Source organism: Rutidosis leptorrhynchoides, chromosome 2, assembly GCF_046630445.1.
Source record: "Rutidosis leptorrhynchoides isolate AG116_Rl617_1_P2 chromosome 2, CSIRO_AGI_Rlap_v1, whole genome shotgun sequence".
Taxonomy (NCBI): domain Eukaryota; kingdom Viridiplantae; phylum Streptophyta; class Magnoliopsida; order Asterales; family Asteraceae; genus Rutidosis; species Rutidosis leptorrhynchoides.
Window position 1 is genome coordinate 685,323,513 of NC_092334.1, and position 72,089 is coordinate 685,395,601.

The following is a 72,089-nucleotide window of genomic DNA, read 5'->3' on the forward strand; positions in this document are numbered from 1 at the left end:
ACGTACCTTATATAAGGATTCATTTACTCGGTTGGTAATATTCAAAAAATCCAATTTATCAATCTTACAAACAAGTTGTTTAAATATTAATTGCAGATTCAAAAGCAATTCCAATTAACGTCAATCATAATTCAGTTGACCATATCTTTTGATTCGTTCATCGAAATTACGCGATTTCTAAATGAAAAGTTATTGATTTTTCTCCAGCTTTCCAAAAACATGCATATCATATACCTTTTATCAGTAATATATGTATTTAATTCGTGATTCATCATAAACTGTTTAACGATGAAATTTAGCATACAAGCATGCATAAATATATATACTCGAGCACTAGACATGGATACACAAATAATATATAAAAGATAAGATATGAATGCTCACGTATCAATATTGTGATTCAATATTACAGGAAAGTACGTAGACGCAACAGAAATGATAAACACTAGGTTTGACTTGGGAACAGTACCCATGAATATTACTCATAACCTCCATAGCTATAACCCATAGTTTCCTTAGCTCTATCCCGCTTGAAAACTCATTTTGAAATCATTTGGACATCACTCCGTCGTAATATTTTATGTATATTATTATTTTTGTATCGTAAAAATAATAATACTAATACTATTAATAATAAGATTAATAATAATAATCTTAATAATAATAATAATAATAATAATAATAATAATAATAATAATAATAATAATAATAATAATAATTAATAATAATAATAATAATAATTAATAAAATAAATACGGAGTAAAATGAATTGAATCAGAAGTAGAAATGGTCGAGCTTTTATAGTGTTGGCCTGAAATTGCCTGCCAAGCGATCGCATGGTTTACTAGGCTTCTGGCCATGCGATCGCATGGCCACCTGTCTCCAGCTCACATCTTTTTGTTTCTTTGTTCGTCGACATAATTTTATAATATATTATATAAATAATTTAAATTAATTAATTATATAATATTATATTCTCGTGTATAGGTGACTTGTAATTTTTATTCTGATGTCTTGTACGTTTACGTTCGACTTATGTCCCGCTTCCGGTTTCTCGAACGCATTTTCGTACACTTAGAAAACTAGTACTTTTCGTTACACGACGTGTACCTTTATCAAAAATTAAACTTAATCATTGATAAACTACATCACTCGAAGTGTAGCTTTAATCAATTAAGTGTTTTGGTTATTTGCTTCTATAAATCATCGTCTCGTAGTATATACATATACATATATACATTTTCATTTTGAAATAGTATTTTACTGTAGCAAAGTTACAGCAGCAAAGTTTTTTTACTGTAGCAAATAGTGATTTTCGAAAACACTGTAGCTTTTCGGGTACTGTAGCAATTCGAAAATACTGTAGCAAATTAGTGTTTTACTGGTTCATCTTAAACGTTTTAGTTAACTTATCTAAATATGAAAGGACCCGTTCATATACATTATAAATGATTCACAATAGTTGATTACATCGCGAGGTATTTGACCTCTATATGATACATTTTACAAACATTGCATTCGTTTTTAAAAGACAAACTTTCTTTACAACAAAAGTTGACGGCATGCACACCATTTCATAATACATCCAACTATAATTGACATAATAATAATCTTGATGAACTCAATGACTCGAATGCAACGTCTTTCAAAATATGCCATGAATGACTTCAAGTAATATCCTTAAAATGAGCTAATGCACAGCGGAAGATTTCTTTAATACCTGAGAATAAACATGCTTTAAAGTGTCAACCAAAAGGTTGGTGAGTTCATAGGTTTATCATAACAATCATTTCAATATATTAATAGACCACAAGATTTTCGTTTATAAATATATGTACACTCGCAAGTGTATAAAAGTATTCTATAAGTTGTAGGCACCTGGTAACAAGCCTTAACGTTCATGTTTTATGAAAGGACCCGTTCATATACATTATAAACGATTCACAATAGTTGATTACATTGCGAGGTATTTGACCTCTATATGATACATTTTACAAACATTGCATTCGTTTTCAAAAGACAAACTTTCTTTACATCGAAAATTTACAGGCATGCATACCATTTCATAATATCTACTATCCAACTATAAATTGATTTAATAATAATCTTTGATGAACTCAATGACTCGAATGCAACGTTCTTCAAAATATGCTATGAAAGACTCCAAGTAATATCTTTAAAATGAGCAAATGCACAGCGGAAGATTTCTTTAACACCTGAGAATAAACATGCTTTAAAGTGTCAACCAAAAGGTTGGTGAGTTCATTGGTTTATCATAATCATTTATTTCCATCATTTTAATAGACCATAAGAATTTCATTTCCAGTTCTCATAAATATACGTCCCATGCATAGAGACAAAAATAATCATTCATATGGCGAACACCTGGTAACCGACATTAACTAGATACATATAAGAATATCCCCTATCATTCCGGGATCCTCCTTCGGACATGATATAAATTTCGAAGTACTAAAGCATCCGGTACTTTGGATGGAGTTTGTTAGGCCCAATAGATCTATCTTTAGGATTCGCGTCAATTAGGGTGTCTGTTCCCTAATTCTTAGATTACCAGACTTTAATAAAAAGGGGCATATTTGATTTCGATAATTCAACCATAGAATGTAGTTTCAATTACTTGTGTCTATTTCGTCAAACATTTATAAAAGTGCATGTATTCTCAGTCCCAAAAATATAAAGGGTAAAAAGGTAAATGAAACTCACCAGACTATATTTCGTAGTAAAACTACATATAACGTCATTGAACAAGTGCAAGGTTGGCCTCGGATTCACGAACCTAAATTAATTATATATATTTATGTGTTGGTCAATATTTGTCTAATAAATTAGGTCAAGTCATAGTGTACCACAATCCTAATGCTCGAGACTAATATGCAAAAGTCAACAAAAGTAAATTTGACTCAAAATAATTTCCAAAAATTTATACATGATTAATATATAGTTTAAATATCGTCGTTTTATATTTTTAAAAGATTTATTAGAGTAAATAATATAATTTATTTATTAATAAATAAAATTTTATATTAAATTTATATAATAAAATATACTTTTATATATATTAAGTAATAAAATTTATAGGGTTCATTTAATATCATAAAGATAATATGATAGGTATTATTAAAGTAAGTTATTACACGTAGTAAAATATGTTTGTATCACATATTTATTTGATAAAATAATATCAATAATGATAGTAAGTAAAAGTTGTATTATTTTGTAATAATAATTATTATTATAAAAATATCAATATTTATAATTACTAAGATGACATTATGATAAAACGATAATTCTAATTATGATAACTTTAATATTTACGATAATTTTTAATATTATCTTTAAAATAATAATTCTATTTAAAATAATAATAATAATAATAATAATGATATTTTATAGTAACAATGACATTTCTATTAAAATGATAATTTTTGTTAAAATGATAGTTTTAATACTAATGATACTTTTAATAATAATAGTAATGAAAAAAATAATAAGAACGATAATTTTATCTAAATCAATATCTTATAATATTTTAATTTCATCATGATACTCTTACTCATTATTTCCTAATCGTTTCGTTTAATAGCTTTTAATCGTCTTTTATATTGTGTTCATAATAATGATAATAATAGTAATCAAAATAATTAGGTGTTACAAATATTTGTTTTAATTACACTAATATTAATAATGATAGTTACTATAACATTATTAACAATAATACTAATAATTATCTTAATGATAATATAACAATAACAATAACCATTTTTAAATAATGATATATATATATATATATATATATATATATATATATATATATATATATATATATATATATATATATATATATATATATATTAATAATGATAATAATAATAATAATAATAATAATAATAATTGGATAATAATAATAATACTAATTATAACTTTAACGATAATAACGATAGCAATAATAAAAAAAAAATAACAATTTTTAATGATAAATCCCTTTTATTGATAAAGATAATAATAATGATAATAATAAGATAAAACTAGAACGACGATAAAAACTACGATAATAATTATCATTTTTAATAAAAATATCGAAAATTCAATTGATTATAACTTCTAATCCGTTCATCGAACCCATTCGATATCTAAAGGAAAAGTTCTTAATTTTTCGCTAGCTTTCCAAAGACATGCATATCTTATACCTTATCTCAACCGCAAGTGTAACTAATTCAAGATTCAACCTAACCTGTCTAAGGGCAATATCAAAAGTACAAGCATGCATAATCCTAAATACTCGAGCACTAGTCAGGGATACACTATTAGTATGTAAAAGTTAAATTATGAGTACTCACGTATCAATATTGAGATTCAATATTGCAGGAAAGATACGTAGACGCAACGGAAATGATAAACACTATATTGACCTCACGAGCATACCCATGAACCATACTCAATCACCTCCATAGCTATAACCCATAATTTCCTTAATCCTATCCTACTCGAAAAACAATTTCGAAATCACTCGGACAGCACTCCGTCGTAATATTTTATGTATACTAATAATATCTTGAAATAATACGGAGTAAATATATATATGTAAATCGATTGAGAGAGTTTAGAGAAAAATATTTTCAAGTTTCTATGAAATAATGAAACCTATTGAATTCTATTTAAAATAGATTTTTGAATTATTAAAGTGAATTATTAAAGTATGAATTATTAAAGTGAATTATTAAAGTATGAATTATTAAAGTGAATTATTAAAGTATGAATTATTAAAGTGAATTATTAAAGTATAAATTATTAAAGTGAATTATTAAAGTATGAATTATTAAAGTGAATTATTAAAGTATGAATTATTAAAGTGAATTATTAAAGTTAAAGTAAGTAAAAGTAAAGTAAAGGTAAAGTTAAAGTATAGTAAAAGTATAAAAACTATGTATGTATAATACGCGTATAAATATATATAATATTAATTTAAATCGTTATATATATTTAATGAAATAAAATATAAATATCGTTATATTTATTATACTGGTTAAGTAATGAGTTGTCAAAAGTGATTCTAGATATTTATAAAAGTTATATACGTTTTAATAATAAAGTTTTTTTAAACTGAAAACGTTTTTGTACGTTTGAAAATAGATTAATAGAATATTATAGAAACTAATTCTCCACTAGCTTTTGTCTAACTTTCGTAAATAACACTTTTTATTTTTATTTATAAATAGCTTTACAAATTATTCCGAATATCGTTAAGAGGAATAGATTTTCTCAAATTATAGTGGACCTCTCAACAGAGACTTGTAATCATAATTCAATGTTTCTGATAATTCAATCATTTAATATATTTTTTTTAATTTCGTCGATAATCATATTGAAACAAATACGTTCATATAAAGCATTATATGTTTAAATACTTTGTTGACATTTTCAATTTATAACATATACACATATACATACATATTCATATATGTTCATTTAATGGTTCGTGAATCATTGGAATTTGGTCGAGGTTTAAATGAATGTATAAACATAGTTTAAAATCCTTGAGATTTAACTTAACAAACATTGCTTATCGTGTCAGAATAATATAAAGATAAAGTTTAAATTTAGTCGGAAATTTCTGGGTCGTCACAAAATATCAATCGAATCAATAATCGAATGTTACTATCGTTTACTAAATAACTTGAAATCATATATATATATATATATATATATATATATATATATATATATATATATATATATATATATATATATATATATATATATATATATATATATATATATATGCACATTAAGTTATATATATATATTGTTCGTGAATCTTCGAGAACAGTTAAAGAATAATTGATTACATGAATATAGTTCCAAAACTTGAGACTCAACATTACAGACTTTGCTTATCGTGTCGAAAACATTAAATCATTTAAAGATAAAGTTTAAATTTGGTCAAAAATTTCTGGGTTGTCACATAATATAGATAATCAAATAGATTAATTAAAATTGGTTTTTTGTTTTTCTTTTTACTATTGTCATATCATGTACTAATTAATTGGTACATATCATTAGGGTAATATTTCATTTTAAATTTTGTGTAGAAACAGTATTTCTCGATCATTAATCATAAAAAGAAGCAGGGTCGAGACGGCCGACATCTTAAAATGTTGAGATAGAGTTGTGAAGGGGGTCGAGACGGATATTGACTTATATATATATATATATATATATATATATATATATATATATATATATATATATATATATATATATATATGTGTGTGTGTGTGTGTGTGTGTGTGTGTGTGTGTGTGTGTGTGTGTGTGTACACACACATATACCATTTATTAAAGCCAAAAAACATTCGTTAACCAGTTTGTACCTATAATCATTATTATCGTTAATGTAATACAAAAAAGTAAAACTAAACTACGTCAATTTTGATCGATTCGACCGATTTTAATTGAATTTTCTAATTTTGACCGATGTTGACCCGACCTTTCCTGCATTTGACCCGAATTTTGACCGTTGACCTACTTATTAGACGACTGGATGGGGTTGAGATGGGCTAGTCACCAAAATGTCTCAACGGGCGTCACAACAAACGCAACGGACATCGTTTACAACACTGACCATATCTGACTTTTTTGTAATAGTTTCATCTATTGTTTGAGGTGGTACGGGTTACCCCAATGAACTTTTATTAAAAAAAAATGAAGCATGGTTGCTTTAAGAGAGACTAAAAGCCAAGCAAACCGAGTCAAAAAAGTAGTCAAACACCACAACTAAAACTAAAACAACCAAGATCGTTGAAGATATAATTACCGTAATCTATTTAATTTTAAAAATCATTCGGGATTGGAGGATTGTTCGTTTGAATATGAGTTAGACATTTCTTGTAGATCGTTGAAGACTGTTGTGTTTAAAAAATGAATGTTGTTGCGTGTTTAGAATGAATCAACAACAATACCCGATCTCACACATGCGAGGTATGGGGGAGGTATGGGGAGGTGTTTAGAATGAATATATTGTGTATATATATAGGAGAAATAATAATAATTTTTGAATTAAAAAAAGGTTAACGGTCATGTTACCGATAAAATTCATCATCCAACCACAATGTTCCACGTGTATCTGATGCCAACCTTTTTCACCGTTACTCATCCGACTAACGCTGCATAGAGGTCACCGGTGACGCCGTGTTAGCAGCATCAGCCAGTGTCACTGGTGCCAAATCACCGTTAGAAGAGTCCAGAAACGCGGGGAAATTATGTGCTTTAGTGCTTTTTGATTTGAGAAGAGAAAGTAATATATTACGACAAATAAATTATTAAAAAGGTATAAAGTAACTACTAATGTTCATACTGTACGTAGAAGTAGGGGTGTTATTTCAGGCGATTTACGGTTTAGTTGGTGTAGTCGGTTTGGATTAATCGTTTTCAACTGAAATATCTTTGAGAACCGATAACTGAACCAAATTTGTTAAAACCAAACCAATCCAACCAGATATGAAACCGATTTATTTGGGTCGGTTCAACATTAATCCAAATCAAAAGCTCGATAACTAATAACTCAAAAACATTCTCTCTATATAAACCTTAAACACCCGGAGTTGTACGTTAGTAAAATAGAGGGCTCTCACGGGAGTGTAATCCACAACTTTAACCTTAAGCTTGGGCTGTAGTCTTGTAGTAGGTGAACCAAAGCGTTAAAAAACGCCGTTCAGTGGCGTGCAGTGGGTAGTCGTCTTGACTTCATAAGTTAACTTTACAGCATATCACACATATAATATAAGTTAATAAGTTAGTATTTTTTTTTACACACAAAACAGTAGACTGTATTTATACACAGTAAGGTTTACATAAATCAAATATTGCGAGCAACTTAAAACGTTAACAGTGTTAGTGTATTAGTAATCTTATTATTATTATTTTTAAACAACATCCTTATATGACATTGCATATAACAAACAAACAAACAGTTACTCATAAGAAATGTGTTCAATACTTTTTATAAACAAACAACATATTAAAATGAATTGCACATATGTAATTAACCAACTATATATACACATAGAAAACAATTATAGTATTGATTGGATATTTCGGTTTAAAACCATTTTTTTATTTTTAAACCCACTCTATAATTCAGGTGACACCAAAAAACCGAACCAAATCCACATTAGCCAAATCCATTACATCAAGTATCATTTGGATTGGTTGGTTTTTTGGGTTAAACAATGAACACCCTTACGTAGAAGCCTAAAATCTCGTTGCAATGAAGTTTTTTCAAAAAGGGTGGTTATGGTTAGAAGATAACATCATGGAGATGTTTTCTCAATTTCATGATAATCCTTCCTTCCCCGAGAGGATTCAATTCATCGTTTATTGCTTTAATTTCCAAATCAAACTAGGCTAAAAACATCGAACACTTGCATCCCATCAGTTTAATTAATGCGTCATACAAGATTTTATCAAAAACCTTAGCTAATCTGTTAAAGTTAGCGATCCCTTCCATCATTAGTAAAAGCCAAAACGAGCTCGTTCCTTCAAGGTTATTGATGGATAGTGTAATGGTCGTTAACAAGGTGGTTCATATAGCAAAGAAGAAGAAGAAGCCTATTCTTATCTTAAAAATCGACTTCTCTAATGCCTACGACAACGTGTCTCATGAATTCTTGATCCAGGTTCTTAATCGGATAGAATTTGGTCAGTAATTTATTTCGTGGATCAAAACATGTATTACCAATATTAAGTCTCTCTGTGTTACTGAACGGTTCCCCTTCATGAGAAAGCCTTATGTATCGCGGTTTGAGGCAAGGGGACCCGACATCTTCGTTTTTATTTATTATCGTGGCGGAGATTCTAAGTAAAATGCTTTCCAAAGATTTGACTAATGGATCATTGAAAGGGTATCAATTTGGTCATGAATTGCGTATTAATCATTCACAGTTTGCCGACGACACCATTATTTTCGCCATCCCTCCTCACGTGAATTGAATCGTATCAAGATTATTCCACAGTTATTTTTCCAAGAATCAGGCTTACAAATGAACTAAATCAAGACTACTCTTTACGGTATCCATGTTTCCATGGAGGATACGTTAACCTACTCTGCCATTTTTAATTGTAGAGTTGGGGTTTTTCCTTTTGAATACTTAGAAATTCCGATTGGTATTTCTAGAGAGCGTTCGAAAATGTGGGAGCCTATAGTCAAAAAGTTCAAAAGAAAACTCCCGGGTTGGAAAGGTCGTTTTCCTTCGGAGGTCGTTTAGTTATGGTGAAAGTGGCTATTTCAAACCTTCCAATTCAGTATGTGTCCATTTATAAAGCGCTAAATGCAATCATAAGTCAATTGGAAAGATATAGGAGAAATTTTCTGTGGGGAGGCGATTGTTTGAAAAAGAAAACTTGTCTCATTAAATGGGAATCGATTTGTGTTCCAAAAGAAATGGGAGTTCTCAGCATTACTCCTCTATGTATTAAAAATTTAGCTATGCTAGCTAAATGGTGGGCCAAAATGAACTCGAACAAGCAACAACTTTGGAAGTCAATTGTTGTTTCCTCTTTTGTAAGTGCATTATGTGGTAAACTCTTGAACAATGTTTCATCACTACGCTCCTCTCATATATCTCCGATATGAAAAGAGATCATTAGTTTACAAAATATTGACTCGATGGAAAGTATGATGGGGCGTGATGTATTGAAGTGAAAGCTTGGGAACGCGAAGCGAATTTCCTTCTGGCATGATGTTTGGCTTGACAATCGTATTTTAAAAGATGAGTTTCCTTCCCTCTATCTTATTCGTCTTGAGAAGTTTGGTTTTGTGCACCAATTTCGTTTTCATAGCTCTGCTGTTGCTGATCAAACAAGTTGGGATTTGCATTTAATCCAGCCTTTACCTTTGTATGATTGTTTAAAAGTTGCAATGTTGCAAGGCTGCCTCGCTGGTTTAAGGTTAAACGATCAGCAGGAAGACATAATTTTTTAGTCCTCTGTTCCAAATGGAATTTATATGGTGGCTGATGCCATTCACATTATGTTGTATTCAGGTAATCATACTATCCCAAATTGCCCAAAAGTAGCGCGTAAAACAACTAGTTAAGTGCTGTAAATGAAAGAATAGGAAAACAATAAGTAAGAACAATTGAAAAACTGAATGTGTTTGGATTAATTCAATTGGTTACAAACTTCAAGCTTAAATACAAGATGAAATCAAAAACATAATCATAACAAACAACAAGGCACACTTAAGCCATCTAATAAAGCATGATGACAACTAATAAAGCAAATCAAGTAACATGGAGACTAGTTGGCCACCAGATCAATAACACAACAAAATAAGCAAAAGAATTCGAATTAACTTTAACAGCCTGGACCTGATCAGTGAGTGATGCGCCGCATCACATAGAGATGCGCCGCATCTCTTTGTGGTGATGCGTCGTATCCCTTTGAAACGCCGCATTTAAAACCTTGGGACATTTTGGTGAAGAGATGCGCCGCATCAGTGAAGGGATGCGCCGCATTTGTGTGTTTCACGCATACCGAAATCTGCAAAATCCGTGCAACACTTTAACTCACTTTTAGTGGCGCTTTTATTTTCAAATTTTGTTTGCACCAATATTTTAACAGCGCGGAATAATAATGTTCCGTCCAAAATTGCGTTATTTCATTGGCTCGCCCAAAAAAAAGCATTCCCGTTAGAGATATTTTATCTCGAAGACATATTTTGCCGGCTAATCAATCAATTTTATGCGTATGGTGCTTACAAGAAGCTGAAACCATCGAGCATTTACTTATGCATTGTTCTTGGACGTTTAGAATTTGGACCGATTTGTTTCGATGGTAGAATGTTAGATGGGTCTTACCGGCTCCGATTGTTAATTTCTCGTTCGATTAGTATAATGGTATGGTTATCAAAGATAAGAAGTTTTGAAGGATGATCGGACCCACTACCATTTGGGCCATATGGATTGCTAGAAACGAGTACATATTCAATGAAAAGTACACTTGTCGTTCGGTGGTTGTGCGAACATCAAGTTTAAGATGTTCTTATGGGCGACGAATCTCAACTTGTGCCATGGTCTTTAAGCGTATGTTTGGAAAATCAATCAATTTTTATTGATACATTAGGATTACAATCTTACATGATATATTGTAACTATCTTTAGGCCTATTGCCTCTCTCATTGTAATCGTTAATGATACTCTTCATTGCTTTATTAATGAAGGTATCACTCTTAATATAAGCTCTTTTTTTCCGCTAAAAATAAAATAAAATCGTCGTTGCAAGTACTGTAATAAAGCGTCGATTTGAATTTCCCTTTTCGGCAGAACACAATACCTTTATTTCACCAACATAAAAACAAGAAATGCACACACTAATTGAGTCGCAAATTCCGGTTCTTATGTGGCCCCACTTTTCTAATTTTATTTATTATTTTTATTATATATATGGATATATGGATATGGACACCGTATTAAGTTTATACACTACTTTCACCTTAATGCTCTTTACACCCCCCCTAAAAACACACACGCAATTACAAGCTCACAGCTCAACTTACTTCATCTCAAACTCGACCCACATCTTCAAATTCCTTCAATTTCAATCTGTATAATTTAATTTGAATTCTGTTAAGAAATGGGCAATCGATTTAGTTCCAAAACGAAGGGTAATAATAATGGGTCAAAAAGTAGCAGGCGATTTGGGGGTGGAAACCGATCACAAAAGAAATTGCAAACAGATGAAGAATTATTGCATATGCAAGCTTTAACACTTGCAATTCAACATCACCAATCGTCTCAAAGATTTGAAGGTTCAATGTCTCGCCGAATTGGATCTACTAGTTCCCGGCGCCGGAATAACCCTGCTTCCGATCCAACGTTGACTAACCCTAAACAGCAAAAACAGGTGAGTCAGTAATTAAATTTGATTAAAGTTCGTTGCTTTTTGTTTTATTTTATCTGGGTTTGCTTAGATTAAGTTAAAGTTGTTTGCTTTTTGTTTTATCTTTGGTTATTTATAATTAGTTTGGTTATTTAATATGATTAGTTTGTTGAAAAAGGTGATATGGGAAAAGTGTACATGACACTTATGATTTTTTTGAGCTTTAAATGATGCAATTGCCTATAAAGTTTTTTCCTGGTTGATAATTATGTAGCTTTTTGAAGGGTTGACCATTTTTGGAAGACCTTTTTGATGTATTTTGATGGATTTTTTATTTGTTGCCATAGTTTTGCTTTTTAGAGAAAGATATAGGATTTGACATGTGGTTTCCCTTAAAGAAAAACTTTTGATTTATTTCAAGAGGATGGTTTTATTTTCAAGATGATGATGGATTGTGAAGTGGAGTGGATATAAATGATCATCAATGACTTGTTAAGATGTTATTATCCTGATTTCGTTGAATTTTCGATATTGTTTCTTGTTGATTAGATATGTTGGCCAGTATCTATGTTTGTGATATAGGGGACTTTAAAAGGTTTTGATTACAGTATAAAGTTGTAAAGTAGAAAATTTTCACTAAAAATGGAAGTTGTACTTATCTTGAAGTTTTTCTCTCAGAGCATAACCTATCTTTCGTCACCAGCTCCAGTTAACCCATGTTACCCTTTAACTAAGATAGGCACCAAATTGTTAAAAGCCATGATAGTAAGTCGTGCAACGATCACTCTCACGGAATTCATGGGACCCACTACTTTTTTATTTGCACCTTGTTTTTAATTGCTTCTACATTTTATATTTTATAGGTATATTTGTGGGATTATTTAGTGATAGATAGGGGGTGTTTAGTTAAAGAAATGTTAAATTTTTTTTTTTTTTTTGCTGATGTGGAGTAGAGAAATTCTGTTAAAATATTTAAAGATAGGGAATGCCTTATAGCCCTGAGTAATAACAGTCACCTTCAAGTGCCAATACGACATGAGCATCATCCTTGCATAATTTTCAATTTTGACATTACAGACCTATAAATGTTAAGGGGGTGTTTGTATTTTGATTATACTATTATTACGACTTGTAGCCGTATATAATCACTTAATCAGATTTTAATGTAAGGAATTCTTGTGGATAAGTTAAAATGATATTCAATTGAGTATGCAGATTTTACTTTTGATTGTTAGATTATATAATTTATATACTCCGTATTATATATAGGTATTAGGTAATCAGCTTTGGATTATAAGTTCTATGCTAGATTAGTATCTGCTCAAGTGCCCATTCGAATTTGAGTGACTTTTTTTACAACTTCAAACTACAGAATCACATTCAAACATTATCTTTTGCAACCCATTCTATTACAACTAATACATAACTCATATCGAAAGTCACATAATTTCTATCCAGAACACATTGAATTCTCCTCCCCCTAAATTTAATAATTTTACTATCAAGTGGTCAATAGGATAAGAGCGGTTAATATTAAAGGGTGTTAACTGTTTGTTTTTCTTCCACTCTGACATAATCCTAAATACGTTTATGTTCAGTCACCAGAGATATTGGAAAATCTTGAAACCAAGAAAATTGTGTTGATACACGGAGAAGGATTTGGAGCATGGTGTTGGTACAAAACTATTGCTCAGTTAGAGGAATCGGGAATGCTTCCGACAGCCATAGATCTAACTGGATCCGGTATAGATTTGAAAGACACAAATAATGTAACGACATTGGAGGAATATTCAAAACCACTAATTGATTATTTGGAAAACTTACCAGAAGATAATAAGGTATCAAACGTTTCTACCCTTACATTTACTATCGCCATAAGATTGATTTTGGTATATTTCAAAGACCAGCTACTAATTTAATATGGTGTGAGGATACTGTCATATGTTCAAAATGGTCAAAACGATTTATGCATGAAGCCTCGTGTAACCACTTTGTTATACAAATAGATTTTTACTAAAATATATTGTTAACTATATTGACAGGGTAAATGGCACGAAAGGTACACAACTTTACCAAGTTTCTCATTTGGGTACTCAACTTTCAGTTATCTAAGTTCTACATCAGAAAAAATTTCATTTTTATTAAATTTGAAATAAGGTCATTCAAGATTTTTTGCTTTCAATGTTTAAAATGGGATTTTTGGTTCTTGCCATTAAGCTTCAATACCATTTTTTCATGTCATGAAGCTTCGAAAAGTACTAAAAACTTCTTTTCGATGGTAAAAAATGAAAAATATGGGCTCCCAAGTCACAACTGTCCAGCAAGCATTTTTGTAGTGTCTTGTTGGCTTAAAAAGGTAAAATTTCCCTGGTAAAAAAAGTAGATTGATCAGAATGAATGTTTGTACCCTGACATTTACAATTATCATAAGATTGGTTTTGGTATAATTCAAAGACCAGTTGACATATTAATTGTTCTATTCTGGTTGCATATATTTATCAATAGATCAAAAGGGTAAAATCAATATAGCTTGAGGATATTGTCATATGTTCAAGGTACTAACAAACTTCGTCTTTGATGGTAAAAACATAAAAATGTGGGCTTTACTCTATTTGAGTACCTGTAATTGTAAAAGAGTTCGGTTCATTTATGTGTCATTTACTCTATTTGACACGTTGGTTATTCGTGAATGGATTTAGAACTTCTAAACGAACAGTGTATTTGGTTAAGGCAATCTGACTTGAACCCCCTTTGACCTGTTTCACAAACCCGCCTGACCTACAGTCCTCTACCTCAAATATATTTCATTTACCGGTGACTTTATGTAGGTAATTTTAGTAGGACATAGCATTGGAGGTGCTTGTGTTTCGTACGCGTTGGAGCATTTCCAACCGAAGATTTCTAAAGCAATCTTTTTATGTGGTACTATGGTAGCTGATGGTCAAAAGCCTTTTGACGTGTTTGCTGATCAGGTACGTGTTTTATGCACATATGACATATGACATATTAGTAGTTAAAGTTTTTGTTATTTATTTGTGGATGGCTCATTTTGAGCAGAAAAGAAATATGCTTTACAGGAAATTGGTCGACAGTTGCCCGACCTAACCACGTTTATTCAAAAGTTGCGTGACCTGTGTTGAACAGTCCCAAAATGGCCCGTTTTGACTTCAACTCATTTTGACTAGTTACCCAACCCGTCTGACCTTTTTTTTTTTTCGAACGGCAGAAATTTTATTAAAAGACCAGCAAAACGCTAGGAAAAGAAAATACAGAATTTCATCATTTTGAGCACATCCTTTTTATCCATTAGGATGTTGTCTATGAGTTTAACTAATGATCGTGAAAGTTGTGGTTAAAAAGTACTACAAATTTCATGTTGTTAACAAAAGTCACAAGTATACGCCTTTTTTGGATGAATCACTGTTGCAGAACTCGGAAAAATTCGCTGCGTACTCGGTTAAACGTTCCGGCCGAGTACTTGGGTTAGACTCCGTTAACCCTCAGTTATAAGCAATTACTCGGAAAATCGGTCAAAGTCAAACTTGATCAATATCCGGTAACTTCCCGAGTTGTCGATTTCTCCCTAAAAAGTCCTGAGCGAGCAGTGGCGAGTTTATGTTGTGTCCCGTGGGGTCACGGGACACCGCTAGTTTGAAAATTATCAGTAGAAAATACTCTGTAAATTCTATAGGACACCACTAAATTTAACTGGAGGACCCCATATCTTTTTCGAATTTATAAATTTTCCTTTAAAATGTATAGGACAACCACTATATGTAACTACTCGGACCCAATATATTTTTCGAATGTATAGTTTTTTGAAAGTAAACAACCACTAAAAATCTAAAATAACTGTTACAATACATAAGACATACGAATACACATTTAATGTTAGTAGGTAGTCGGTGCAATTAATGTAGTTAGTTGGGACGGTGCAATTAATGTAGTTAGTTGGGTTGCTGCATTTATTGGGCAGTAAGGTCTTGTATCTCGGGTCTATAAATATCCTCGTTGTATCTTGTAAATTTGTATCAATTAAGAGAGATGAAATTACAGAGAGTTTAGATGTTCGTAGATGTTAAATTTCATGGTATCAGAGCGTACCTATGAGTGTTTGAGTCTGGTCTGTAAGTCACCACCACCACCATAACCACCCACTGTCAATATCACTTCTGTCTCCAAAATTGAACCATTTCGAAGTCACTTTCAGATCTCACCACCCCCGCCAAACGTCCCAGAAGGTCCCGAATTGTATATCTGAAAAATACGAAAAACTTCCGGCCGCCGTAAGCCATCCCACGTGCCGCCTATCACCGCCAGTCGCCGCCCACTCGCCGGCGCGTGAGGGCGCGTGGATAACTCTCCACCGCCGGTTCTCTTTTCCGATCATCAGTCTCGTGATTCCGATCATCTGTCCGGAATATTTCTCCGATTGCTCGTGATTCTCTCTGTCGGTTTTTTTTTTTCTGTGTGGTTGGTTCTCTCTTTCTGTCTGGATTCTCTTGGGAGGGTTCTCTTTCTACCTCTTATTATATTCCACTCCTAATGTGTAAGGTTTATATCCACTAGTAAGTGGAAATAGATATTTATTTATTTACCAAAAAAAAAAAAAAAAAAATGAGCGATGAAAAGAAAATAGATGGTAATTTAAGCGAGACTATTCCTATTGCAGCCCGTTTGACCGACAATAAACTTAATGGGTCTAACTTCTTTGAATGGAGTAAGACAATCCGTGTATATCTTAGGAGCATGGGAAAAGCTTCTCATCTTACTTCCGAACCTCCTAAAGATGATACACGGGATCTGTGGCTACAAAATGACGCCAGACTCTTTCTTCAAATTATGAATTCCATTGAATCTTCGGTTACTTCGTTGGTAAATCATTGTGAGTATGTAAAAGAGCTTATGGAGTATCTCGATTTTCTTTATTCTGGAAAGAGCAATATCTCTAGAATATTTAATGTGTGCAAATCTTTTCATCGCGGTGAACAACACGATCGATCTTTAATGGCTTATGTTATGGAATTTAAGAAAACATATGAGGAGTTTAACTCTGTGATGCCTTTGAGTGCTGATATTAAGACTATGCAGACACAACGTGAGCAAGTAGCGGTCATGAGCTTTCTAACTGGTTTACGACCAGAACATGATGCTATTAAGTCCCAGTTTTTGAACGAGTCTACAATTCCCTCTCTTCAAGAAACATTTGCTCGTGTCCTCCGTCACGAGGATGTTAAAACACCTCAAGTTTCTGAGCACAACACTGCTCTTGTCAGTCGTGGAGGATTTAGAGGAGGAGGGAGGTCTCGTGGAGGCTATCGAGGAAGTTATCGAGGAAGTTATCGAGGAAGTTCAAGAGGAGGCCATACTGATAGAACAACGGAAGAACCCACTAATTCTGGTGTGGAGTGTTTTTATTGTCATGAACTTGGACATACTAAACGATTTTGCAAGAAATTGCAAACTCAAAATATGAGGAATAATCTTTCAGCACATGCTGCATCTTCAACTGTTGCAAATGGTGAATCTGTGAAACCTACTACTTCAACCGCTGCTTTTGCCGAAACAGGTAAGGACACGTGTCTCTTATCATCAGCCTCCAAATGGGTCATTGATTCTGGTGCCTCAGATCATATGACAGGTAATAACCATCTTTACTCTGACTTCAATACTCACTCATCGTATGTCACAATTGCAAATGGTACCACCTCCCCTGTTCTTGGTTCCGGCACTATCAACCTCACCCCATCTATATCTTTATCATCCGTTTTGTGTCTGCCTAATTTCTCATTTAACCTACTATCCGTCAGCAAACTTACTCGTGACTTAAATTGTGTAGCCTTACTGTTTCCTGACTCTTGTATCTTTCAAGATCTCTCGACGAAACAGATTATTGGTAAAGGACGGGTATCTGATGGACTTTACATACTTGAAACTACAACAAAAATTCCCCGATCATTAGTTTGCTCAAAGTCATCCTCTCCTCTTATGATGCATTGTCGGTTAGGTCATCCTTCTTTACAGAATCTGAAGAAACTATGTTCTAAGTTTTCCGGTTTATCCTCTTTATATTGTGAGTCTTGTCAGTTCGCTAAGCATCAACGAGTCCACTTAAGTCCTAGAGTCAATAAGCGGGCTGCGTCCCCATTTGAATTAGTACATTCTGATGTTTGGGGTCCGTGTTCTGTGACATCAAAATCTGGTTTTAAATATTTTGTTACTTTTATTGATGACTACTCTCGTGTTACATGGCTTTATTTAATGAAAAGTCGCTCGGAAGTGTTTAATCATTTTTGTTCCTTTGTTGCTGAAGTAAAAACACAATTTCATACTTCTGTTCTAACTCTGAGAAGTGATAACGCAAAAGAATTTCTCTCAGAGTCTTTTAAATCATATATGCTACAAGAAGGTATCCTGCATGAGTCATCATGTGTTGATACACCAGCACAAAATGGGGTTGCGGAACGGAAAAATAGACACCTTCTTGAGGTGGCCCGAGCACTATTATTTCAAATGAATGTTCCAAAACCTTTTTGGGCTGATGCCGTATCAACTGCGTGCTTTCTTATAAATCGCATGCCGTCTGAAGTTCTTAATGGTGATATTCCATATAGTATTTTATTTCCTACAAAATCCTTGTTTCCAATCGAGCCTAAGATATTTGGTAGCACTTGTTTTGTTCGAGACACCCAACCTCACCTAACCAAATTAGATCCTAAATCTATTAAGTGTGTCTTTCTAGGATACTCTCGTCTTCAGAAAGGGTATAGATGCTTTTCACCAACTCTCCAACGCTATGTTGTTTCCAGAGACGTCACATTTCAAGAAGAATTACCGTTCTTTCCTACAACCATTTCTAGCAATCATGAGGAGAGTGATGACTTATTGAGATATAGCATGGAAGTTCCCACACCAGATCCCACACCAGATCCCACACCAGATCCCACACCAGATCATACACCAGATCCCACACCAGAGCCCACACCATCAGAACAAACTGACCATTTTCAATATATATACAGTCGACGACCCCGTCCTACATCAGTGCCCGCTCCTGAGCCACAGTCATCGTCGGTAGATCCTCCCGGTGAGTCACCGAGTAATGTTTCTAGTGATATTCATGATACCCAATCTTCCGATTCTGATTCTGATATACCGATTGCTCTTCGAAAAGGTAAACGTAAGTGTACTTATCCTATTGCTTCCTTTGTCTCTTATGATAAATTGTCCGTCTCTTCTCGTGCTTTTGTTGCCACTTTAGACTCTGTCTCCATTCCGAAAACTGTTGGTGAAGCTTTGGCTCATTCTGGATGGCGTGCTGCTATGATTGAGGAAATGAATGCACTCGATCATAATGGCACCTGGGCATTAGTTAACTTACCTGTTTCTAAAAAGGCAATTGGTTGTAAGTGGGTCTTCACGGTAAAGGTTAATCCTGATGGTTCTTTGGCACGGTTGAAAGCTCGTTTAGTTGCTAAGGGATATGCTCAAACATATGGGGTGGATTATTCTGAGACCTTTTCTCCTGTTGCTAAACTCACATCTATCAGATTATTCGTTTCTTTAGCTGCTACATATCAATGGACACTTCACCAACTTGATGTGAAAAATGCTTTTTTACATGGAAATTTGCAAGAAGAAGTCTATATGGAGCAACCACCTGGGTTTGTTGCTCAGGGGGAGTCTGGTAAAGTATGCAAATTACGAAAAGCAATTTACGGTTTGAAGTAATCTCCTCGTGCCTGGTTCGGAAAATTCAATGCGGTAGTTAGAAACTTTGGCCTAAGAAGAAGTGCATATGATCACTCCGTATTCTTCGCTTCATCAAACTCTGGGTGCATCTTGCTTGTTGTTTATGTGGATGACATTGTAATTACTGGGAGTGATAAAGAAGGAATTCACAAGTTAAAAACATTCTTAAGTACTCAATTTCAAACGAAGGACCTTGGTCCTTTGAAATATTTTCTAGGTATTGAAGTCTCTCGAAATAAAAGAGGTATTTTCTTATCTCAGAGAAAGTATTGCCTTGATGTGCTCAGTGATTCTGGGATGATTAATGCAAAAACTTGTGAAACACCAATGATACCTAGTGTAAAATTAAAAACTGACGAAGGAGAACTTCTTATGAACCCAGAAAAATATAGAAGGATTGTTGGCAAGCTAAATTATCTTACACTCACCCGTCCTGATATTGCTTTCCCGGTGAGTGTTGTTAGTCAGTTCTTGTCATCTCCGAGAACCTCACATTGGGATGCTGTCACTCATATCTTAAAGTACTTAAAAGGTACACCTGGTCGTGGTCTTTTATACCAGAATCATGGTCATCACACTATTGAGGGATTTTCTGATGCTGATTATAATGGTGATCCTGCAATTAAACGCTCTACAACTGGTTATTGTGTCTTTGTTGGAGGAAATCTTGTATCTTGGAAAAGTAAGAAACAAAATGTGGTATCTCGTTCAAGTGCGGAATCTGAGTATCGAGCCATGGCCCAGACAACTTGTGAACTTATTTGGGTTCGTAACCTTCTTAGCGAGATCGGTTTTGCTCAGTCCGAACCAATGAATCTGTGGTGTGATAACAAAGCAGCTATTCATATTGCAAGCAACCCCGTTTTCCATGAAAGGACCAAACATATTGAAGTTGACTGTCATTTTACTCGAGAAAAGTTAGAAGAAGGAATTATTCAAACACCTCATATCAAAAGTAATGAACAGTTGGCTGACTTATTCACCAAAGCATTACCTAGAAATTGTATCCGTCAGTTTTGTGACAAGCTGGGCATGATCAATATCTATGCTCCAGCTTGAGGGGGAGTGTTACAATACATAAGACATACGAATACACATTTAATGTTAGTAGGTAGTCGGTGCAATTAATGTAGTTAGTTGGGACGGTGCAATTAATGTAGTTAGTTGGGTTGCTGCATTTATTGGGCAGTAAGGTCTTGTATCTCGGGTCTATAAATATCCTCGTTGTATCTTGTAAATTTGTATCAATTAAGAGAGATGAAATTACAGAGAGTTTAGATGTTCGTAGATGTTAAATTTCAATAACATTCAAATATAATTAGTACTGAAAAATAATTTTTCAGGACCCCATTGAGTTTGCATCCTGGAATCGCCACTGCGAGCGAGTACTCCAAATTAGCTATTTTTGCACCTTGGGATGAATTGTTATCATGTATGACTACTCTCATACATTTTTTTTTCTTTTACCAGCTGGGATCTTCAGAACTCTTTATGAAGGAATCGAAGTTCCTAATACGCGGAAATGGGAAAGACAACCCTGCAACTGGATTCATGTTCGAGAAGCAACATATGCGTGGATTATATTTTAATCAGTCTCCTGCTAAGGTAAATCTTTACTCCAGAATTTTATGGATTGAGAAGATAGTCACCTCAAGCAAATACCATCATATGAAATATTTGACTTTCTCACTTTTGTCACGTTGCATGTGCTTAACTTATTGCAGGATATTGCTCTAGCTATGGTTTCCATGAGACCCATCCCACTCGGGCCCATAATGCAAAACCTTTCGCTATCTAAAGAAAAATACGGAACGGGTCGAAGGTTCTATATTCAAACACTTGAGGATCACGCCCTGTCACCCGACATTCAAGAAAAACTCGTGAGAGAAAACCCACCGGAAGGTGTTTTTAAGATCAAAGGCAGTGATCATTGCCCCTTCTTCTCTAAGCCGCAGTCACTACACAAGATTTTGATCGAGATCGCTCAAATTGCATAGTAACATGAATTCGTTTGAGTTGATATGTGCAAGGGTTGGTAATGATAGAAATCATGATATATTTTGTTGTTATATCAGTTATATATTTATATTTATACATTATTAATTTAAAAATTAATTTTATATTATAATGAAATAATAATGGGTTAAGTTGTTAATTTTTGTTCATAGTTACTGGTATAAAGAACATTGGTATAGCATCTTTTATTGATTGTCCAAGTGTATGAAGTTTTAAGATGATTAAATTTCAGATGTTTACATTACAATTACATTACATTTACATTTTACATTAAAGTAACATTATAATATAAATTATAATGTAAGGTGTTCAACAATCTGAAATCGTAGTCTTTTAGTACATTTTACATTAAAGTAACATTATAAATTATAATGTAATGTAATGTAATGTAAGGTGTTCAACAACATGGAATCATAGTCTTTTCAGTTTTACCCTATAATTATAATTTTGTATTTAAAAAATGAATGTCTTAATATAAAACTTGCGATATGTATATATGTAGTGAAGAGATCCAGAGAGAATCATAAATCTCATGACCTTCAATCTGCACACAGATTAAAAAAATATTTTTTTTCAATCTGCTCGCATACTAAAAAAAATTAATTCTCAAAAAAAAAATTAGGGAAAAATATATTTTCAGGAAAAATATATTTTCAGGAAAAAAATATTTTCCGAAAATTTTAAATTTTTTTATTTTATTTTTTTTAATTCCACGTAAGCGCAGACTGACTACCACGAAAGTGCAGACTGACTGCCACATCAGCACAGACTGGCTGCCACGTCAGCGCAGAGTGACGCGTGTCCGTCTGCGTGGCACAGACTGAGTCACGTCACACGTATCAGTCTGTGTGACATAGACTGAGTCATGTGTCAGTCTTTGTGTTAGTCTGTGTGGCACAGACTGAGCCACGTGTCGGTATGCGTTGACGTGGAATTTAAAAAAAAAATTGATTTTTTTTTTACTTTTTTTTTAGATTTTCTTTTTCAAAAATATGTGCATATGGTAGGTGCATGTAAATTAAAAATAATCGAAATTTAAAATACGAATTTAGACCCTACTAGGTATAGTATTTGATCTAGACCCTACTATTGCACAATGTAAAAAGTAAGATTGATCGAAAATTATAAAAAAATCATCCGAAGATCGAAAATTGGTTACAGCTAACTCTAACAACAATATTCTAAAATAACATTTGATCTAGACGCTACTATTGCACAATATAAAAAGTAAGTACTATACCTAGTGGCGTAATCAGGAATTTTTTTTACCCGAGGCGGAACTTTTTTTAGAAGCATAGCAACTTTTTGTGGCAAAATATGGATATTTTTGATCAAAATATGAAGTCTTCAAAATATGGAGGTTTTTGGGATAAAATACAAAGGCCTTCAAGAAGAAAAAAATCCACGGGAACAAAACGAAAAATACAAAATTTTTACATTAAAAATTCACTGCGAGTGCCACTCTATGCCCCTTGTTTCGCCACTAACCATACCATTGAACAAACCATAACCAATCAAATATTAAACAATAAATTACAATCGAGCCTATTGAATAATACCACTTAACAAACGTAATTGAGGACACCAATCAAGATCACAATGTCCTAACAACATCATGGCCCATTTCAAACTATACCAAAGATCCAAATGACAACTCACCATAAATCAAATCCAAAAACCGAATCATGGGTCACCCAACTACAACCTTAACTCTTATAAGGTTTACTTAGTGAGATTCGTACATGTAATTTCCTCTGAAAAATACAATGTCTTAGCAATAACCTATTAGCTTATGGTCATATATCATACGAAAAGAAAAAATAATAAATAATAAAAAAATTCATTATTCACGATGACAAATTTTATAATGAGAAGAAAGATGTGTAGGTAGTTTTTCAGATAAATATAAGCCCAACAGATATCAAATGGGCTCTATATCAGAGAGGCCCAACTGCATAGGGATGAATATGGTTAGCAATTTGCGTACACATATATAAATCAAAGCAATTAGGGTTTTTCATACCTTTAGAGCCAGACGCCGCACCACATCTCTCAGCCGGATCAAGCCATTTCACTTAGGGTTTGCATTCTCTTCATCAATCCATCTTTTATCGTATAAATCATATATACTTATAGATCACTCTTTGTTATTTGTTATCAAATCGTATTAAAGTCTCTGACTCTCTGTTTTTTTTTTTGTTCATCTATGTGTATCGTGTTATGGTGGACATTATATTTATATATATGTAATTTGGCTATGTAATATTTTACTTGAACTGATTCTGAATAAAGTTTGAGGGTTTTTTTTGGATTTAATCCTTTTTTTTATATATAGAAATGAAATGAATGAATAGTTGAAATTCGTTTGCGTCTAATCTGATTAATTGATTAAGATGCTTATTTTCGTTTGCAATTTGTTTGAAAAATGTGTGAAGTATTTGATTCGCAGATAACATCATTAGTTTATTTATGCAGACATACATTGTTTAGTTGTTTGTGGAATCAGTTATAATTGCTTATAGATGCATTTTGAATTTGAATTAGTATACTTTTTATATTATTGCTTATTGCTTATAGTCAATCCTCGTAGGCAAATTTGGGCTTTTTATCAATTCTTTGACTTAAAAATAATTTATGATAGCATAGATTAAAATACAGCATTTGAATGCAAGCTGAACTTTTAATTTGTTAGTAATAGCATCTGTAATTAAATTTGTATTGATGCTAACTAGTTTCCTGTTTTGGCATTTTCACCTGTTTTTCTTGTTTTGAGATTTTAGCTTCGTTCCTACATTGTTTATCTGGTTTGTGAGCAAATCATGACATCTTATATATTTATTGTTTTTATCTCTTGTAGATTTTAGCCTGTTTGCAAAAAGTTTGACAACATGCAGAACGAAGAAGGTCAGAATATGGATCTTTATATCCCCAGGAAGTGGTATGCTGTTTAGAATGTTTACTTTGCATTATACATATTTAAAAATATGCATCATCATTTTCTAATAACTTTGCTTGATTATTATTCACTTTGCAGCTCAGCAACTAACAGGTTGATCACTTCAAAGGATCATGCTTCAGTCCAGATTAATGTTGGTCATTTAGATGAATCTGGCCGCTATGTTGGTCAATTCTCTACTTTTGCCCTCTGTGGTTTTGTCCGTGCCCAGGTTAGCATTGTATTTTATTTAATTTAGTAATTATTGACTTTTTATTAAGATGGATTAGATAGATATGATATATAACTGAACTTCATGGGTCTGGTTTGAAGTTGTGTTGTCTCGCTTTGGCTTTGGTTGCCTTTAAAATAGTTTATTTGTATCTAATTGTAATTCTATTAACAACATTTGTCTTCCATTCAAGCATCCACAAGATGCAACTTGTATGTTTTGACATATTTTCATTTAATTGGGCCGAATTTACCCACTTCTTATAATTATGTAATATGTAATATTTTACTTGTTGGATTTTGTACCTGTACTAATGGTGTGTTTGTTTTGAATTTTGTTTTGTGCAGGGAGATGCTGACAGTGCTCTAGATAGGCTGTGGCAGAAGAAGAAAGTTGAAGCTCACCAATAGGTGCCCCACCCCGAGACCATTTGAATCCAAGACATTATGTAGTGAAATTTCTCTGTTTGCTTTATTAGACTTTGTTTGATGTTGAATCATATTTGATTTTGAGGATATAACCATATTTTGATAGTCTTCAATGCTTCATCTTCATTTTCTGCTTTTAGTTGTGAGCTTCAGGGTAAGATAAAGAAAATAACAAAACTTCAGGAATCGTTTTATCTTGGTTGACTAAAACTTCTTAGGCATAAAAGAGTATACAATCTTGGGGCATTAATCTAGGAGCAGTAATCTTAGAGCGGTAGAATATTCGGAACAAAACCGAAGATCTGATCCGTATATCCTAGTTTTCTTTAGAAACTGCATTTTTTTGGGATATGGAGCAAATTTTTTCCGAATAAAAAAAATAGGATTTCGCTACTGACCTGCTGCGCTTGAAATTTTTAAAAAAATCCGTTTGGTGCCTTTTTTTTTAAAAGTTTTCTGGATGTGCAGCCATTTTAGTGTCACCAACAAGTGTTGTATAAATAAATGATATTGGTTTGCACATCAACAAACACTCAAATATCTCTCCGAACTTTCTAATTACACTAAATTACTCCATAAACTATACTTATTAATCCTATAATGGATAATTCACAAGTACCTGTTTCCACATTTGTTGGAACATCTTCACATCGTTACACCAACAATGATGTCAACCGCATTAAAAATATGAGCCGAAAATTGACGTTTGGTCTAATGTTGACATGTGCATAATGAACGATGGTCAAGAAAGAGCTTGATGTACAAAAATGTTTGAGTTTCCCAAGTGTTTCGGGTAACTGTACTTTAAGAAAACATCTTGAACGATGTTTTAAAAGTACCGGTCAACATGACCCGATACAATGTCTACTTGGCCGGGATGGTTTGGTTTTTGTATACGATCCCTGAGCCCTTTGGGAAGATTTTACAAGGTTTGTAATTCAACAACTCAACCGCTTAGACAATCCAAGGCTTACGGAGATAATTCGGAATCGACTACAACTGCGATATAACAATGGAAGCCGTACTACTCTAAGACGTGACGCTTTAAAATTATGGAAAAAAGATGATATAATTGAAGGTTTTTGAACATATAAATATAGTGTTTCTATAATTTGTGATGTTTAGACTGCACCACACGGAACGGAAAATGTTAAAAATACGAATGAAACCGGTTTTAGATGGTACTTTTCACATACACGTGGTGTTGATCATATTATGAATTTGCGCGTTCAAGATTGTTTAACTTATTGTGGTCCTTTAAAAGATAAATTTAGAAGATAAGTGTACATTTCACCCTCTCGTACCCCCTATATATGAGAATGATTATTGTTATTGTACTTGTACTAGCTAACTAATGATAAAAATTGTATCGATTTCAATACTTATGTAGGGAAGAATAATATCGGGATTAACATACTATCTAATCTTATGGCCGATTAGCAAAAGGGGCCCGGTTTTTGCAGCAATGTTTACACCATTAGAACTTCCAACCGTTGCAATATCTTCATCCATTGCCTTTAATGAGAGACTTCATGTAAGAAGGTGATCATCATCTAATTTTGTGATCTTAATTCGAGCATATATCAAGAATTTGTATATTACTTTATTAAATTATATTACCCAGTTTTAACTATATTACACAGCTTTACTAATTTTATAGTACACTGTTAACTGTAATTTTAATACATTCAGTGTGACTGGAGCGTTGTTGTTCATTATCGGGCTCTATTGTGTACTTTGGGGAAAGAGTAGAGACATTCACGACGACATATTTTTTTTTTGGACAGCTGTTAGATCACCTAGGAGGGACTTAACTACCCACGCGTTCATCACTGTAACAACCCTCACTTTTCAACTTCTAAATTTCTGAATTAACCCTAGGATTATATGTCTGACTATATGTATTAAGGGTTGTTATATACAATTAAATATTGACCGAATAGTAATTTTTAGTCAACAATGTACGCTTAAATAAATAATATATTATTAATTTATATAATTTGACATAATTTAACTAAGTATATAAACTTTGTATCACTTTTATTATTTAGTTAATGTATTATATATTTAACTATATAATAAATCCAATTATATATAAATGTAATAATATTTACAAACTTACTAAAGCTATAGTTTAATAATTAAAATCATAATTATTATTAAAAATACAAAATACCGAATTATTTATTATTTTTATGCAAAATTTGTATTTATTAATTAAATAAAAAAAAATATTATTGACAAATATTCTTGGAAAAACATTAAATAAATTTGTTTATTTACATAAAAAAAATCCTTAAAATAAATAAAATATAAATAAATAAATTACTTTTTAATTAAAAATTGTAATGAAAAAACTACTTTTATTATTTTATTTTGTGCATTATCCCATGACCTAACATTTAATACTTTTTAATTTTAAAATTCCATTAAGAATTAAATATTTCTTTTTCTTTTAATTATTTTATTCTTTTTACCTAATTTTTTCAAGTATAAATACCCCTAATTTCTCATTCAAACTCACACCAAAATTTCTCTCATTCTCTCTTTGAAGAATTACTACTAGTAAGTATTCTTTTCTTACTTTTTATTTTTTTTACTTTTTACTTTTTACTTTTTACTTTTTACTTTTTACTTTTTACTTTTTACTGAAATTTACTTTTTACTTTTTACCGAAATATGTAAATAATGTTATAAATTATATGCAATTAAAAATAAAATAAATAACATGTATACACTATTACTATTACTAGCACCTATAACCTACTACTTATATTGTAACATAAAAACATTTTGGGATATGTATTAGAGATGCATAGATCTTCGAACTTTCTTGACGAATGGTTTCTATGAGATTCTAGGCAGAGGGTTTGGATTTCCGATTTAAAGGGTCCTATGGCTCAAGCCCCTAGATCTAAATTAGCCATTCGAAGGGAAAGGGGTGATTGGAAGCTTATCTAATACGGCAAGTATCCTAAAATGGAAAACACTGATAAAAGTAGAAACTCTCTAGTCATAGAAACTTAGTAAAATAAGAAACTTTCTAAAAATGGAAACTTTATAAAAATAGTAACTTACTAGGAATAGAAACTTAGTAAAACAAACTATACTTAAACACATACTTAAACTTAAACATGGGCAAAACACTTAACTACTCTTAAATGTTAATAGGTTGACTTTCCTGCTCACTCGTTCAACTCTTTATTCCGAGGAATAACTCTCTCTCTACTTACTAAGGTGAATTCATAGCCCCTCTTTAATTGCTAGCAAACTTACTTACTTTTACTTGGGGTGAGACACATGCTGTTTTTACTTTTACACTTTAGACACAAGTACCGAACTGTTAAACTATGCTATACCCGGCTATGTCCGACTAAGTCCCTACAGTGATATTTTTAATTGCTGCGGCATGCTTAATTATTGGGGGTAGGCCTATCGGGAGTAACGTCCCCGATACATTTGACCAAGTCATTGTATTACTTAATAATGAAATTAAACCGACAAGGACAGACACAACTTGTCATGGGGCAAACTTGAACGTTTAGTCTAAATATCACGCATTGGCATAACTTTTTGATCCTGCGGGAGATCAACTTTACAAACTAAATCTTGTGGTCTAAAACAACGACAAACTTTTTATTAAACCTATGAACTTCACTCAACCTTTTTGGTTGACACTTTAGCATGTTTTGTGTCAAGTGCTGTTTGATTCAAGCTCTTATACTTACTGCTTATGTGATGCTACTTGGACATAGGATCAAGAGATATCGCATTTATTACTTCTGCATGTGAACATTTACGATGTTGTTATTCCTGTCATTGTAACGACATTTCATTTTCCGCTGCGTACTCATTAAAGTTAAATTCATCATTTAGTATTGTTCTCGTTTATTATAATATGTTGGTATGTTTTGATAATAGTGACGTTCCTTCCAGACCCTATTGGGAGGGCGTTACAGATTGGTATCAGAGCATAACCAGGCTGTTATAGAGAACCAGGATTGCATTTTTATGTGTGCCTTACTTGTTAGCTAGGGTGCCTTAGCAATCTAGGAAACTATAACCTTTCCTGCCTTAGAATTAAAGCACTTAGGATTGCCCCATAATCTTAACGATTATGCTTTAATAAACTTGACTTAAAGATTCTAATCAAAATATCCTTCCTAATGTTAGGATGTCTAATTATCATCAAACGACCAAAATGAATCCTTTCAAGCCAACCGAAAAAGATACTGAAAGGTCTTCCACAGAAAGACCAGTCCAAAGTCCACCTTATGGCTTTGGTGGTCCTCCCTCACCAAATTATAGCCCAAATACTACTCTAAAGTTACATGGGTCTCCTGAATACTATCCAACCCCGAGGAATAAAGACAAGAGGAAATGTTTTGAAGAAACTGGGCCGTCAAAGAAAAGATCCCGATCTCCTTTCTACGATGAAGTTGATGCCAAGTACGAGCTCATGAATATGCGAAAAACTACCGATGACCTAATTCGCCATATTGCAAGGATCGATTTTCAAATGAAGGAAAAAGACCTAGCGATCAAGAAGCTCATGGAGGAAAATGCTGAACTAAAGAAAGAGATAAAGTTGGTGAAGTATGACGGTGATAGAAATACCCGATGGGGGAAGCAATCTCTCTCTTGCCTAAGAGAAGATGTTGACCTTAGATTGAAGATGGAGGAAAACCGCGTGAATAATTAACTTTCTATAAAGGACCACAAGTACCATGTAATCAACAATGAAGTTTCTAACCTTTATGATAATCTCGAGTTCCTGCATGAGAAACAAAAGGCGAGGAACGAGAAAGTTGATGAGTTTATGAAGAAGGTGGAGGATGAGAAGAAGAAATATGAAGATTACTTCAATCTTAATATTTTCTAGATTATTTTTCCAATTCCTTGTCTATGTAAAGGCTATGCCTTAAACTATTTCTATTTTCGAATCGTGTAATAAAGGCTTATTTAATGCCTCGTTCTAATAATATAAAGTGTTTTATTAATATCATACGATATCAATACTTTATTTTATTCATACTTGTGATTGCTCAAACTTATAACTTGTTAAACTTATCAAACATATGTTCACTTTTATGTAGTGACATCATGGTTCGTTCAGCTGCACCTACCGTTAACAACGTTGTGTTAACTACTGAACAATTCCAACAGTTACTCGCTGCCGCCCAAGGCAACGCCCAAGCTAATCATGCTAATACTCAGCCGAAACCTTGTTCCTACAAGGATTTTTCAAACTGTCATCCTCCTGCATTTAAGGGGACTGAAGAAGCTGTCGAACTAGTCAATTGGTTCGAGAAGATGGAATCTATTTTTCGTATTTGCAACTGTGGTGATAACGATTGAGTAAAGTATGTCACTAGCTCATTGGGTGGCAATGCTTTAACTTGGTGGACTGCTCATGCCAAGTCCGTAGGAATTGATAATGCTAATGCAATTCCATGGGATGAACTCAAAAGCATGATGGTCAGCAAATTCTGTCCTCGAAGTCAAGTTCAGAAACTTGAAGCTGAGTTCTGGGAACTCAAGGTCAAGGGTACTGACATTGAGAACTATACCAATCGTTATCTGGAGCTATCTACTCTATGTCCTGAAATGTTTCCTACTGAAGCTAGAAGAATTGAGCGGTATATTGAAGGTCTTCCCGAGGATGTTCAAGGGAATGTTATTGCTGCTGAGAAGGTTACTTTGGATGCTGTGATTCTCATGGCACAAAATCTCATGTTGGCCAAGAGAAGAAGGGCGTCGACCAATAAGCAAGTTGAAACCAAGGGTAATGATGGTAAGAGGAAGTTTGAGCCATCTCAAGGTTCGGCTCAGAATGATAATAAGAAGCCTGCGGATGGTACAAGGTCGAATTTTAAGGGTACTTATCCTTTCTGTATTCGTTGTGAGAGGCATCACCCGGAGAAGTGTACTGCGGTTTGTGCGTTGTGTAAGAAAGTGGGACACGTTGCTAAGACGTGTAAGACTCCTCCGAAGGATAAGGCTATTGTTCTGGCCAAAGCTCCTCCTACATGCTATACTTGTGGAGAGAAGGGACACATTAGTCCGAATTGTCCTAAGAAGAAAGATAATCCCGCTACTGGAGCTAATGCTACTGCTGCGAAGGGTCGTGCATTTGTTATTACTGCTGCTGAAGCCCGAGATGAAGATGAAGTTATCACGGGTACGTATCTTGTCAATAATTTCTATGCAACTATTTTATTCGATACTGGTGCCGACAGAAGTTACGTGTCTAGTGATTTTTGTACCCTATTTGCTGAAAAGCCTCAACCCTTAGAAACTAAAAGATTAGTAGAAGTAGCCAATGGAAAGGTCATACAAGTCAATAAAGTCTATAAAAACTGCAACCTAATCTTAGCCGATAAAGAATTTAAGATAGACCTTTTTCCGGTCGAGCTCGGAAGTTTTGACGTCGTAGTTGGAATGGACTGGTTACGTCCATTGAGAGCTGCCATCATGTGTTACGATAAAACCATTCATGTTCCATTGGGAAATGGAGAGACTCTTATCATCCAAGGTGAAAAGAGTGGTTCCAATCTCAATATTATCTCCTGTATTAAAACCCGCAAACATCTTATGAAAGGTTATCCAGCTATTCTAGCCCACGTTAAGATGATCGAATCGAAAGAGAAGTGTATTGAAGATGTACCAGTGGTTAAAGACTTTTCCGATGTGTTTCCCGAAGATCTTCCAGGTCTTCCACCTCCTCGACAAGTTGAATTTCAAATTGATTTAGCTCCCGGTGCTGCTCCTATTGCTAAAGCACCATACCGTTTAGCACCTTCCGAAATGAAGGAACTTTCCAACCAGCTCCAAGAACTATTGGATAAAGGTTTCATTCGTCCAAGCTCGTCCCCATGGGGAGCTCCTATTCTATTTGTTAAAAAGAAGGATGGTACGTTAAGGATGTGCATTGATTACCGCAAACTTAACAGGCTTACTATCAAGAACCGTTATCCGTTGCCACGTATTGATGATCTATTCGACCAACTTCAAGGGTCAATTGTTTATTCAAAGATTGATTTGAGGTCCGGATATCACCAACTTAGAGTCAAGGAATCTGATATTCCTAAGACTGCTTTTCGCACTCGTTATGGGCACTATGAATTCTGTGTCATGCCTTTTGGTTTGACCAATGCTCCTGCCGTTTTCATGGATTTCATGAACCGTGTCTGCAAACCTTATCTCGATAAATTTGTCATTGTTTTCATTGATGACATTTTGATCTACTCCAAGAGTGAGAAGGAACATGAGCAACATCTGCGCGTGATTCTTGAACTCTTACGAAAGGAACAACTCTACGCTAAGTTTTCTAAGTGCGAGTTTTGGCTCAAAACCGTACAATTCCTCGGACACGTTGTTGATAGTAATGGAATACATGTCGATCCAGCTAAGATTACCGCTATCCAGAACTGGGAGATACCAAAGACTGCGAAGCATATTCGTCAATTTTTGGGACTTGCCGGTTATTATCGGAGATTCATAAAGGATTTTTCCCTTCTTGCCAAACCTCTTACGAAGCTAACACAAAAAGGGAAGAAATTTGAGTGGTCCAAAGAACAGGAATCTGCTTTCAAGATTCTGAAGGAGAAATTGACCACAACCCCGATTCTATCTTTACCTGAAGGTACTGACGATTTTGTTGTTTACTGCGATGCCTCAAAGCAAGGCTTTGGTTGTGTTTTAATGCAACATGAAAAGGTTATTGCCTACGCATCTAGACAGTTGAAGAAACATGAAGAGAACTACACCACACATGACCTTGAGTTAGGTGTCGTGGTATTTGCATTAAAGATATGGAGACATTATTTGTATGGTACCCATTTTACGGTGTACACTGACCATAAAAGTCTTCGACACATCTTTGATCAAAAACAGCTGAATATGAGGCGAAGCCGATGGCTCGAGTTATTGAACGATTATGACTGTAAGATGGAATATCATCCTGGCAAGGCAAACGTAGTTGCCGATGCCCTCAGTCGAAAATACGATGTTAAACGTGTTCGTGCCTTAAACCTGAAAATCAAATCAAATCTTATATCATAAATCTGCGAAGCTCAAATGGAAGCTATTAAACCAACACTCATCGAAGGTGAAGGACCTATCGGTTTCGAGAACCAACTCCAAGTGAAAGCTAATGGTACACGGTACTTTGGCAACAGAATTTGGGTTCCTCGCTTCGGTAATCTCCGTGAACTAGTCTTGGATGAAGCGCATAAGACTAGGTATTCTATTCATCCGGGTTCCAGTAAGATGTACCACGATGTGAAGGAATTCTACTGGTGGCCTAATATGAAAGCCGACATTGCTACTTATGTTAGAAAGTGTCTGATAATGCTAAAAACGAACATATATTTCATAGCATTATTCCTCAAGAAAGACAAGCTTTTAGTTGCAATTGTTCTATTTACAAGTGATATTCGTTTAAATAATAAAAGGTGAAGACAAAAGACAGATTCGACGAATTGAAGACGCAAACGACCAAAAAGCTCAAAAGTACAAAAGACAATCAAAGAGGTTCCAATTATTGATAAGAAACGTCTCGAAATTACAAGAGTACAAGATTCAAAACGCAAAGTACAAGATATTAAATTATACGCAAGGACGTTCGAAAATCTGGAACCAGGACATAAGTCAACTCTCAACGCTCGACGCAACGGACTAAAAATTACAAGTCAACTATGCACATAAATATAATATAATATTTAAATAATTCTTATAATTATTTAATATATTATATTTATTTATAAAACGTCGGCAAACAAAGAGCCAAAAGCTGGTGAGCTGTATTCACAAACTCCGCGACTCGCGGAGTTTGAAGGCCAAAAGGGCCGCGAGTCGCGGAGCCCCAAAATTTGAAACTCCCTATAAAGCCATCCGAATTCTGAGCATTTTAAATCATCATATATCATTCTCTCTATCTATATACGTAAAATATATATATATAATTTATATTTTAATTTTAATTTTAATTTTAATCCTAATAATAAGGGTATGTTAGCGAATGTTGTAAGGGTGTAAGTCGAAATTCTGTCCGTGTAACGCTACGCTATTTTTAATCATTGTAAGTTATGTTCAACCTTTTTAATTTAATGTCTCGTAGCTAAGTTATTATTATGCTTATTTAATCCGAAGTAATCATGATGTTGGGCTAATTACTAAAATTGGGTAATTGGGCTTTGTACCATAATTTGGGTTTGGATAAAAGAACGACACTTGTGGAAATTAGACTATGGGTTATTAATGGGTTTTATATTAACTAAACAATACCTTGTTAATTTAATATACAAACTTATAATTCGACGTATTTATATATAACCACATACGCTTGACTGGGTACGGTGGGCGGGATATCTATAAATACCAATAATTATTCATTTTACCGGACACGGAACTGGATTAATAGTTAATAGACTTGTTGAAACAGGGGTGAATTACATTCAAGGGTAATTGGTGTAATTGTTAACAAAGTAGTAAAACCTTGGTTTACACGCATTCGATAACCTGGTGTATTCATTAAACAAAGTATTAAAACCTTGTTACAATTCGAATCCCCAATTAGTTGAAATATTTGACTTCGGGAATAAGAATAATTTGACGAAGGCTTTCGCTCTTTATATTTATGACTGATGGACTATTATGGACAAAATCCGTATGGACATATTAAATAATCCAGGACAAAGGACAATTAACCCATGGGCATAAAACTAAAATCAACACGTCAAACATCATGATTACGGAAGTTTAAATAAGCATAATTCTTTTATTTCATATTTAATTTCCTTTATTTTATATTTAATTGCACTTCTAATTATCGCATTTTTATTGTTATTGTATTTAATTGAACTTTTAATTATCGTACTTTTTAATTATCGCAAGTTTATTTTATCGCACTTTTATTATTCGCAATTTCATTATCGTTATTTACTTTACGCTTTAATTTAAGTCTTGTATTTATTTTTAATATTTTACATTTGGTTTTAACTGCGACTAAAGTTTTAAAATCGACAAACCGGTCATTAAACGGTAAAAACCCCCCTTTATAATAATAATATTACTTATATATATATTTGTATTTTTATAAAAGTAAACTAATATAGCGTTAAGCTTTGTTTAAAAAGATTCCCTGTGGAACGAACCGGACTTACTAAAAACTACACTACTGTACAATTAGGTACACTGCCTATAAGTGTTGTAGCAAGGTTTAAGTATATCCATTCTATAAATAAATAAATATCTTGTGTAAAATTGTATCGTATTTAATAGTATTTCCTTGTAAACTTTAATAGTATTTTATACCACTCTGCTCAAACATCAAGTTATTTTTGGCGCCGCTGCCGGGGACTCTCTTAAAAGCCGGAAGCGCAACGCTAATATAAAAAAAAAAGATTTTTAGTTTACTTTTATTAAAATTCGTTTTTATAAAAATACGTTTTAAATATTCGAAAATATAAAAAGAAAAACAAAAATATAAATATTTTTAGGAGTTTGATAAATATTTAAGTTTTATAAAGTTTCTTTAGTTTGTAAAAATATAAGTTTTATTTAATTTATTTTATAAATATATTTTATAAATATAAAAACCGAAAAAAAATATATATATATAAATCTAGTTTTACGATTTTTATTTATAAAATTATAAAGTAATTCTATTTTTATTTTAGTTTTTTAATATAAGTTTTTATTATATATAAATTTTAGATTATAAAACAGAAAAATTTAAAACAGAAAATAAAAAAATAAAAAAAATAAAAAACGCGTCAGTTTTAAACTGTTCCAGGTTTGAATTTTGAAACCCCGCGACTCGCGGGGTTTGCAGCATCAATTATCGCGACTCGCGGAGGGGACCTGACACCGACAGAAACCCTAACTTAATTAATTACGGAGTAATTATTAATTATTATTATTATAACCCTACCTAATTATTATTATTATAATTACTTTTACTTTTTATTTAATTTATGTATTTAGTATTAATTAGTTTAATTAATTTGTAAAATCAGTAGTTTTAATAAATAAATAATATAAAAATAATATTTTTATAAAAATTGTAATTTTTACAACTTTTTGTATATTTTTATATTTTGTCCCTTTTTAATTGTTTTAGCATAATATTTGTATTTTTAGCTCATATTTAGTTTTAAACTTAGTTTTTTTTACCATAGTTATTTTTACTTCTAAATTTTTAGTCTTTACCGTAGAATTCCTTAAGTGCTTTTTCTTTAAACTAAGATTTAGGTGCTTTAGAATTTTGCGACGCAGTTTTTAGATTTTAGCTTCTTTTTAAGTTATTTCCATTTGGGATTTAGTTTTTCCTGTAAGCTTTAATATTTTTAGACGACTTTTACCTATGTATCAATTATCATTCCAATTAGTAATCTCAATTTGCGATTATAATTTTAAGTTAGTTGTAGTAATAAGGTTAGGTTAGTCAAAGTATTTTTAAGTTTTATAAGTTTCTTTTATTTTTCCGTCACCTTTTATTTTTCAACCATTTTTCTTTTTCGACCTTTTTCAACGAACTCTTTTTCTTTCTTATTTCTCGCTATTCTAGTTTTAGGACATAGATTTTTATTCTACTTCTTATCTAAATTTCTTAAAATTTCGAAAATTTATTTTAAGTGGTTAAATTGATAGACATCAAAATTTTCTGGTTCGTAGTAATAGTTGGATTTGTACGTGGACCGGATTATTGGAGCCAAACAGTCCTCAATTATATTGAGACCAAACGAATCCTGACCCTCTGCTGCATCTTTTGGCTATTCGAAACGTGGGCAAAATCAGAAAAGTCTATTGATTGGATAACTTATTATAATTTTTCTTTCCTTTTAAAAACTAATAGGATATTTAGTGAATGCACCGAGCAAGACATTCACCACCTTTTGTACGTTCACCACCTGTAACTAGATCAAGACATTTAGCAAATATTACTGCCGTTGATTTTTCTTTAGAATCGTCATCCAGTCGACCAAGTACTTCAGTTCAAATTTCCGATAATCCATTTTTTGAACCCGACCTCACAATTGAGAATCCGGAGAATATTCAGGAACAATTCGTAGATCCTGAACCACTAAACTTTCCTCCGGAACCACCAATCATTCAAACAGAGATTGTTGAGGAACGAACCATTAAATCAGAATCATCTAGTGATACCGATTCAACAAATTCAATTATGGAGAATCTGGAACCTTTAAGTATGGAAGACCGAATGAGAGCTAAACGCACTGGCCAAGGTCACGCAATTACTCATCCAGACATTAATGCGCCAGATTATGAAATCAAAGGACAAATTCTACACATGGTGACTAATCAATGCCAATTTAGTGGTGCGCCGAAGGAAGATCCAAATGAACATTTACGTACCTTTAATAGGATCTGCACACTATTTAAAATCCGAGAAGTGGAGGATGAACAGATATATCTCATGTTATTTCCCTGGACTTTAAAGGGAGAAGCCAAAGATTGGTTGGAATCGTTACCTGAAGGGGCGATTGATACATGGGACGTTTTAGTTGAAAAATTTCTTAAACAATTCTTTCCGGCATCTAAAGCCGTAAGACTTCAAGCAGAAATTGTTACGTTTACACAGAAGCCAAATGAAACTCTATATGAGGCGTGGACAAGATATGGAAAGTTGTTAAGAGGATGTCCGCAACATGGTTTAGACACCTGTCAAATAGTACAAATATTCTACCAAGGATGCGACATCACTACAAGGAAAGACATAGATATAGCAGCTGGTGGTTCTATTATGAAGAAAACCGAAACTGATGCTTACAAAATTATTGATAACACTGCTTCCCACTCACATGAGTGGCACCAAGAAAAAGATATCGTTAGATCATCTAAAGCAGCTAGAGCCGATTCTAGCCATGACTTAGATTCCATTTCCGCAAAGATAGATGCTGTCGAGAGACGAATGGAAAAGATGACTAAGGATATTCACTCAATACGAATTAGTTGTGAGCAGTGTGGAGGACCACATTTGACAAAAGATTGTCTCAGTATTGAATTAACAATGGAACAAAGAGAGAATATTTCATACATAAACCAAAGGCCTGGAAATAATTATCAGAATAATTATCAACCGCCAAGACCAATTTACAATCAAAACCAGAACTATAACAGAAATATTCCATACAACAACCAACAAGGTCCTAGCAATCAACAAGTATCCAATAATACTTACAACCAGCAAAGACCTAATTTTCAAAACAAACCACCACAACAAACCGATGATAAAAAGCCGAATTTAGAAGATATGATGACGAAGCTAGTTGAAACTCAAACGCAGTTTTTCACATCTCAAAAACAAACCAATGAACAAAATGCTCAAGCATTTAGAAATCAACAAGCTTCTATTCAAAATCTGGAACAAGAAGTAAGTAACCTAGCAAGGTTAATAGGTGAAAGAAAATCGGGAAGTCTACCTAGTGATACAAATGCTAACCCCCGGAATGAAACAGCTAAAGCTATTACCACAAGAAGTGGTACAACACTTAAACCACCAGAAATACCTGTAACTTCTGATGAAACTATTCCTACTCCACAAGTACCACAACCTGATCAAGATAAGGAAAAAGAACCGGTAGTTGAAAAGGTTAATGAAGATAACACAGCTAAGGATAAACCTTATGTTAAACCATACCAACCACCACTTCCTTACCCGAGTAAAATGAAGAAAGAGAAACTTGAAGCCGAGCAATCCAAATTCTTGGATATGTTTAAACAGATAAATGTAAATCTTCCTTTCATTGATGTGATTTCAGGAATGCCTAGATATGCTAAATTCTTGAAAGATCTAATCTCAAATAGAAAGAAAATGGAAGAACTCTCGGCTGTTACTATGAATGCTAATTGTTCAGCAGTGCTGTTGAATAAGATACCAGAAAAACTATATGATCCAGGAAGTTTCACAATTCCATGTTTTCTGGGTAGTCTTAGTTCAATAGAAGCATTGGCAGACTTAGGTGCTAGTATAAATCTAATGCCGTATTCACTATACGCTAAACTAGACCTTGGAGAATTGAAAACAACCAGAATAAGCATACAACTAGCCGATAGATCAATAAAATATCCTAGAGGGATAATGGAGAACATGCTAGTTAAAGTTGGTACTTTAGTATTTCCAGTAGATTTTGTTGTTTTGGACATGGAAGAAGATTCTCAAGTTCCTCTCATATTAGGAAGACCATTCTTAAATACGGCTAAAGCAATGATAGACGTGTTCGGTAAGAAACTGACCCTAAGTATAGAGGATGAGAGTGTTACCTTTTCAGTTGATAGAGCAATGCAACAACCACAATCTGCAGATGATACATGTTATTATATTCAAACTATAGATGCACATGCAGAATTATTAGAAGAATTTCCAGAATTACAAGGAACAGGAGAATGTTCTTTAGGAGAAGGTAATGAACCAATTGATGAAGCTGAAATGTTAGCTACACTTATAGCTAATGGATATGAACCAACAACAGAAGAAATTCAAATGCTAAAAGAAGAAGACAGATATCGATACAAATCATCGATAGAAGAACCTCCGAAATTAGAGTTAAAGCCACTTCCAAACCATTTGGAATACGCTTATTTACATGGTGAATCTGAATTACCTGTAATAATATCGTCTTCTCTTACTGAAATTGAGAAATCACAACTCATTTCTGTGTTGAAAGCTCATAAACCAGCCATTGCATGGAAGATTCATGATATTAAAGGAATAAGTCCTTCGTATTGCACACATAAAATCCTTATGGAAGAAGGTCATAAAACGTATGTGCAACGCCAACGATGAATAAATCCTAATATGCAAGATGTAGTTAAGAAAGAGATTATTAAACTGCTAGATGCAGGTTTGATATATCCAATCTCTGATAGTCCATGGGTAAGCCCAGTTCAATGCGTGCCTAAGAAGGGTGGCATGACTGTCATTACAAATGAGAAAAATGAGCTTATTCCTACTAGGACTGTAACAGGATGGCGTGTATGTATTGATTATAGAAAATTAAATGACGCCACCAGAAAAGATCACTTTCCCTTACCTTTCATAGATCAAATGTTGGAAAGATTAGCCGGAAATAGTTACTATTGTTTTCTAGATGGATTTTCCGGATATTTTCAAATTCAAATAGCACCCGAAGATCAAGAGAAAACCACATTCACGTGCCCTTATGGTACTTTTGCTTACAAACGCATGCCATTTGGACTTTGTAACGCCCCTGCAACCTTTCAAAGGTGCATGATGGCGATTTTTCACGACATGATAGAAGAATGCATGGAAGTTTTCATGGATGACTTTTCAGTCTTCGGTGATACATTTGAATCATGTCTAGTTAATCTGGAACGAATGCTTATTAGATGCGAACAATCAAATCTAGTACTTAATTGGGAGAAATGCCGTTTCATGGTTAAAGAAGGCATCGTTCTTGGTCATAAAATTTCAAAAGAAGGAATTGAAGTGGATAGAGCTAAAGTAGATGTAATTGCTAAACTTCCACATCCCACCAATGTTAGAGGAGTTAGGATTTTTCTAGGGCATGCCGGTTTTTACCGACGTTTCATAAAAGATTTTTCTAAAATTGCCACTCCTATGAATAAACTCCTAGAAAAGGATGCTCCATTCATCTTTTCCGATGAGTGTATCAAATCTTTTAATATTCTTAAAGAGAAACTCACTAATGCGCCGATCATGATAACACCAAATTGGAATCTACCATTTGAACTAATGTGCGATGCAAGTGATTTTGCAATGGGAGCCGTTTTAGGACAAAGGATTGAAAAACGATTTCAACCTATATATTATGCTAGTAAGACGTTACAAGGAGCACAAACAAACTATACAACTACTGAAAAAGAACTCCTTGCTATTGTCTTTGCTTTTGACAAATTTCGATCATATCTCGTTCTAGCAAAAACGGTGGTCTATACCGACCATTCTGCTCTTAGATACCTATTTTCAAAACAAGATGCTAAACCAAGATTAATCCGTTGGATCTTACTCTTACAAGAGTTTGATATTGAAATCCGAGATAAAAGAGGAGCAAAAAATCTCGTCGCTGATCATCTTTCTCGTCTTGAAAATCCCGAATTAGAAGTTCTAAATGAATCGGCCATACAAGACAACTTTCCTGATGAATATCTATTGAAGATAGATTATAAAGAAATTCCATGGTTTGCAGACTATGCAAACTACTTAGTTTGTGGATTCCTTGAAAAAGGATTATCGTACCAAAGACGAAAGAAATTCTTCAGTGATATAAAACACTATTTCTGGGAAGATCCACATCTGTTTAAAAGTTGTCCCGATGGAATAATACGCCGATGTGTATTTGGAGATGAAGCCAGTAAAATATTAAACCATTGTCACACAGGACCAACAGGAGGGCATTATGGGCATCAACTAACAGCAACAAAAGTTTATGAAGCTGGATTCTATTGGCCTACAATTTACAAAGACGCACACCTTCTTTGCAAATCCTGTGATGCTTGTCAAAGGGCCGGAAAAATAAGTCAACGTGATGAAATACCACAAAATGTCATCCAAGTATGTGAAGTATTTGACATTTGGGGTATTGACTTTATGGGTCCATTTCCAAAATCTCATAATAATCTCTATATTCTCGTAGCCATTGATTATGTATCTAAATGGGCGGAAGCACAAGCTCTCCCAACTAACGATGCACGAGTTGTAGTCAACTTTTTAAAACGTCTTTTTGCAAGGTTTGGAACACCGAAAGCTTTAATAAGTGATCGGGGTACTCATTTCTGTAATAATCAACTTGAGAAAGTTCTTAAAAGATATGGAGTAACTCATAAAATCTCCACCGCATATCATCCACAAACAAGTGGACAAGTTGAAAATACCAACCGAGCTTTAAAACGTGTTCTAGAGAAAACCGTAGGATCAAATCCGAAGGAATGGTCCATTAAATTGGAGGATGCACTCTGGGCTTTTAGAACAGCCTACAAAACTCCAATTGGAACCACACCTTTTAGACTTGTTTATGGAAAAGTATGTCATCTTCCAGTAGAAATTGAACACAAAGCATTTTGGGCTTTGAAGACATGTAATCTTGATTTACATGAAGCTGGACGTCTACGATTAAGTCAACTAAATGAATTAGAAGAATTAAGGCATGAAGCATACGAAAATTCGTTAATCTATAAAGAAAGAACGAAGAAATGGCATGATAAAAGAATCAGAAGTTCAAAAGAATTTAAAGAAGGAGACAGAGTTCTTCTTTTCAATTCACGATTCAAGCTATTTCCTGGAAAATTGAAATCAAGATGGTCTGGACCATTCATAGTCAAAAGAGTTTTCCCATACGGAACAGTAGAATTGATAAATTCAAATGGGAATGAATTTAAAGTTAATGGTCACAGAGTTAAACATTACATACATGGTCCGATGGAAGTTGACAACGAAGTTAATCACAATTTCGACACCACAGCTAACTAAATGTGGGGAGAATCAAGTCTTTAAAGGATAATATGTAAATCTGTTAGAGTTAGATTGTCTATTTTCATGTAGTTCTCGAAAATGGAATCCGAATGGTCTTTCCCTAGCAGACCCTAAAGAACTAGTCTTCTCCTCCCATTCTGAATTTTTATTTTTTTTAGATTTTTACAAAATGAAGACTGCCTGTGAACTAAACCATGGTCTAATGCTACACGCTTTGATCACTAAACGTAATAATGACATACTACCGAGTGAAATAGTATCAGTAATCAGAGAAAGAATGGACGGAGTTAGAAAAGAATCCAGATGCGAAGATAATAAGTTACAATTTGGTAAAGGAAAATCAAAATCCGCAGCGAAAAGAAGAGCACGACACCTAGAAAGATGTCACAAATGCGGAAAATGGTCACATGGAGGTAAATGTTTAAATAATCAAACCTATTCAAACACCGAATTTGTTACTTTATGCAGAGACGGACCGTTCATATGTTTAGAAGAAAAGACACTGAATGCTCGAGGTTACGCCTATGTAGCCATGGAAAACCAATTAAACCGACTATCTTATGAATGGAATAGATCATATAACTAAGAAATCTATTTCACAGGTATGTCTGTACAGTTTTTATTTTATTTATTTTTATTTTTAACCTTTTGATAATAAACGCTAATTTGTTCGCTAAAAAGTATTAAATTGGTATTGAATAAAATTAGGTTTGGCGACCGAAATTATTGATATCATACAAAAATTTATTACATCACTAAGAAATTTAACGTTTATTCTTAAGGTATAAATATCTTTAATCAATCAACCCAAAATATTTCAAAAATTCGTCATGAGTTAAATTAGGTTTTGGAACCGAAATTACTTTACCGAAAAGAGGGGCGCATATTTTTAATAATATTTGATTGATTAAAGTGGGATAAAAGGCCAAAAAGATTTTTAATTTTATTTTTACCATGTTTTTAAAAATTAATATTTAAATCTTAAATTAATATTGTAAACTTTGTAAAAACAATATATTTAAAATTATAAATATTTGAAAAAATTAATATAAGTTTGGTGTGAATTTATAATATGAATTTTTAAATTAAGTTTGGTGTAATTTTTTAATTTTTAAAAATATGAATTTTTAATTTTATGCATTTCAAGTTGTAAGTTTGGTGTGAATTTTTAATATTAATTTTAAATTTATATTTAAATTGTGTGAATTTAAAAAAAAAATTTACTTTATCTCATTAAGTTAAAAATATGATTTTTAAAATTCGTCGTAAGTTGAAGACTAGGTCTTTAAACCGAAATTGCTTTACCCGAGGGAGGGACGAGAACTTTTATTATCATTATTTTTAATCTTATTGAATTAAAGTATGCCAAAAACATTAAAAAAACCCAAAAATCTTAGCTTTTAAAACAATCGCTACAAAAAGACAAATTTTAAAATTTTGTCGAAGGACGGACTAGGACATCGATCTGAAACGACCTCGTCCTAAATAACAAGGGAAACAAAATTTTAAATTAATTAATTAATTGTTTTAATTAGTATAAGATGTTAAAAAAAAAAAAAGAGCAAACTCCGCGACTCGCGGAGTTTGAAGGGGAAATCTCCGCGACTCACGGAGGGACCAAAACCCAGAAAAAAAAATAAAACGTAAAAAACTGATCAGTTTGAAACCACACACCACAAACTCAAAGAAAACTGCGAAAATAACTGCCGAAAAAACCCCAAGAACACCCCCAAAAATCACAATTTTTAACCGTTAATCACCAAATCTTTTACTAAAATCATGTTGAGAAGGATGCTATCAAGGAATTACTCAAGAAAAACGGTAAATTTCTACACCTAAACACCATTTAATTCGAAAATTAGTGTTCTTGAGCAATTTTTCCCCCAATTTGATTTTGATGCTTTTTAGTGTAATTAGGCTTAAATTGTTTATGTATTATGCTTGTATAACCTAGATTGATGCTGTTTAACATGATTAGAAGCCTTAAACTTCAAATTTTGAGTAATCTAGGATTTGTGTTCATGAGCAAATTTGGGACTTTTTGATATAAACAGGTTATGGCCGATTTTTGTCATGAATTGTTGCTAAATTAAGTAGTGTAACATGTTTAGGTAGTTAAATGATCCAAACTTTGAGCCTAAACATGATTTTGAGAATTAAAGTGGACTTTTTCAAGTCTAAAAATTCATGAACTTGATTTTTGAGAGATAATGCCATTTGAAACTTGTTTAATTGCTAGTAATGATTATTTTGACATGTTATTTGAGTTGAATGCTTATGAACTTGGCGTACATTTTCGTATATGCTTATTTGAAAAAGTGTAGATTTGATGAAAATATGAAAATGAGCTTAAGTTTGATATAAATTGATCATGTCATTGTAATTATTTTGATTGATGATTTTGCTGACACTAATGCATATTTGGATGCACAAAAATTGTGTTTGATGTGTTTTGCAGACTGAAAGGGGTGAATCTTCATCCCAAGCTCGCAATGCTCCTGCTGAGAATGCGGAACAACAGGAGGTCGATAATTACTACAAGCAGGATATACCTCATCCAGTCATGACATTTTCTGATATGCATTTGGAAGATTTGCATCCGAACCTGAGATTTGACAGACTTTGGATAGATTATCCAAAGTATCAAAGGGGTTTGCATACTCTTCATTCTAAAGTTGTTGAGGTACCGAGGGTCATAGAATGGGGACTCTTAGAAGCTGTAGAATTGGCCGGGCCAATTAGGGAATTACTTGTACAGAGGTATGGTAATTCTACTTTTAATGACTGGGTACGTTTATTCACCATGCGTAGACCTGTATATAAAGTATGGTGTGAAGAATTGTTGTGTAGTATAGAGTTGAATGATCGGGTAGCTAGTTTAACCGATCGATCTTTTATTAAATTTTTGTTAGGAGGTTCGATGCGCCACATGTATTTACTAGACATGGCTCAGGCTTTACGTATATATACGCCTGAGGAGTTAGCATCTGCAGATTGTAGAGGGTTGATACTAAATGGTAGAAAGATAGATGAAAATTTTGATACACACGGTGTATGGATTCAAATGACAAGCCATCACCGTTTCAAAGGGGGAAATTACTCTTATTTGGATATAGATAGAGCTGAATTAAGAGTAATTTATAGGTTTTTAGCTAATTCGATTACACAAAGGGGTAAGAACAAGGAAAAAGTAAATGAACAGGATTTGTTTTACCATATGTGTATTCGAGACCCACAAAGCGCTGTAAGTATACCGTATTGTGTGGGTTATTATTTATCAGCTATGGTTCGGGGTATGAGACCGCATAGCATAATAGGAGGTGGTATTTTTATTACTTTGATTGCTGAATATCTCGGTGTGGATATAAGTCGGGGGGGGATTATTAGTCGAAGAACCAGAACCCCGCGATACTATAGGTTTAAATGTATACCATGGTGCGAAAGTTTTGAAGAGGCGAAATAACGCCGCAGTACCATACCATGGTAGACATCCACAGGTTGAGATAAACCAACAGCAAGGTAATGTAGGAGGGGGAAATGAGATGCAAGAAATGCAAAGGTTTATAGCTTCACAGGAGTACGAAAATGCTAGACAGAGAGCATTTGAAGATTGGCAAGTTCATCAGAACCAAATCATAGCTCATTGCCAACATATAGGTAGAAACTATATTCCTACACTGAAACCCATATTCCCTCCCTGGTCTATAGAGATGCAACCACCGTATCCTACGTATAACCCTGCCGAAGCATTCTATAGCACCTATGGTTATGCCTGGAACCCCTATTGGTATCAATATCATCCCTAGTCTACTTAGTTTTTTTATTTTATTTTATTTATTTTGTAATTTGTAATGTTGATATGTTTAATACTTATGTTAATATTGTAATAGTTTTTATAATTTTCTAACTTTTATTCTTAGATTTTAATAATTTTTGAATGTGGGGTAATATACCAAACTTCAAAAATATGTATATATGTTTGCAGTTTATCTTATGTACAGAACAGGGTAAAACAACGCATTTTCAAAGACTAGCATTAAGTTCAGCAAAAGCAACTAATTTTGACGACAAGATGCAAAATATATGTGAAATAACAACGAGACGGAATGAACAAATGATGTGCACCATTTATCATTCAGCAAACAAACGCCAATATATTTGGAAACTTTGGTAAAAATTTAATCATTTTCACACAAATCACCCTCAATAATTTAAATTGTTACTGATTTCTTGCAAATGAGGGCATTGCAAGATCTTAAGTGTGGGAAGGGGTTAAATTCTTTCGGATTTTAAAATTTTTATCTTAAACAGTTGGTTACCATTAAAAATACTAGTAAAGCAGTAGTTGTATTAGAATCTAGTGCTCTCTGATAATAAAGAACAGCCCTAGTCTTATATACTGACTACCCAATTCTAGTAAAAATTTTCAAAATTTTCAATTAAATGAACTCAAAATCATGTTTATACATATTTATGAACGATAAAACTAGGTTTTAACACCGAAATTATTGTTACCTCAGAAAGGACATAAATTGAGAAACAAACCAAAATGTTAAAATTCATTTAAAATGGAATAGAGGACGATAAAAAGGAAAATAAAAGCCAAGTGTGGGAAAATTTACCAAGTTATCTTAAACATATGTCACATATATCTGTAACAAATAACTGAAAATACTTTTGCTTTGGACTAAATTAAACTGTTTTACCCGATGAAAGAAAAGAAAAGATGGATCTACACGATGAATCAATTCCATCATTAAAAGGAAGTAAAGTCTTCCGAAAAAGAAACGCGCTTCTTGATTTAGGTCAAGAAGTTGTCGTCCAGACCAGCTGTAGGTTGACGAAAAATCTAGAAAAGTCATCACTAAAATCAGCAGGAAATCCACGGACCTCAGCATTAAACAGGGTCGCCAAGTGGTCAGATTTATCCTAACCATGAGAAGGATTTATCTCGTACAATGGGGGGCACCATGCAAATTAGCTGGATAAGACTAATGAATCAGATCCCCAGAAAGGATAATCTCCTTAAAAGATCAAAAATCAGCTTTTAAGCCTGATATTACTCAATCCTTGAGATTGACCTTAAAGATTGAGAATTACAAACTCATGGAATTCAATGATATCTAAACTCGAGCTTGAACGAGAAAATATTTTGATCAAAACTATAAACCGATTTGTTTTCTGAAAACCCATTTTCAATGCGTTCATTACCATTGAACGTGAAATCCTAGGAATTCACCTGGAATTCATTAGGTCACCTGAACCAAATCGGGTGTCAACCGTAAGAACGGTGGTTGCATAGCATGGTCAAAGACAGGACCTTGTGCCAGACCGAAAAATCATAAGGGTGAGCTTTACTATTGCTCCTACTAAGGATAGTAATTGTGTCCGACACGTTATAGACCATAATTAAAAGCATGTCAGGGGACATTGCCTTAACAGTTGCTTGTTCAACGCTTTCCTTTACAACCGGACGGTAGTTTACCAAAAGGTAATATACGGGACAAGTAAACTGGATGTATTGCTTTCCAAATACAAGGTTAGCAAGTGGGTGACACAAAACCGCAAGTTTTGAGCTAAAATTTTCAAATCTGAAACCCACCAAACCCACAAAAATATTTTGCAAACACCGGTGAAGGGTTATTCCGGAAAACTTATCTAGGGTAAAAACTAGATTTAATTTTCAAAAGATCAAATGTTTTCATAAAGATCCAATTTCCTTAATGGATCTAAATTTTTATAGTCATGTGGGACTGTAAACCATATCGTTACTACCATTGTTTATACCACCGTATAGAAATCACTGATGCACAAAGTGTGAAGAATAAAGAAGTGATTCTAGTATTTCAAGACGATATTGCTTGAGGACAAGTAACGCTCAAGTGTGGGAATATTTGATAATGCTAAAAACGAACATATATTTCATAGCATTATTCCTCAAGAAAGACAAGCTTTTAGTTGCAATTGTTCTATTTACAAGTGATATTCGTTTAAATAATAAAAGGTGAAGACAAAAGACAGATTCGACGAATTGAAGACGCAAACGACCAAAAAGCTCAAAAGTACAAAAGACAATCAAAGAGGTTCCAATTATTGATAAGAAACGTCTCGAAATTACAAGAGTACAAGATTCAAAACGCAAAGTACAAGATATTAAATTGTACGCAAGGACGTTCGAAAATCTGGAACCAGGACATAAGTCAACTCTCAACGCTCGACGCAACGGACTAAAAATTACAAGTCAACTATGCACATAAATATAATATAATATTTAAATAATTCTTATAATTATTTAATATATTATATTTATTTATAAAACGTCGGCAAACAAAGAGCCAAAAGCTGGTGAGCTGTATTCACAAACTCCGCGACTCGCGGAGTTTGAAGGCCAAAAGGGCCGCGAGTCGCGGAGCCCCAAAATTTGAAACTCCCTATAAAGCCATCCGAATTCTGAGCATTTTAAATCATCATATATCATTCTCTCTATCTATATACGTAAAATATATATATATAATTTATATTTTAATTTTAATTTTAATTTTAATCCTAATAATAAGGGTATGTTAGCGAATGTTGTAAGGGTGTAAGTCGAAATTCTGTCCGTGTAACGCTACGCTATTTTTAATCATTGTAAGTTATGTTCAACCTTTTTAATTTAATGTCTCGTAGCTAAGTTATTATTATGCTTATTTAATCCGAAGTAATCATGATGTTGAGCTAATTACTAAAATTGGGTAATTGGGCTTTGTACCATAATTTGGGTTTGGATAAAAGAACGACACTTGTGGAAATTAGACTATGGGTTATTAATGGGTTTTATATTAACTAAACAATACCTTGTTAATTTAATATACAAACTTATAATTCGACGTATTTATATATAACCACATACGCTTGACTGGGTACGGTGGGCGGGATATCTATAAATACCAATAATTATTCATTTTACCGGACACGGAACTGGATTAATAGTTAATAGACTTGTTGAAACAGGGGTGAATTACATTCAAGGGTAATTGGTGTAATTGTTAACAAAGTAGTAAAACCTTGGTTTACACGCAGTCGATAACCTGGTGTATTCATTAAACAAAGTATTAAAACCTTGTTACAATTCGAATCCCTAATTAGTTGGAATATTTGACTTCGGGAATAAGAATAATTTGACGAAGGCTTTCACTCTTTATATTTATGACTGATGGACTATTATGGACAAAATCCGTATGGACATATTAAATAATCCAGGACAAAGGACAATTAACCCATGGGCATAAAACTAAAATCAACACGTCAAACATCATGATTACGGAAGTTTAAATAAGCATAATTCTTTTATTTCATATTTAATTTCCTTTATTTTATATTTAATTACACTTCTAATTATCGCATTTTTATTGTTATTGTATTTAATTGAACTTTTAATTATCGTACTTTTTAATTATCGCAAGTTTATTTTATCGCACTTTTATTATTCGCAATTTCATTATCGTTATTTACTTTACGCTTTAATTTAAGTCTTGTATTTATTTTTAATATTTTACATTTGGTTTTAACTGCGACTAAAGTTTTAAAATCGACAAACCGGTCATTAAACGGTAAAAACCCCCCTTTATTATAATAATATTACTTATATATATATTTGTATTTTTATAAAAGTAAACTAATATAGCGTTAAGCTTTATTTAAAAAGATTCCCTGTGGAACGAACCGGACTTACTAAAAACTACACTACTGTACGATTAGGTACACTGCCTATAAGTGTTGTAGCAAGGTTTAAGTATATCCATTCTATAAATAAATAAATATCTTGTGTAAAATTGTATCGTATTTAATAGTATTTCCTTGTAAACTTTAATAGTATTTTATACCACTCTGCTCAAACATCAGTGTCTCACTTGTTTGAAAGTCAAGGCTGAACATCAAAAGCCTTCTGGTCTGTTGACACAACCCGATATTCCGCAGTGGAAGTGGGAATGTATCGCTATGGACTATATTACTAAATTGCCCAAGACTTCTAGTGGCAATGATACTATATGGGTCATAGTAGATATTCTTACTAAATCTGCTCATTTTTTACCGATCAAGGAGACCGACAAGATGGAGAGATTGTCACAACTGTATATCAAAGAAATTGTCTCTCGTCATGGTGTTCCTATATCAATCATATCCGATCGCGACAGTAGATTCACTTCCAGATTCTGGAAATCCTTACAATCTGCTCTTGGAACTCAACTCGACATGAGTACTGCTTATCATCCGCAAACCGATGGTCAAAGTGAACGAACCATTCAAACATTGGAAGATATGCTTCGCGCTTGTGTTATCGACTTCGGCAAAGGCTGGGATAGACATTTGCCTTTGGTTGAATTCTCTTACAATAATAGTTACCACTCAAGTATTAAGGCTGCACCTTTTGAGGCCTTATACGGACGAAAATGTAGATCCCCACTGTGCTGAGATGAATTAGAGGACAGACAGTTAACTGGTCCTGAAATCATACACGAGACAACCGAAAAGATAGTTCAGATTAAGAAACGAATAGAAACTGCCCGCAGCCGACAGAAGAGCTATGCTAATAAAGGTCGGAAAGATTTGGAATTCCAAGTTGGTGACAAAGTCATGTTGAAAGTATCCCCTTGGAAAGGCGTCGTTCGTTTTGGTAAACGAAGCAAACTAAGTCCGCGTTTTGTTGGACCCTTCAAGATTACTGAAAGGATCGGACCCGTGGCTTATCGATTAGAATTACCTGCTGAACTTAGCAGCGTACACAACGTATTTCATGTCTCGAATCTTAAACAGTGTCTCACTGATGACACTCTCGTTATTCCTTTGGATGACATTCGCATTGATAATAAAATGCACTTCATAGAGGAACCCGTAGAAGTCATGGACCGATCTGCTAAACGCTTAAAACAAAGCACCATACCTATTGTTAAGATCCGTTGGAATTCACGACGTGGCCCCGAGTATACCTGGGAACGTGAAGACCAAATGAAACATAAATATCCCCATCTCTTCTCAACCGCTGATGCATCCGAGAAGTCTACCTAAAACTTCGGGACGAAGTTTTTATTAACGGGGAGGTACTGTAACAACCCTCACTTTTCGACTTCTAAATTTCTGAATTAACCCTAGGGTTATATGTCTGACTATATGTATTAAGGGTTGTTATATACAATTAAATATTGACTGAATAGTAATTTTTAGTCAACAATGTACGCTTAAATAAATAATATATTATTAATTTATATAATTTGACATAATTTAACTAAGTATATAAACTTTGTATCACTTTTATTATTTAGTTAATGTATTATATATTTAACTATATAATAAATCCAATTATATATAAATGTAATAATATTTATAAACTTACTAAAGCTATAGTTTAATAATTAAAATCATAATTATTATTAAAAATACAAAATACCGAATTATTTATTATTTTTATGCAAAATTTGTATTTATTAATTAAATAAAAAAAATAAAAAATATAAAATAAAATATTATTGACAAATATTCTTGGAAAAACATTAAATAAATTTGTTTATTTACATAAAAAAAAATCCTTAAAATAAATAAAATATAAATAAATAAATTACTTTTTAATTAAAAATTGTAATGAAAAAACTACTTTTATTATTTTATTTTGTGCATTATCCCATGACCTAACATTTAATACTTTTTAATTTTAAAATCCCATTAAGAATTAAATATTTCTTTTTCTTTTAATTATTTTATTCTTTTTACCTAATTTTTTCAAGTATAAATACCCCTCATTTCTCATTCAAACTCACACCAAAATTTCTCTCATTCTCTCTTTGAAGAATTACTACTAGTAAGTATTCTTTTCTTACTTTTTATTTTTTTTACTTTTTACTTTTTACTTTTTACCGAAATATGTAAATAATGTTATAAATTATATGCAATTAAAAATAAAATAAATAACATGTATACACTATTACTATTACTAGCACCTATAACCTACTACTTATATTGTAACATAAAAATATTTTGGGATATGTATTAGAGATGCATAGATCTTCGAACTTTCTTGACGAATGGTTTCTATGAGATTCTAGGCAGAGGGTTTGGATTTCCGATTTAAAGGGTCCTATGGCTCAAGCCCCTAGATCTAAATTAGCCATTCGAAGGGAAATTGGGTGATTGGAAGCTTATCTAATACGGCAAGTATCCTAAAATGGAAAACACTGATAAAAGTAGAAACTCTCTAGTCATAGAAACTTAGTAAAATAAGAAACTTTCTAAAAATGGAAACTTTATAAAAATAGTAACTTACTAGGAATAGAAACTTAGTAAAACAAACTATACTTAAACACATACTTAAACTTAAACATGGGCAAAACACTTAACTACTCTTAAATGTCAATAGGTTGACTTTCCTGCTCACTCGTTTAACTCTTTATTCCGAGGAATAACTCTCTCTCTACTTACTAAGGTGAATTCATAGCCCCTCTTTAATTGCTAGCAAACTTACTTACTTTTACTTGGGGTGAGACACATGCTGTTTTTACTTTAACACTTTAGACACAAGTACCAAACTGTTAAACTATGCTATACCCGGCTATGTCCGACTAAGTCCCTACAGTGATATTTTTAATTGCTGCGGCATGCTTAATTATTGGGGGTAGGCCTATCGGGAGTAACGTCCCCGATACATTTGACCAAGTCATTGTATTACTTAATAATGAAATTAAACCGACAAGCACAGACACAACTTGTCATGGGGCAAACTTGAACGTTTAGTCTAAATATCACGCATTGGCATAACTTTTTGATCCTGCGGGAGATCAACTTTACAAACTAAATCTTGTGGTCTAAAACAACGACAAACTTTTTGTTAAACCTATGAACTTCACTCAACCTTTTTGGTTGACACTTTAGCATGTTTTGTGTCAGGTGCTGTTTGATTCAAGCTCTTATACTTACTGCTTATGTGATGCTACTTGGACATAGGATCAAGAGATATCGCATTTATTACTTCTGCATGTGAACATTTACGATATTGTTATTCCTGTCATTGTAACGACATTTCATTTTCCGCTGCGTACTCATTAAAGTTAAATTCATCATTTAGTATTGTTCTCGTTTATTATAATATGTTGGTATGTTTTGATAATAGTGACGTTCCTTCCAGACCCTATTGGGAGGACGTTACAATCACCTACACAGTTATACCCGCCCCCCAACTACGTGCCCAGGAGGAAACCAGCACCAATCCCATACGGGGCATGGACGGTAAAACCCCCTCCCCTTTACCCCCTAACGCGATGTGGGAATGGTGCCATAAGTGGAACTTCATGGCAGAGATGAAATTGTGGGTTAATATGTAGCCAACGGGGGTTGAACTCCTGACCTCCTCTAAAGGAGGCAGGCTACCAACCGCTGGACCACATCACAACTTCTTCACGACGACATATTACACGACAACCTTAAAGATGTCGAAAATGAGAAGACAACTTTAGAACCAACCGGTGCAATCGTGAAAAAATCAACTAAGACTCGATCAACCTGATGCCGCATAACTAAAGGAGTAAAAGGGCAATCGATATGAAAAATTCAACACGCTATCTTCAAAAACCTTTCTAGGTTTTCAGTTATACTTTAAAAATATGTAAAATGTTCCCCAACTTGTATAATTTCTCTCAATGAAAGCTCAATAATGTTATAAATCATGTAGCAAACTTATGTTAACATTCAATTTTCACCTATATATTCAAGTCTCAATTATACATCCCCAAAAACATTAATAATATGGCTTCCGGTCCAGAAAACAGCTACTCTGACCACTCACTATGGTATAGTCTTTTGGTAACGTCATTCACTTCATCTTAAAGACTCCATAGGTGCAGTATTGTCTTTTAAAAGACATTTTGATATTCGTCTCAGACAAGACATTGGAAGACATTTTCATGGTGACACTCAAAGGTAGGAAAAAACAACAAATTGTGAAGGTGTGATTGGGTTCTTTGACGCTGCATGCCCACTTCCTTTCTTTTATTATCATTGTTTTATTATTCGATAGAGAGTAATTAATATTATAAAATGAGTGAGTCCGGTCTTTTTATAAAAATATGTAATGATTGATGTCTATTCTTTTTTAGTTTTTGAAGAAAACCCGATGTAACGTTAACATAAAGTTCAGTCTTTTTATAAAAGTATGTCATTATTGAGAGCGATCAGCTTGAAATTATTACAAATCCTAATTGTTAACCTAAGCTCTTTCACTAACAAAAGTGTGTATTAAATATAACATTTACTTTAAAACTACATGAAATTACCTAATATACTTGGTAGTTCAATATCATAAATAAATCTGTGATATATGATATTAATAGACAAATATTACTTTTGTCATGAAATAACTACCATGTTACGATTAAATCACGAAAAGTGGCTATCGATCAAATGTCTGTAGATGTATATATATTGCAATAAACAGCTACCAAACAAGAAAAAAATTTGGTTCACGTTTCAAAACTAGAATGCCATCAAATCACAATTATTTCTACAAATGTAGTATCTTATAACTTTAAGCACAAATAGCGCGCAATACACAAGATTTTGTAAAGAAAAAAACAAACCAACGGGCCAAACTCATGCGATTATCTATGGCTAATGGGCCGCTGCAGATATTTTTTTTCTGCAGCTTTTAACTCACTATTTCCTAACAAGAATTCATACCATGAGTACATGATCAAGGTGCACCAGTCACTCCAGGAAAGAGTTCTGATATCTTATTGAACACATCCATAACCTGAAACATAAGGAAAAAGGAACACTTGTCCATCAGCATCGTCATTAAATCTATAATCTATAGGTAGTATAATAATAATAATAATAATAATAATAATAATAATAATAATAGAGCTGATTTCATGCAGTTAGTGTATGCATAATTGGTTGTTAGCAACAAAAAATGCGAATATAAAACTGCATCATGAAGTGAAGACTTGGATTTGCGTTTTGAAACAGATTTATCTTTATCTTTATCTAAGTGAAAGTAAAGTTTTTGATGACCAATACAGGTTTCATTAAACACCTATCCTTCTTTCACAAAAATGTCCTTGGTCATTTTATTACGGAGTACAATTTTTTAATAATAACGAGAATTCATCACACACTTGACTGTAATTTCTGATGATAACAATTTTAACATAAACACATGTAAATAGTACTTTCTACAACACGTTTTATTAAAGCTAATCATCTAAATTTGATTGTTCAATATTACATAATCACTTTCAAAAGCATTTTCAGACAACCTAATGATCGCATAAAAGGTGTGTTTGCTCCATTTAAGGGTGAAAATTTCATTCAAATACTACGTTCATAAGGTAGACAAGAAAAAACAATTCATAGATTTAATTGACTTTATTTACCTCCTTGTCATTTTGGTACTTCATGATGCTCATTGGGTTTTGAGAACACTACAAAATATAAAAAATATAAAATCAATGATATTGCTTGATAAATAGTTATAAGTAGCTACAAAGTGCATGTGCATGTAACATTTGATAAGATGAAGAACATACATCCATGATGGCCGCTTGAACTCTCGGGTTTTGAAATGCCATGGCAACTTCGGGATTAGCCATTATTTTAGATATAACTTCTTCAGGGGTAAGCCCAATTTGATCTTCAATGTCAATAGACAGAATAGATACAAGTTAACAATCGATGAAACTAATATCATTATCTGTATACATGCTACTATTATATGTGAAACTAGAACATATATGAATATATTATACATGTGACATTAACAAAAATATAAGGCTGTCATATGATCTCATGACAGTTGATATTTATCTAAATTAAATGTTCCGTAAATTCATCCAACCCCATCCATATCATTAAATACGTTCAATTTTAACTCAGATACCTAAAATGGATCAAACTAAAAGATTTAACTACGGGAAAAACAGGTTGTAATTCATCAGATATGTATAAAAATGAATTAGACCTCCTAATAAAAAAAACATTATTGTAAAGGCATAAATATCACAATCATATTTCACACATTAATGATAAACAGTTATTTGGATCTCATCACACTATAAAACCTTAATTTTTATTTATTGCTCTATTGAAATCCGAGTCAATTTGCTTTTATTTAATGAGTGTACTCAACGAACACCGGAACCAACAATTGTATTTTAATAAGAAATTACCAAATTGCTCCTTGACCTCAGGACTGCTAATGTCAAAATTCTTCAACGAATCCATCATACGGTTGTCCCATTCTGGGCTTCCCCCCATGTTATTTCTGAAAAAAAAAAAAAAAAATTAAGAAAGTAGAAATAAAAGACAAATAATGAGACACAAGGATTCGCAAATTAATGTTAAAAAAAGCCAAAGTCAAATGAAAACTTACAGCATTTCCTGTAATTGTTGACGATATTGTGGGTTTTGAAGCATCCCTGTTTTTAAAAAATGCAAAATTTTAGCAAAATGATGTCTTTCGATACTTGATATTAAATCTTAATTGATGGATAAAAATATAATGTGTGAAATTAGTACAACTTATATTGAAATGTACACACATTTGAAGGACGTAGGGTTCCTCATCTCTTCCGGAAGATACCTAGAAACACAAAAATAGAGGTTAGGTCTACTATAATCCATTTATATTTTTTACGTAATCTAGTTCGGCCGTATTATTAACCGCCATACCCTGTATCATGTTTCAACTACAACTAAAAAAAATTGGTTCAGCAAAATAATACACGGGCGATGATAACTTACGGATATACCATCTTTTGTACGGTTGGATCCTCCATCATTTTCTCCAGAGCTTCAACTGACATAGCAGGACCTGTCGAGCCTGACCCATTATGGATATTACCAAATTAACCCCTTTATTTGATATATCAAGCTAATAGTAATAAAAAAAATAAAAATAAAAATAAATAATTTAATAATATAATAAACATCAATATTAAAAATGTGTTTCAACACAAGAAGAAAAGGAACATCAAATATAATTTTAAGTTACCTGCGGACGAAGCCCCCTCAAACTGATTATCCGTCGGCTTAAAAGAAGCTCCATTTTGTGAAGCCTTTATATTTAATTAAAAAATATCAATCATTACATAAAATCGAATATTAGCATGAAACATAATTTATAATTGAATTCTTACCTGGTTTGTAAATTGAGATTCTTTAGGAGATTCGGTCTCAGGAGATTCTTCAAGCTTTTCAAAACTTGTTTTCAATGTTTCCTCAGGAGACACATCAACGAAAGCTGGACAAAAGATCAGTTATAAGTTTTGGCTGTTGTTCAATAAAATAATAATGATAGTTTGTTATTGCGAATTGGGTTATTGGTGGAAGTAATATTTTGTTTTAACTTATATAGTGATAGTGATAGTGATAGTGATAATGATAAAGTGACCATTGAAAATAAATATTAAATAACATGACCATCCCTGAGTCTAATCAACTAGTAACCTGATTCTGAAAGCCGCATAACTACTAATAAAATGCACATCCAAATAATACATAAGATGAAAAGTGAGTTGTTTATATCTCATCATAATTATAATATAATACAACAACAACAAAACCTGATCCCACATGAGTTGAGTATGGGGAGGTAAGATGTAGACAATCCTTCCCCTATCATAGAATAAAGAGAAGTCATTTCTCCACCCAGAATGAAACACCCCAAGAGTAGAGAAAGTCCTCCCTCTCAATGTTCTATAGATAAAGAGATGGGTTCCGAATGGACCTCCGGCCAATAAGTAGGTTAAGAGAGAAAAAAAAGGTGTGAGACGCCATGAAAATGGTAGAATCAAATTTCCATGGGTTTTAAACCTGCCTGAAGTTCAATTTAGGCTCTGAGCGGCAGTCAATCGCCAATAAATCGACGCTTGTTGTTGACTCGATCAATAGAGCCAAACATAATTATAATATAATAATAGAGGATAGAATAGAGGAAGAGAGATATTGAACTTGTAAGTTCTGTGTGTATTATTCAGAGTATTGTGCCTTCTATATATAGAAGGTGTAATTACACTAAGTATCCCTAAACTATAAATAGAACATAACCTTATACAATTATAGTTGTCTAATATTCCCCCGCAAGCTAAGGGCGGGATACGACTTGTAGCTTGGATCGTAATAGAAGAAATCTTGGTGAGGACAACGGCTTGGTGAAGATATCAGCAATCTGATCGTCAGTAGTTATAAACTGAACTGAAAGTTTTTGTTGAGCAACTCTTTCTCGAACAAAGTGAAAATCAACTTCTACATGTTTTGTACGTGCATGAAAGACTGGGTTAGCTGAGAGATACGTAGCGCCAAGGTTATCACACCATAAGGTAGGAACTGATTTAACAGGCACACGAAGTTCACGTAATAAATCTTGAAGCCATGTTAGTTCTGCAACTGTGTCAGCTAGGGCCTTGTATTCAGATTCTGTTGAAGATCGAGAAACAGTCTTTTGTTTTCGTGCAGACCATGATACTAGGTTTGAACCTAGATATATAGCATATCCTCCCGTGGATCGACGGTCATCTGGACAACCTGCCCAGTCAGCATCAGAGAAGCTAGTCAGTGAGTTGTATGTGGAATCAGTGTAGGCATGAAGCACTGTTCCGGAGCCGTGTATAAATCGTAACCCATAATTGGCAGTGCCCTGTAAGTAACGGAGAATTCGTTTAACTGCTGACCAATGATTTATCGTGGGACAATGCATGTACTGACAGACTTTGTTGACTGCGAAAGTGATGTCCGGTCGAGACAATGTAACATACTGAAGGGCACCTACAATTTGACGGTATTGAACGGGGTTGTCAAATGTTGCACTATCACCAAGAGCAAGGTTTGCGTTGGTTGTCATGGGAGATGAAACCGGTTTAGCATTAGATAAGTCGGCGCGTTCCAAAAGTTCATGTATGTATTTGCGTTGTGATAGGATCATGTCGTTACCATTCCTTGTGACTTCAATCCCGAGAAAATAAGACAAGTTACCCATGTCTTTAATAGCGAATGAGCGGCTGAGACTTTGTACCACCCTATCTATTTCCTTTGTATCGTTTCCTGTTAAAATAATGTCATCAACATACACAAGCATATATAGAAGAGTGTTCCCATTAGAGTAGATGAATAAGGAAGTATCCGTTTTCGACCCATGAAATCCAAGAGAATGAAGTGCTGTAGAGAGTCGATGAAACCACGCTCTAGGTGCTTGCTTTAATCCATATAAGGCTTTGTGAAGGAGGCACACATGATTTGGTGTAGCTGAATTGACGAATCCTGGTGGTTGTTGTAGATAAACTGTTTCGTGAAGATCACCATGTAAAAAGGCATTTTGTACATCAAGTTGCCTGAGGGACCATTTCTGAGACACGGCCAAGGAGAGAACAACACGAATGGTTGTTGATTTTACAACGGGGATAAATGTTTCCTGATAGTCGATGCCTGGTTGTTGTCGAAACCCTTTAGCAACTAAACGTGCTTTGTAGCGTTGTACTGCCCCTGTTTGATCCCGTTTTAATTTGTATACCCACTTGCAATCAACCACATTAGAATTTGGAACACGAGGTACTAGTGACCAAGTACCATTCCGCACCAACGCTGAATACTCTTCAGTCATGGCTTTACGCCAGTGAGGATCTTTGTTAGCAATGCTAAAGTTTGCTGGTTCAGTGTCGGACGAGGGACCTCTTGTATGATAGGAGGTGGCCTTATGTTGGTGGATTTGTTTTGGATTGGGGCGAAGATTGGCTGGTCGAGAACGAGGAGGTGGCTCAGTGTTTGTGGAAGTGGTGGTAGTAGTAGCAGTAGTCTGAGGTAGTTGGTTGTGACTTTGTTTAGGTGGTGATGAGGAGGTTTTTGAGCGACGATGATATGTGTGAATGATAGGTGGTTCGATCGTGCCGTGTACAAGCGGTGTAGTGGTGGTATTTTGTGGTTCTGGTGGGACATAATGAGCTTTAGGAACTGTGGAAGGTGAATCTTTAGTTTGTGAGGTAGGATTTGGATATTTAGAGATGTAGGGATTGACTGGATGTGTAGAAATGGTTGTATCAGATTGTTTAAAAGGAAAAGATTGCTCATTGAATCGAACATGACGGGCTATATAAATATGATCCGACTTTGGGTCGAAACATCGATAGCCATGATGGGCAGTACTGTAACCAAGAAATACACAAGGTGTAGATCGAAAATCCATTTTGTGGTTGTTGTATGAACGAAGATGAGGGTAGCATTGGCACCCAAAAACTCGAAGAAATGAAAAATCAGGTTTATGTTTGAACACATGTTCAAAGGGTGAGGTTGCTGAGTTTGTTCTGGATGGCATTCGATTGATAAGATACACTGCAGTTCCAAAAGCAAAATGCCAAAAACGTTGTGGTACATGTGATTGAGCGAGTAGAGTAAGACCGGTTTCAACAACATGGCGATGTCGTCTTTCAACCAAACCATTTTGTTCACTTGTATGAGGACAGGAAAGACGATGATTGATGCCTAGTGGAGAAAAGAATTGACGGAGATTTCTAAATTCACCTCCCCAATCAGTTTGGACAGATTTGAGTTTGGTCTGAAATTGTCGTTCAACCATTGCCACAAATTGCTTAAAGGTGGCGTAAACATCAGATTTGAGTTTTAATGGGAAAAACCACATAAATCGTGAAAAGTGATCAACACACAACAAAAAGTATTTGTGACCATCAAAGGAGGTAACAGGCGCAGGTCCCCATACATCACAAAAGACTAAATCCAAAATGTGCGAACTTTTATAAGTAGATGGTAATAGATGAAGTTTAGAGGATTTTCCAACATTACATGAATCACAAAAGGTGGTGGTAAACTTATTTTGTAAAGGCAAATGATATTTAGATAACATGGACTTCAAAAGTTGTGGATGTGGATGTCCGAGTCTTTGATGCCATGTAATTGAAGATGCACGGGTAGTGGAGAATGCTACTTTGTGAACTGGTGAAGACTGAGGAAGATGGAAGGAGTAAAGACCACCATTACTTGGACCCGTGAGGAGGGTAGTGTGTGTAATCTTGTCCTTCACAGCAAAGAAAGTTGAGTGAAATTCAAAATACACATTGTTATCAAGACAAAACTTTTGTACAGAAAGTAGTTTATGTTTTATTTCAGGAACATGAAGTATGTCTTTGAGGGAAAAGGTTTTGTTTGGAGACGAAAAATGTGAGGAACCAACGTGTAGAATGGGTAAACCCTTACCATTGCCAACATGAAGATTGTCCTCACCGTAGTAGACCTCGGAGTTGCCAAAGTTGGATAGGTCTGGAGCAACATGGTGACTAGAGCCTGTGTCTGGGATCCAAGAGGTTGACGCTTGGGAGCGATATTCTGTAAAGTTGGCTGAAGGTGACTGTCGTCTCATAGTAGCAGGGTTACGATTAGGACATTGAGATGGGATGTGCCCAATCCCACACCTGTTGCATGTGCCAAAAACTGTGTTTTGATTAGAAGCCCAATTAAATGAATTTCGATTACCTGCTTGATTTCTGTTGTTATAGTTGCCTCGTCCACGTCTGTAATCACGTCCACGACCACGGTTATTGCCAAATCGGTTAGTGTACATAGCTTATGCAGCCGGTGTATGGGCAGGTTGAGCTTGAAGTCCAAGTTGAGATAAAAGCAATTGTATGGCTTGAAGCTGATCTGTTTGTGAAGCGGGCAAGACATTATTAGGAGCTGGTGAACTGCGACTTTGTGTGCTAGTCGTGAATGCTTGAGCCGAAGGAATGTCGGGTACAGATTTCTTGATCATGTAGTCGTGGTCTGATAGCAGACCATGAAGGTCTACAAAGATAGGGGGCTTTTCGCGGCCCAGAAGGCTTGATTTTAAACCGTTGTATTCCTCTCGTAGTCCTGATATAACTAGCATCACCAAATCTTTTTCTTTCATCTTTTCACCTATGTTAGCGAGCGCAACATCGTACTCTTGAGTCCTAGTTAGGTAATCTGCGGTTGTTTCATCTGGCTTCATCTGTAGTCTGAGAAGCTGGGTTTTCAAAGTGTATTCTCGAGAGGAAGTGTGAGGAGCGTAGGCACGTTCAAGGGACAACCAGAGATCACGAGACGTTACTCCTTGAACATGTTGAAATGATGCTTCGGATATGGTAGAAAGGAGGAGCATTCTTATATGAGCATCATTAGAGACCCAATTAATGTAATTGGGGTTTGGTGGTTGAGACTGTGTTTCTTCATCTTTTTCTGATGATGGTACATTTGTAGGTGGACAAGGGATTGTGCCATCAATGTAGTCAAATAATTTGTTGGTGACGAAGAACGGTTCAACCATGGTCTTCCAGTAACCATAGTTCGTGGAAGATAAGGTGAAACCAAATTTGTGAGAGTTGTGTGCGGCTTTCTCTGTTTGAGTAAAGGAAGCTAGCATTGCCATTTTCAGATATAGAAAAAAAAAAAAGATAAGGTAATAATAAATTTTTTTCTTTTTTTTTTGTTTTTTTTTTTTTTGTTTTTTTTGTTTTTTTTGTTTTTGTTTTTTTCTGTTTTTTTTTACTTAAAAGAAGATAAAAAAGTAAAAGTAAATAGTAAATAGTATCTAGGTAGGTAGGAGAGATATAAAAAAAAAGATAAAGGTTTTAAAAGTTCATTCTCTTTTTTTTTTACTCTCGTTCCAGACACAAAAATAGAACAGGCAAGTACAGTGGCGGCCGGCGGTGAATAGTTGCCGGAAAAAGCTGAAAATTTCAGCGTTCGATTGGAATTTGATTCCGAGCGTATTGGTGTTGGCGGTTTTCTCTGATTTTGGCCGGATTGATGTAGATCGAAAAAGAAAGTCGAAAATTTCTGGCGGCTGTGGTGGCGCGTGGTGGCGCGTGTGGTGGCAGTTGCGGCTGAAATACTTGTGCGTGCGTTCGGAATTTAATTCCGCATGTAGTTGTGTTGGTAATTTGGCTGATTAGGGTTGTATTGAGTTGCGGTGATTTTGTGGGTTACCGGATTTAGTTATGACCTGAAAAAGCTCGTTTCTGATGTGAACGTTCCGACAACGCTGCATTCACAGAGCATACTTTGAGTTTTAAAGGTCAGTTTTTTTTTTTTTTTTGTTGTTGTTCCGGAACTGCTGCCGGAATAGTAGCTGCCGGAATTGTTACTGGAATAGTGGCTGCCGGAATTATTGCCGGACTTAGGCCTTTACAGCTCTTGATACCATAATAGAGGATAGAATAGAGGAAGAGAGATATTGAACTTGTAAGTTCTGTGTGTATTATTCAGAGTATTGTGCCTTCTATATATAGAAGGTGTAATTACACTAAGTATCCCTAAACTATAAATAGAACATAACCTTATACAATTATAGTTGTCTAATATATAATCTTTCTCTATAAATAATTTGAAGAAGGAATGAATTGTGAGTTTAAGTTTAGTAGTAGCTTTGTGGTCACCGAAAATATAACATGTCTGCAACACTTTACACAATTCTAGAGAAGGCAATGTCAACCCATTTACTTATAACTAGGAGTGGTTGTCTAAATGGGTCAAATAAAATGGTCTAGCTAAAAGTAGCAAACGAGTTTTAGGTCGCACAAAGGCTATTTTTGAAATTAAATGCATACACAACCTCCTATATTGTTTTATTCAAACAATCGCAAGTAGCACATTCATTAATAAAAGAAAGTGGTCACTTTGACTACCCACTAAAAGTGACCCTTTTTGACCCATTAACCCCCCACCCACCTCCACACCCCCCCCCCACCCCCACCCCACCCCCACACACACGACCCACTTATACTTCATTGAAATAAGTTGAAATCCATTAAGTGTGGGAAAAATACATAATAGATGATAACATAATGACAAGATTAATCATAGTAGATTCTAAAAAAGTGGCAAGATGGTCATTTAAGTCGTCACATACCAGATTTCTTTGGCTCCTTTGGCGATTCAAACTCGTCTTTCGAATACGTAGGTGCAGGTGGTGCATCTGTTTTGGTAGGCGGTACATCTGTTTTGGTAGGTGGTACATCTACGGTCACCGTTCGTCGAGAAGCAGGTGCTGACGTGGCAGCTGAACCTTGCGAAGTGGGTGTCGGAAAAGGAAAAGGTGATCCAACGGACGATCCAGGTGCTGCGGGTGTTGGAAAGGGAAACGGTGATCCAGGTGAAAAGCCAGCGTTAGAAAATTGGTTATTTTGTGTATCCATCTGCCCCATCATCGTCTTAAAGGCTTGTTGCATAGCTTTTTTCTGAAATTTCATACATTTAAAGGAACCTCAAATAACTATTAGAAAAGTATAAATTGAGAGCACTTAGCTATTTATAGCTGAATAGCTCCCTATAAATAGGGTTCTTTGAAAACTTTATGAATAAGAACACCTTAATTTGAACTAATAAAAGTAACTGAAACTTACTAGTACAGAAATTCACGGTTTCAATTTTGTGATTAAGAGTATCGTATTGTAATTTGTAATGACACTTCAAAGTATACGTAGTATGTATTGCACTATTGATTTGATATATTTTTAATTTTGCTTTTAGTTTTTTGAAAGTAACATCTTATCAGTTATCACGCTGAAAGTCTTCTTTAGAAACCGTTTTGCACTTGCATGGAGATTACATTCATCCTAATCAAAGTGAAGTTTAGTCTATTATCCCAACCAAATTTGAAAAGCTATATAAATACATGGTAGTATGGTACAATTATTTAGCCACTACCATGTATTTGTAATAAGTTTATAATTAATATACGATATATTCAATAATAGGTGGTACAGACGATGGATTGGATAACGGGTCAAAACATATACGGATCAAAATCATAAATATATAGCATGGGCCAAAATGCTATTCCTTATTCTACTAAACATGATTTGAAAAACTATTATCATAACTAATCCATTTTCTGATAAAAAAAATTATTTGGCCATAACATCTTGATTATGTGATGGTCCACAACTGAAAGTACACTATAAGGCATATCGTTTGGGAGCCTGATATTATTTATACAATAAGAGTCATTCCTACAATAAAATATGACTAATTCATGCATTTACAACCCGATTTACCGTCATGCGACATTGCAACGTAAGAAAATACCTTCGAGTGCCTAAAACAATAGTAGTTTGTTCACAAATTATTACAGAGCTCTGTGTGATGAACTTTACCTTTAAATATGAAGCCACCTGCAATTCAGGACAGAGCATTAGTCAAACATAGGAGTAGGGATAGCAAATTTAAATAATAGAGGTAGTAATATGGGCGGGTTGGATAGTTGGCCAAAACAATTACTTCTCCGTATGGGTCAAAACGGGCCACGTTGACCCCGAAACACTTTTTGTTCAAAAACAAAATATTAATAGATAACATATATGATTACATAAACTTAAACTATATCATTCAATTCTAATCCCATTTTTGAACATTTACTAGGCCCGGTGAACTAAAAATACACTTTGGTAATTCAACTTGTTTCCTTTCAGCAAACTTCTTTTAGTTTATCTGTTTAGACTGTTAAAGATATACAACAACCATAATTGTCACATTTGCAGGTAAACTGGTCATAAATTCCACCTCTAATAATACGCAACAAACATATTTTTAAAGAAATTGCAAGTGGCGTATCGCCATACTCACCCATGAAAAACACGCTGAGAATGCAACACCAACTCCCACCCAAAACAGAGGAGAACCTCTACAAAACACAATAAAAAGTTAAAAGTCAACAAGTCAACTTCACATTCTATAAAAACAAAAATCAACAATGTAACAAAAACAACAGATCCATACTTACACTTGAGAAGATGGAGGTGGCACCGCAATTGGTGGGGTCGCACCAACCGAAGACGTATATTGATTGCTTGACGGTGAAATTTTAGCAAAGCAATCTTTCCCAAGCCTCTCTATAAAATGTGAACTCACTTAAATTAAAATCATAAATCATAAATCATAAAATGAAAATAATTCAAAGTTTGGTAAGACTAAATATACTGATCATCACAAATGAGCAAACTTTATCAAACATAATAAAATACATCAATCACTTTTAACCCTTGATAAAGAAGTACAATTTTTACATTCCAAGTAAGGTAATTTCATTGTTTTTTAATATATAAATAAACCTATAAAAATCTGTTCATTTCTATAAGTAGATAAACAGCATTCTAAATATCACCAAGTAGAGAATAAGTAATTCAGTGAACAAACACATAATTATAAACATGTAAAGCAAAGATTTACCATTTGAATTAGCAATTGATGATGTGGTTGAGCTCTGATTGTGAGAAACAGCAGAAACTGAAGTTGTAGATTTTGAAATTAGGGTTCTTTTTAGAGGGGTTTTAAAGGAACAAAAAAGAGGTTTTTTGGAGATAACAGAATCAGTTCGAGGTTTTGGAGTAAAACCCAAAACTAGTTTTTGAGAAGAAGAATAAACGATTGAATTCTCCATGAATTGGATGTTATTACTGCTGATAACAGGATACAAATCTACGCAAAATTGGGATTGAAATTAGGGTTTATGCAAGTGGTGTTATTGAGAATGAAAAAGCAGGGGAGGAGGAGTTAAGAAGGGTGTATTTTAGCTATCGGCAAATGTTTAATCTTAACGCCACGACAAATGTTTCCCTCAAGGGTATTTGTGGGGGTTTTTTCTCTCATTTTTTCTTCCTTTTCATTTTTCAGAATAAAACAAAATATATTAGATTATTAATCATATATACTAAAAAGTCTTTTATTTTCATTCATTTTCCTACCGTTATAAGATAAAAAAAACTCTTTATGATTGATATTAACACAACAACAACAATAAAACACAATCTAATATGTGAAGTATGGGAAGGTAAGATGTAAACAGTCATTTCCCTATCATAGAAAAAAAAATTGTCATTTCTCTACCCAGAGTGACATACTCCAAGAGTAGAGAAAGTCTTCCCTCTCAATGTTCTATGAATAAAGAGATTGTTTCCGAATGGACATTCGGCCAATAAGTAGGTTAAAAAAACAAAACAAAAAACTGTGAGACGTCATGAAAATAGCAGAATCTAATTTTCGTGAATTTTAAACCTGTTAGAAGTTCAATTTAGGCTCTAATCGGTAGTCAATGCACCAATAAATCGACTAAATTCGAATATTTAAAGGAGTTTATAAAATGTCTAGGACTAGAAGTCACCATTTGTAACGAGGTAGTGTTAGATCGAGAAGTTAGAGGCAAATCGATGATGAAGACGAATGGAGAGCATGTTTTCACAGTACACTTGCTTGTTGGAAGAGTATGCTTACTAGTAGAGTAGATGAGGTGATTTTGAAGTTGAGCTAAAGAGATCTTCAAGCACGACGAAACATTCTTGTACCAAGGTGAATGTTTTTGGATGGAGATCCACAAGAAAAAAGATTGATGGTAATAACAAAACTCAGATAATGAGGTAATTTTTTTAAATTCAGTACCTTGACCTTGGTGTGAAGATAGTATAGAATGTGTAGAACGTTTGTGTTATGGGGAAAAGCAATGCGGACTTATGTTAAGATTGTGAGTGGTGAAACTTGAGTAACTGTTTATTGTTAGGTTAGATGATGTTTTGGGTTGGAAGAAAAAGTATTAAGTAGTGTAAAAGTAAAAGCGGTGTGTGAGGGGCTTTTTTGAATTGCGGAATAATATAAATGATAAGATCTTCGGGAGAAAAGTCCTAAGTGTTAAAAGTTTATTTCGAGAAGTACAAGTAAAAAGATTTGTATAGATACATGCTACTCGTAGAATAGAAGTCATGAGTATTTTAGAAATAATGGATAAGATCTCCTAAGTTAGTGGGTATTATGTAGCAATCTCATTGAAAGTATGACTGAAGGTTGAAAGTGTGTTAAGAAGAGTCAATTCCATTAGAATTGTGATGGTTATAAGATTATGTTGTTAGGTATGTGTTTAAACTGGCGGTTCTAGTCGTGTCTCACACATGAAGATATTGGGTGACAAGTTTATGTCCAACTTTTCTCGGTCGATCATCTTATTTCTTGATAAGTAAGGTAGCATCCCCAGTCGGGCCTTGTATCTTAGACATGAAAATATTGTGTAAAAGGTATCTGCCATGTTATTCTCGAAAGTTCACAATGCTTTACGGGTTATAAGGTTACATCCCTAATGTGAGACTAACATCTCATCCGAAAAAAGTTGTGTTTAGTTCAAATTAATAATTTTAAAATTTTGACAATTTTTAATTTTGATCAACTTAGATCAATACATCCGATTATGACTCATAAATTGACGTTTAGATCAATAAATCCGATTATGACTCATAAATTGACGTTGGCCGATTACTTAAACACATATAATAAAATTGAAACTAGTTTTTTTTTTTTTTTTGAAATTAATTGGGGAGTAAGAGCGCTCCCAATGGAACCGCCCAGAAGCTCGCCCACCTGGGCGCCGATGGCAGCGGCTCGCCCAGGCCACCACCCAGCTCGTCGCCTCTCTCTTCGTGCGTTGGTGAAATATTTCTTGACGGAAGAAGATAGGTTAGTGATTTTCTTTTTCCTTTTTTTTATTTATTTGTTTTATTTTTGAGTTTTAATGGATCTGCAAGTGTGCAAGTGGGAGGAAGATGGAATGGTGAGAGGAAAATGTAGAATGAGTTGAAGATGAAGATGTTTGATATTTTTTATTTTAATGGTGGGTTCCATAAAATTTGGCTAACATTGATGTTACAGAGTGATTTTCTAGATATTTTATTTTATTTGTTAAATATTTAATCAAATTAATTTCTAAGTTTTATATTTGATGTAATTTAATAATTGATAATTACCTAATAATTACAATTATATTATAATATCAGTAATAAATAATAAGAAAAGTATTTTTAATTTTATTTTTGAAAAAAAATAATAAAAAATTAAAGTAAAAAGGGAATGATGGAGTGTCATGGTTGGAAGTGTTTAGTCTTGAGTTTAGTCCTAGAAAGGAAGTGCTGATGTGGCGCTCAACACTTTCACCATTGGGAGCACTCTAATAAGACTCTTTTACATCTGTGTTACTGAGTAGTAAACACACAGAAAATGATGGGCCCGGAGTGAGGTTTTCTCAGATTTTGATAGAAAACAAAAAGGATTTTAGGGCACCGCAACAACACCACATAATTTACACTCACTCAATTCAATTCTTTCCCCAAATCATCTTCTTCTTCAGCGATTTCCAGGTCAAAATTCAAAGGTAAACACATCATCTGTTCCACTTCCCCCTTTTGAAATTAAATTAAAATATATCCACTACTTGAAATCTGTTCACCCACTTCAAATCCCCAATTTTATCACGGTTTCTTGATTACCAATTTGATTCTACCATATTACTCCATAAGTTTACCCGTTTGAAAAAGATCCAATCTTTGCATCATTTCATGCCTTAGAATACCAATAGCTTAAATAAGGATTACTATAATTATAATGGCTGAAGATTCATTAGTTGAAATCCCAGAACAAAGTTTTCTTAATTTAACAGACCATCATCATCAGCAGCATCAGCAAATTGATTTATCTGAACAAATTGATTTAGCCGAACAAATTGATTTAACTGAATCAATTGATTTGGATTTAGCAAATCATGCTTTAGTAATAGGGCAAGAATTCCAAGATGTTGAAACATGTAGAAGGGCTTTAAAAGATATTGCTATAGCCTTACATTTCGATCTCCGAATAGTCAAATCAGATCGTAGTCGATTTATAGCTAAGTGTTCGAAAGAAGGTTGTCCCTGGCGCGTTCATGTAGCTAAATGTCCAAATGTTCCTACTTTTTCAATTAGAACACTTCATAGTGAACATACATGTGAAGGCGTACGAAACCTTCATCATCAACAAGCTTCTGTTGGTTGGGTTGCGAGATCCGTTGAATCACGAATTAGGGATAATCCACAGTATAAACCGAAAGAGATTTTGCAAGATATTCGTGATCAACATGGCGTTGCGGTTTCGTATATGCAAGCATGGCGTGGTAAAGAACGTAGTATGGCTGCGTTACACGGTACATTTGAAGAAGGGTATCAACTTTTGCCTTTGTATTGTGAACAAATTAGAAAATGTAATCCGGGTAGTGTAGCGTCGGTGTTTTCAACGGGTCAAGATAATTGTTTTCAACGCCTTTTTATATCTTATCGCGCGTCAATTGTTGGCTTTTTGAATGCTTGTAGACCGCTTTTGGAAATTGACAAAGCTCATTTAAAAGGGAAATATTTAGGTACACTTATATGTGCTTCGGCTGTTGATGCTGACGACGGTTTGTTTCCGTTAGCTTTTGCTGTTGTTGACGTAGAAAATGATGAAAATTGGATGTGGTTTATGTCGGAATTAAGAAAACTTATAGGGGTCAATTGTGAAAATATGCCTAGACTTACTATATTATCCGAAAGGCAACGAGGCATGGTTGAAGCAGTCGAGACGCATTTTCCTAGCGCGTTTCATGGGTTTTGTTTGCGTTACGTGAGTGAGAATTTTCGTGACACTTTTAAAAACTCGAAGTTGGTAAATATTTTTTGGAGTGCCGTTTATGCCCTTACATCGGTTGAGTTTGAAAAAAAGATAGCCGAAATGTTAGAGGTTTCACAAGATGTTATTTTATGGTTTCAAGAATTTCCACCACAACTTTGGGCCGTAGCGTACTTTGAAGGCGTGCGTTATGGTCATTTTACGTTAGGTATAACCGAGCTTTTATACAATTGGGCTCTCGAAGGCCATGAACTCCCGATCGTTCAATTAATGGAACACATTCGTCATCAATTGGTTACGTGGTTTGAAGATCGAAGGAATATTGGAATGAGTTGGAACTCGATTGTTGTACCGTCTGCAGAACAACGAGTACTTGAATCCGTTGCTGATTCTCGGTGCTATCAAGTGTTGCGCGCAAACGAAGTTGAATTTGAAGTTGTGTCAACTGAAAGGACAAATATTGTCGATATAAGGAGTAGAATTTGTTCATGTAGACGATGGCAGTTGTACGGTTTACCGTGCGCACATGCTGCAGCCGCTCTTATATCAAGTGGAAAAAGTCCACATGTTTTTGCTGATCATTGTTTCAAAGTTGAAAGTTATCGGGAAACATATTCGCAAGTTATATGTCCGGTACCTGACAAAAGTGTTTGGAAAGATGTTTCTGATGAAAGTGGCGGTGCAAAGGGCGAAATGGTAATTCGACCACCAAAGACACGAAGGCCGCCAGGAAGACCCAAAAAGAAGGTTCTTAGAGTTGAGAGTTTGAAGAGACCGAAAAGAATCGTTCAATGTGGTCGTTGCCATATGTTGGGTCACTCACAAAAAAAGTGTGCAATGCCTATTTGATTTCGGTAGTTGTCTCTTTTAATCGTTCTTTCGTAGTATCGTTTTGTTCTTCGTTTTTTGACAG

At 33.9% G+C, this 72,089-nt stretch overlaps 4 protein-coding genes across 4 annotated transcripts in view; 3 read left to right on the forward strand and 1 right to left on the reverse strand.

The window, feature by feature from the left end:
* The first annotated feature begins 11,533 nt into the window (after positions 1–11,533).
* LOC139894660 (putative methylesterase 12, chloroplastic) lies at positions 11,534–21,865 on the forward strand. The gene is made up of 5 exons (XM_071878062.1): positions 11,534–11,921; positions 13,496–13,735; positions 14,726–14,869; positions 21,120–21,254; positions 21,374–21,865. The coding sequence occupies exons 1-5, from the start codon at positions 11,652–11,654 to the stop codon at positions 21,644–21,646; spliced, it is 1,062 nt and encodes a 353-aa protein (XP_071734163.1). The 5' UTR covers positions 11,534–11,651; the 3' UTR covers positions 21,647–21,865.
* A 1,806-nt stretch (positions 21,866–23,671) lies between these two features.
* Positions 23,672–25,373, forward strand: LOC139894015 (small ribosomal subunit protein eS21y). The gene is made up of 4 exons (XM_071877222.1): positions 23,672–23,745; positions 24,523–24,603; positions 24,700–24,832; positions 25,180–25,373. Exons 2-4 carry the CDS (start codon positions 24,554–24,556, stop codon positions 25,240–25,242), a joined length of 246 nt encoding a protein of 81 aa, XP_071733323.1. The 5' UTR covers positions 23,672–23,745; positions 24,523–24,553; the 3' UTR covers positions 25,243–25,373.
* Positions 25,374–55,151: 29,778 nt separating this feature from the next.
* On the reverse strand, positions 55,152–67,212 carry LOC139894661 (protein TIC 40, chloroplastic-like). Its single transcript, XM_071878063.1, has 14 exons — positions 66,953–67,212; positions 66,507–66,615; positions 66,350–66,407; positions 65,881–65,898; positions 64,635–64,962; positions 57,901–58,004; positions 57,756–57,819; positions 57,506–57,584; positions 57,304–57,344; positions 57,135–57,180; positions 56,932–57,026; positions 56,293–56,396; positions 56,140–56,187; positions 55,152–55,514 (listed from the first exon to the last, which is right to left on the reverse strand). Exons 1-14 carry the CDS (start codon positions 67,161–67,163, stop codon positions 55,455–55,457), a joined length of 1,365 nt encoding a protein of 454 aa, XP_071734164.1. The 5' UTR covers positions 67,164–67,212; the 3' UTR covers positions 55,152–55,454.
* A 2,643-nt stretch (positions 67,213–69,855) lies between these two features.
* The window catches only part of LOC139894016 (uncharacterized), a 2,319-nt gene continuing 85 nt past the window's right edge, over positions 69,856–72,089 (forward strand). Inside the window, exon 1 of the mRNA XM_071877223.1 lies at positions 69,856–72,089. This exon is cut by the window's right edge and continues 85 nt beyond it. Coding sequence (XP_071733324.1) covers positions 70,142–72,025 — 1,884 coding nt within the window. The 5' untranslated portion in view covers positions 69,856–70,141 and the 3' untranslated portion in view covers positions 72,026–72,089.

Coding starts and splice junctions, on each gene's coding strand:
- LOC139894660 (XM_071878062.1), top strand. CDS start 11,652: ATGGGCAATCGATTTAGTTCCAAAACGAAGGGTAATAATAATGGGTCA. Junction 14,870..21,119: donor TTGACGTGTTTGCTGATCAG/GTACGTGTTTTA, acceptor TTCTTTTACCAG/CTGGGATCTTCAGAACTCTT. Junction 21,255..21,373: donor TTAATCAGTCTCCTGCTAAG/GTAAATCTTTAC, acceptor AACTTATTGCAG/GATATTGCTCTAGCTATGGT.
- LOC139894015 (XM_071877222.1), top strand. CDS start 24,554: ATGCAGAACGAAGAAGGTCAGAATATGGATCTTTATATCCCCAGGAAG. Junction 24,604..24,699: donor CTTTATATCCCCAGGAAGTG/GTATGCTGTTTA, acceptor TTCACTTTGCAG/CTCAGCAACTAACAGGTTGA. Junction 24,833..25,179: donor GTGGTTTTGTCCGTGCCCAG/GTTAGCATTGTA, acceptor TGTTTTGTGCAG/GGAGATGCTGACAGTGCTCT.
- LOC139894661 (XM_071878063.1), bottom strand. CDS start 67,163: ATGGAGAATTCAATCGTTTATTCTTCTTCTCAAAAACTAGTTTTGGGT. Junction 57,585..57,755: donor TGAGGGGGCTTCGTCCGCAG/GTAACTTAAAAT, acceptor ATAATGGGTCAG/GCTCGACAGGTCCTGCTATG. Junction 55,515..56,139: donor AGTACCAAAATGACAAGGAG/GTAAATAAAGTC, acceptor CTTATGTTTCAG/GTTATGGATGTGTTCAATAA.